Source organism: Glycine max, chromosome 15 (genome assembly GCF_000004515.6).
Source record: "Glycine max cultivar Williams 82 chromosome 15, Glycine_max_v4.0, whole genome shotgun sequence".
NCBI lineage: Eukaryota > Viridiplantae > Streptophyta > Magnoliopsida > Fabales > Fabaceae > Glycine > Glycine max.
Genome location: NC_038251.2, coordinates 30,460,028 through 30,532,116, shown reverse-complemented (window position 1 = coordinate 30,532,116; position 72,089 = coordinate 30,460,028).

Below are 72,089 nucleotides of genomic sequence, written 5' to 3'. Positions count from 1 at the left end.
ATGAGTTTCTCCTTCATTCTCACCGTCTTTATTTGCCCCAGTTTTCTCATTCGTCCAAGCAGGATGATTAAATTTTCCTCTTTTCAGACCCACTTCAATCAGCGAACACTAAATAAGAAAAGCTTGAAGGTGTGTAGCCCACCATCTTTCCATAGTAGAACACTGGTAATGTGTCTACTATCATGGTTATCATCTCCCTTATCATCATTGGGGGTGCCACCTGGGTTGCCAGGTCTCTCGACCTTTGGGCGTATTTTTAGAAAGATTCATGCCCTTTTTTGCATATGTTCTATAGTTGCATCCTATCCGGAGCCATATCAGAATTGTACCGACACTGCCTAACGATGGCAACCATTAGGTCCTTCCAAGAATGGACTCGGGAAGGTTCCAAGTTATGTACCAGGTAACAGCTACCCCAGCAAGACTTTCTTTGAAGAAATGTATCAGCAGTTCCTCATCTTTTGCGTATGCCCTCATCTTCCGACAATACATCTTTAGATGGTTCTTGGGGCAAGTAGTCCCCTTGTACTTGTCAAAGTCCGGCACATTGAACTTGGGAATGACCAGTTTGGGTACTAGGAACAACTCTTCTATGTCAGTAAAGGCATAATCTCAGCCTCCTTCAATGGCCCTGAGCCTTTCCTTTAGATGATCTTACTTCTCCCATTTTTGCCATTGCATGAGGGTTTTTACCCGCTGTGGAATGCAAGCGGTGTGGTTATGGGTGATACTGAGGGCCCTCCAAAGTGTTTTGCATGGGTATACCACCAACTGCTTGCCCTTTAGTGGCATATCCAAGGCAAGGCTCAAAGTTCGCTAGATTATGGTGGGGCATTTCATGTGTCTCCCCCATGGGTTGAGAGACATGTGCATGATCAGATTGAGGTTGTTGGCTCTCAATGAGTATTGGAGTGGAGTTATTGACATTCTCATTGGGAGTGTACGCCACTTTGGGTGGTATATAGTTGGGAGGCAAGCCATATGGTGGGCAGGCGTGCTTGTTTTGGATTTGCACATAATAGGGGCCACTCGTACTTCCCCAAATCTTTGCCTACCATAGCTGAGGTTGGACAATTCATTTGGTTGAGGCCAGATGGGGGCATCAGGTTCACCTTAGCAACAGCGCTGGTAGCGGCAATTGCAACCGCATTGGCTTCCATTATCTTCTTCATGCTTATCATGGCCTCCATCATTGTGGTCATTTGCTCTATCATGGCCTCCATGTCGGCCTTGATCTGTTCTTGTACCTCCTCTACTTCACCCATTACTCTAGCTCTAGCACGGGTTCGATAAGGGTGTTGTAAACCGTGTTCTTTTCTTTTTTATAACAATGATTAAGTTCGTTTTTTTTTCAAGGAAAGAATGCAATGATAAATGCAACCAACGAAAAGCATGGATGCATGTGAATGATGCACAGTTGAAGTATTGCAAATTTTTACGTAGGACATGGGGTTGAATCAATTTAGATTTTTAACATGGTCCATTACATCTTTGTCAAGGTGAAACTGGAAGTAACAAGGACATCAACAGTCCTAAATATGTTTGGCAGTACACAAAGCATCGATGTAACTCGATCCATCTTTTGCCCCAATTTCGGTTGATGGTTACTTCCATGCTTCAACTTGACTTGATGAACCTTTTCGTAAAAGCATGAGCTTGGTTCAACCCTATTGTCGCAACCTACCCTTCGGCGGGAGGGCGACGCGAGACTCGCGGGACACGTGTTCCACGAAAGGAATACGCGCGGAGTCGCCACCAACGTTTATTCGAGGAAAACGTCGGAAAAACCGGAAAAGACGCGATCTACGAAATTTTAAGTTGAAAGGTTCGGGAGTTGTATTTACGCACGGGGAAGGTATTAGCACCCCACACGTCCGTCCCAAGGGACGGCAGCCTTTAATCGAATGTGCAAACATGACTTTGATTTTTTATGTTCCCTTTTTATGTTCTTATATCCTTTATACCCTTTTTATATTTTTTTCCTTTTTGTGGTCGACAAGGGTGTTTCCCTTTGCTCCTACGTATTCCTCAATTGCGATGAGGAAATCAGACCTACGTAGTTCTTTCGGAACAAAGTGTTTGGTTAAGTTGTTTTTGTCTTTTTTGCAAAATATGTTTTTATTGAACAAAAGGTCATTTAAGGTGTTGAACCATTAAACGGTCTTTTGATTTTGAAAGGGGAGAAACGTTAAGGCGTTGGACCATTAACGACCTCTTGTTTTTGAAAGGAGAGAAACGTTAAGGCATTTGGACCATTAACGATCTCTTGGGGTGGTCGACAAAAGCGGGGCTTTTGCTCCTACGTATCCTTAATTGCGATGAGGAAATCAGACCTACGTAGTTCTTGCAAAAGCGGTAAAGTTACATGTTGATTTTATGCTTTTGAACGGTCCATGTTAACCGATAAAAGCAAAGAGGACCGTTTAAGGCGTTGGACCTTAAAACGGTTTTTAGTGATTTTCGGACAAAACTTGATTTGTGAGTCTATTTTAGTCTTAGTTTCACTTTGGTTATTAATCAATTCATTCAAGGAAACTTCCAAAGAAAAACGTCCGATTGATTTTTTGTTTTATTTTGTTCAAAGATATTTTGTTTATTTTATTATTATTTTTCAAGATATTTTGATTATTTTATTATTATTTTACTTTTTTTGTTTAACCGAGGTTATAGCGTGAACGATCGGTTAGATTTCATTTTAAAAGTGATTAAATGAGATTACAACACAAATGATCGGTTGAAATTCATTTTATCATTTATTAGGTGAGAAAACGGCTTAAATAAACGGTAAAAGCGCGTTAAAGACGGAAGAAAAGAAATCGAAAATGAACGAAATAAAGAGGAAAGCTTAAAAAAAAACAAGAAATGAATTAAAAGTCTCGGATTCGAAAACTTACCCGTTGAAGAATGAAGAACGGATGAAGAACGATGAAGAACGGACAAAAACCTTCACGGATTTGCTTACGGAAACATCTCGGAAGCGTTACGGAAGCACCTCGGCTTGGATTTTCTTCACGGAAACAATTTTTTTCACCGAAAACAGCTGAAATACATAGCCAGGGGGCTGAGGGATCCTTAGAACAGCCCCCTTCAGCCTTTTTATAGGAAAAAGGGGGAGGAGGTTGCCGCCCAGCTCGCCCAGGCGACCTTAGCTCGCCCAGGCGACCTTAGCTCGCCCAGGCGAGCTGGGTTGCTTCCTCCGGAAGCAACCCAGCTCCAAAAAACGTTCTGGAAGGCCCAATTCAAATTTTCGAAATTGCTATTTGCCCCCCCCCCCCCAATTTTGATAAGTTCACCCCCTTCTTTCGTAATTTACGGAAGAGTTACGGAAGCCTTACGGAAGCATATAGGACTTGATTTTCTTCTTTTTTTCTGTTCCGTCTCACCCGTATTAAGTTAGTTATGCTTATTTAGAGTTATGGGAATTTTACGGAAGCATTACGGGTGTCCCGGAAGCCCCGGAATCCCATTTTCCAACAAAATGGGGGGTGTGGTGGCCACCTAGCTCGCCCAGGCGAGCTCAGTTCGCCCAGGCGAGCTAGGTTACTTCAACCTTAAGCAAGAAATTGCCCAGAAACCTGTAGAAGGGCCCAGATTCGAAAATTACTATTTGCACCCCCCCCCCCCATTTTACTAAATACACCCCCCTTTGGCTTTTTTTTTGTGATTCTTTTTTCGTAAAGTTACGGAAACTTACGAATTTCGTAACGATACTTGTTTTCTTTCCGTAATGTTACGGAACCTTGCGGATTACATAATCATCCCCTTTTTGACTTACGGAATGTTACGGAACCTCACTTAATTATGCAACGATGCTTCCATTTGATTTCCGGTGTGTCACGGAAACTTACGGATTGTGCATCAATATTTTTTTTGGTTTTTCGGCATGTCCTGGAATTTCACAAATTTCCTAATGATGGATGCCAAGCACCTCACAAGGACCAAAGAAAGGTCGCATGTCATCAAGCAAAGGTCCCCGGACGAAATTAGGGTATGACAGTTGCCCCTCTTTACTTGTCTTTTATTGGAGATAAAAGGAAAGTAAAGATAAGACACTAATTTCGTTCCTCTCGATTTGACGAGAGTCGCGACCATAAAATCTCCACATGCAAATGACTTGTTGTTCCCGGATTTTCATAAATTGCCTAATGATGGGTGCCAAGCACCTCACAAGGACCAAAGAAAGGTCGCATGTCATCAAGCAAAGGTCCCCGGACGAAAATTGGTGTATGACACTAATTTCGCTCCTCTCGGTTGACGAGAGTCGCGGGTGACCATGACTTGTCGTTCCCGGAATTTCACAAATCGCCTAATGATGGGTGCCAAGCACCTCACAAGGACCAAAGAAAGGTCGCATGTCATCAAGCAAAGGTCCCCGGACGAAAATTAGGGTATGACACTAATTTCGCTCCTCTCGGTTAACGAGAGTCACGGGTGACCATGACTTGTCGTTCCCGGAATTTCACAAATCGCCTAATGATGGGTGCCAAGCACCTCACAAGGACCAAAGAAAGGTCGCATGTCATCAAGCAAAGGTCCCCGGACGAAAATTAGTGTATGACACTAATTTCGCTCCTCTCGGTTGACGAGAGTCGCGGGCGACCATGAAATTTCCGCATGTAAATGACTTGTTGTTCCCGGAGGAACAAAAGGTGCAGAAGACTATGTCAGCCTCTGCATGCTATCAAGCGTTCTGTCTTACAGATAGCAAAAGAATATTTATACGGATAACCACTCAGGTATTTCCGCGTATCATCGGGCCCGCCGCCTCTGGATGATACAAGGGTGCAGAATGACCAAATTTGGTCTCTGCTTGTCATCGAGCCCGCCGCCTCTGGATGACAAAAGGGTGCGGATAACCGTAAGGTATCTCCGCGTATCATCGGGCCCGCCGCCTCTGGATGATAGAAGGGTGCAGAATGACCTAACTTGGTCTCTGCTTGTCATCGGGCCCGTCGCCTCTGGATGACAAAAGGGTGCGGATAATCGTAAGGTATCTCCGCGTATCATCGGGCCCGCCGCCTCTGGATGATACAAGGGTGCAGAATGACCAAACTTGGTCTCTGCTTGTCATCGGGCCCGCTGCCTCTGGATGACAAAAGGGTGCGGATAACCGTAAGGTATCTCCGCGTATCATCGGGCCCGCCGCCTCTGGATGATACAAGGGTGCAGAATGACCAAACTTGGTCTCTGCTTGTCATCGGGCCCGCCGCCTCTGGATGACAAAAGGGTGCGGATAACCGTAAGGTATCTCCGCGCATCATCGGGCCCGCCGCCTCTGGATGATACTAGGGTGCAGAATGACCAAACTTGGTCTCTGCTTGTCATCGGGCCCGCTGCCTCTGGATGACAAAAGGGTGCGGATAACCGTAAGGTATCTCCGCGCAACATCGGGCCCGCCGCCTCTAGATGATACAAGGGTGCAGAATGACCAAATTTGGTCTCTGCTTGTCATCGGGCCCGCCGCCTCTGGATGACAAAAGGGTGCGGATAACCGTAAGGTATCTCCGCGTATCATCGGGCCCGCCGCCTCTGGATGATACAAGGGTGCAGAATGACCAAACTTGGTCTCTGCTTGTCATCGGGCCCGCCGCCTCTGGATGATACAAGGGTGCAAAATGACCAAATTTGGTCTCTGCTTGTCATCGGGCCCGCCGCCTCTGGATGACAAAAGTGTGAGACTTGAAAAAGTCTCGGTGTTTTCTCCACTAAAATGCAAATATGCTTTAGTAAAGAGACAAATATTCCAACTGATTAGAGCAGCATATGCTTTTTTGAGTGACAAACAATGCGTTTACCTGGGAAGGAGAGTCTGCTGATGGAATCCGCCATAACCATAAATGAGATTTTGGATGTTAGCATTTCGTTTCTAAATGACCATTTAGAGGAAACACTGGGTTCGACAAAAATAGAAGAAAATCACTCAAAGTGTATCAATCTCGCACAGGTAAGTGTTTCATCCTAATTCCGAACCATAGATATGTCATGACTTGACTTTGCAAATTATTTCCTATCAAATCAAAAATTACATGCGTGATCATGGATCAATAGGGCTTCCCTTGGGAATGGGTTCTTTTGGTGGGTTCTTCTTTCGGCTTTTGTGTGTTTTTGGCTTTTGATTTTTCTGGCTTTTTCCTTTTCTGTTTTGGTTTTGCGCGAGGCGAACAAGTCACCGACGCACAGGATTTTGGTTGGTAATCAAAGGGAGAAGACCACTTTAGGTCATGGTTTCCTTTTCTTTCTTTTGTTCATTTGATGACAATTCTGTACTGTTCAGATATTGTCTGGTCCAAAGACCTCTCTGCACATTTCTTCTGGTTTCTTTGACCAGGAGCTTCCTTTCTTTTTACTTTCTCCCATTCTTTGGTTGGGAATTTTCTTTCTTTTCTTTTTTCTTTCTCCCACTCTTTGATTGGGAATTTCCTTTCTTTTCTTTTTTCTCTTTCTCCCACTCTTTGATTGGGAATTTCCTTTCCTTCCTTTTTTGCTTTCTCTTTGATTGGGAATTTCCTTTCCTTCCTTTTTTGCTTTCTCTTTGATTGGAAATTTCCTTTCCTTCTTTTTTTTTTTTTGCTTCCGAGGGTAAGGTTTATGGTGAGTCAGGATTTTGGCTCAAGGCTTGTAGAATGGCTAGACATGATACATGTCAGGGTTTGGTTTGGTTCAAGGATAAAAAGGGATGCCCCACATTATTTCCATGACACAAATGCAAAAATGATGATTTGGAAATTTTATGCAAAACTGGTTATGCATGCACCTATGCGGACACTCAAGTGTCAAATTTTTATGGTCATGTGATGCTAGGGCTCAGGATTCATTTCCTCTATTTTAGTCAACCCAACGTTTCCAAAATATGTTCTTTTATCAATTTGTGCATTCATCCGAGTCCATTTTGGGCGTCTGGGAAAATCTTCACAGCATTCACCCTTCAGGTGTATACACATTTTTTCAAAAACTAGTTATGATCAGTGAATTTTTCCAAAGAAAAGTTGGAAGTCATCTCTTTTCAAAAGCATGTTGGTTTTTCAGCTTGACAACTTATCTTTTCTTTTTTCTCCTTTTTTTTTTTATCATTATCATTTGTTTATTTCTTTTTCTTGTTTGTTTTTTTTCCCCCTTTTTTTTTCATGAGGTATTTTGCTACCTAAACATGTGTATATTTTTGCGAGGTATTTTTGCTATATACATGCATATCCAAGGTATCTTGCTACCTAAACATACATATATATGTTTTGTAAGGTATTTTTGTTGTATACATGCATATCCAAGGTATCTTGCTACCTAAACATACATATATATATTTTGTGAAGTGTGTTTTTGTTTACATACGTGCATATCTAAGGTATCTTTCTACCTAAACATACATATATATATTTTGTGAGGTATGACTACCTTCCGAGCTTGTGCTCGTTTTATTTAAATTCCTAGGATCATGAGCAACTAGGTGTGTCTTACTATGAAAAGTGATCAACTAACAAGCACAGATTCAAAAGGTACTAGGTTGCCTCCTAGTAGCGCTTCTTTAACGTCTTTAGCTGGACGCCTTATGACTTGTCGGTCACTGACCTAGTACTTTGCTTACCTTTGGCTTTGGACTTGGTTGCCTATTGGTCGGCCATGTGTCGTAGGCAACGCTCTGACCTTTTTATGGATGAGCTGAGGTGAACTTTAGAGGTGGTGGCGGTGTGTCTATCGCTCGCTACCGGTCATCCCAATGCTGCTGTGGTGTTTCGCCCTGCGCCTGCCTGGGGACGCAGTACTTCTTGATGAAAGCTCGATTAGTAGGGGGCCTGATGCCCTTGCTGGAGGTTACAGGTACTCCGTAGAACTGACAGAGACCCGTAATTAGAGCTTCACAACTCCAAGACCCTGTTGGACTTCTTCGGGTCCACTGGGTGTCTTGCAGGCGCGATCCCTGCAAACAATAGATGAAATCAGAAATCAGTTGAGCGATGTGCATACTTACCTATGATGACATAACCTTGCCGGGGGGGTACGGGCACCCTATAGGACTGATAGAGGCCCGTAACCAGAGCTGGAAACCCCAGGGCCGTGTTGGACTTCTTCAGGTTCACTGGGTGTCTTTGTGGGTGCGATCCCTGCAAACAAATAAATGGTATCAGAAATCAGTTGAACCATATGCATACTTACCCATGTCGGGACGGCACAGACCAACTGATACTTCCGCAGGGGGAGATTGGCATTGCGGTCGCTGGGCAGAATGTTGCTAAGTAGCAATGTCATCTATATTTGTGTAAGAGTGGTCATGTTGGTGCGCATGGTCCGCACTCTTCTCTTTGCAGCGGCACGGGTGAAATCTTGCCCCAGTATGCATAGTAGCTGTGTGATAGCCTCCCTCTCTGGTTGTGCTCGCACAGTTGGCCCTCCTCCAATATCAGGGGGTGGCCCAGGAACCGTTAAAAGGAAACTACTGGTCCCTTAACCGGGAGTGCAAGTCTCGGTTAAGCATTTAAGGACAGAGGACCTTAAATTATCTTAAGGTGTGGATATGGAGCCCACTGAAAGTGAGGACGCGTAGTCCTCTAAAGGCGAGGGCGTGTAGCCCTCTGAAGTTCAGGACGTGTCGCCTTTCGAAGGCGAGGGAGTGTAGTCCTATGATGGCAAGGACGTGCAATCCTCTAAAGGTGAGGGCATGCCCCCCTTTGAAAATGGGGAACATGTAGTCCTCTGATGGCGAGGACGTGTAGTCCTCTAAAGGTGAGGACGTGTAGTCCTCTGAAGGTGAGGGCGTGTAGCCCTACAAAGGTGAAGGCACATGACCCTTTGACGGCGAGGACGTGTAGTCCTCTGAAGTTGAAGGTACATGACCCTTTGAAGGCGAGGACGTGTAGTCCTCTGAAGGTGAAGGTAACTAGTACCCAAGGTGAGGGCGTGTAGCCCTCTCAAGGCGAGGACTTATAGTCCTCTGGAGGTGAGGGCGTGCAGCCCTCTGGTGGTGAGGACGTGTAGTCCTCTCAAGGCGAGGACGTGTAGTCGTCTGACGGTGAGGGTAACTAGTACCCAAGGTGAGGGCGTGTAGCCCTCTCAAGGCGAGGACATGTAGTCCTCTGGAGGTAAGGGCGTGCAGCCCTCTGATGGTGAGGACGTGTAGTCCTCTCAAGGCGAGGACGTGTAGTCCTCTGACGGTGAGGGTAACTAGTACCCAAGGTGAGGGCGTGCAGCCCTCTCAAGGCGAGGACATGTAGTCCTCTGGAGTTGAGGGCGTGCAGCCCTCTGATGGTGAGGACGTGTAGTCCTCTCAAGGCGAGGACGTGTAGTCCTCTCAATGGTGAGGGTAACTAGTACCCAAGGTGAGGGCGTGTAGCCCTCTCAAGGCGAGGACTTATAGTCCTCTGGAGGTGAGGGCGTGCAGCCCTCTGGTGGTGAGGACGTGTAGTCCTCTCAAGGCGAGGACGTGTAGTCCTCTGACGGTGAGGGTAACTAGTAACCAAGGTGAGGGCGTGTAGCCCTCTCAAGGCGAGGACATGTAGTCCTCTGGAGGTGAGGGCGTGCAACCCTCTGATGGTGAGGACGTGTAGTCCTCTCAAGGCGAGGACGTGTAGTCCTCTCAACGGTGAGGGTAACTAGTACCCAAGGTGAGGGCGTGTAGCCCTCTCAAGGCGAGGACTTATAGTCCTCTGGAGGTGAGGGCGTGCAGCCCTCTGGTGGTGAGGACGTGTAGTCCTCTCAAGGCGAGGACGTGTAGTCCTCTGACGGTGAGGGTAACTAGTACCCAAGGTGAGGGCGTGTAGCCCTCTCAAGGCGAGGACATGTAGTCCTCTGGAGGTGAGGGCGTGCAACCCTCTGATGGTGAGGACGTGTAGTCCTCTCAACGGTGAGGGTAACTAGTACCCAAGGTGAGGGCGTGTAGCCCTCTCAAGGCGAGGACATGTAGTCCTCTGGAGGTGAGGGCGTGCAGCCCTCTGATGGTGAGGACGTGTAGTCCTCTCAAGGCGAGGACGTGTAGTCCTCTCAACGGTGAGGGTAACTAGTACCCAAGGTGAGGGCGTGTAGCCCTCTCAAGGCGAGGACATGTAGTCCTATGATGGCAAGGACGTGCAATCCTCTAAAGGTGAGGGCATGCCCCCCTTTGAAAATGGGGAACATGTAGTCCTCTGATGGCGAGGACGTGTAGTCCTCTCAAGGTGAGGGCGTGCAGCCCTCTGTTGGCGAGGACGTGCAGTCCTCTCAAGGTGAGGGCGTGCAGCCCTCTGTTGGCGAGGACGTGCAGTCCTCTCAAGGTGAGGGCGTACAGCCCTCTGTTGGCGAGGACATGCAGTCCTTTGATGGCGAGGGCCTGTAGCCCTCTAAAGGTGAGGACATGTAGCCCTCTGAAGGTGAGGACATGCAGTCCTCTGATGGCGAGGGCGTGTAGCCCTTTGAAGGTGAGGACGTGTGGTCCTCTAAAGGTGAGGGCGTGTAGCCCTACGAAGGTGAGGACGTGTGGTCCTCTGAAGGTGAGGACATGCAGTCCTCGGATGGCGAGGGCGTGTAGCCCTCTGAAGGTGAGGACACGCAGTCCTCTGATGGCGAGGGCGTGTAGCCCTCTGAAGGTGAGGACATGCAGTCCTCTGAAAGTGAGGACACACAGTCCTCTTAAGGTGAGGGCATGCAGCCCTCTGTTGGCGAGGACGTGTAGTCCTCTGAAGACCGGGGTACTAGTACCCGAGGGTCCATCCTTATGAGAAAGCAAGAGATCGACTCATCGAGAGAGCCGGTCATCCCAAATTCAAAAGATTTGGACATTTAGATGTAGGGAATCTATGTAGTTAACATGATTTTGAGGGATGCAAATGCATGCAACCTTTGTTGTGAAATTTGGGTAAATGCAGACTTTGTATGAAACAATGCAATGTAATGGAAAGTTGTACAATGTTCATGGCATTCTTTCCCTATTTTGTGATTTTGATTTTGATTTAATTTTTTTTGGAAAACACAGATTGACTGTCCTTTTGAAAGAGGTGATAATTCATGCAACCTCATCCTATCTTTTTGCAAATCTCTCCGGGAACTCCCTCAGAGTGTATGTTCTTTTTGATTTAGTCACTTGACCATTTTGGAGTGACGGCAATGGAGTCGTTTGATGTTTAATCAATCCATTGAAATCCTAGGGTTTGTCCCCTTTTTTTTTTTGTTTAAAAACATCGATGGGTGAGAACTTTTGATCGGCCCCTAGGTTCACTTGAGGCTCATGCACGGTGCCCCTCATTGCCCCAGTGTAAGGCTTTGAGGTATCAATCATTGTCTTTCGTCATGACCTTGTAGGAGGGAACCTATTGGGTGAGAACTTCTAATCCGCCCCTAGGTTCGCTTGAAGTTTTTGCATGGTGCCTTTCGTTGCCCCAGTGTAGGGCTTAGAGGTACCAATTGTTGTCTTGTTTTCACGACCTCGTAGTGAGGAAGAATGAAAGAAGCAGTTGATTCTTGCAAAAAAGAATTTTCCAAGGACGAGAAATAATTGAAGGATCTTTCAGTTGATGGATTAAGTCAAATGACTCCTATGTAGAAGCAAGATGTTTTGATGTCTTGATGATGCTAAAGGATCAAGTGCTTCTAAGTCTTATCCAAGAAAATCAAGATATATGATCAAGTTTGATCTCTTTAGAATCTTTAGGAAGAAGTTTCCAAATTGAAACAAACAAAGGTTTGACCAAAGAATTCTATCATTTCAAATTGAGATTTGCTCTCTGGTAATCGATTACCAGCAATTAAAAATGTTTTAATTCAAATTTTTAAAACCTGTAATCGATTACATAAGTCTTGCAATTGATTACCAGAGGGGATTTTCAGAAAATAATTTCCAAGAGACATATCTATTCAAATGTTTTATGAACGGCCATTCAAATGTTTTAAAGAGAGTTTTCATTGCCCAAACAGTTTTATCCTCTCGAAAGATCGAGAGTTTTTCTTAACTGAAATGTCTTATCCTCTCAAAAAGATTCCTTGGTCAACCACTTGCATATTCGATAAGGAATTTTTGATTGATCTTCATTGTACAATCTATCTCTTTTAAGAGAGACCTCTTCTTCTCTTCTTCTTATTTTTGAAAAGGGATTAAGAGACCGTGGGTCTCTTGTAGTAGAGGATTCTTGAACACAAGGGAAGGGTTGTCCCTATGTGCATTGTTAATCCGAAAAGAGAGAGTGAAAGTTTAATTGGGGAATAATATTCGTATCTTAATTCAATCCCCTCTTCTTCTCAAGGTAACTGAGGCCATTTGTCCAACATCCTATTCTTGATAACTCACTTCTCTCTAAAAAGACAAACTTTCCAGGATGATAAAATGAGGTCACATGAACGTCTTGAAAGCACTGTCAATCAAATGTTTTTTTTTTCTTTTTGAACACTTTTATTTTATTTTATTTTGAAACTTGTTTGTTTTGAACTTTACTCGTTTTTTTACGGCACCCCCACCAACGTGCAAGACGAGTAATCTCTGATTGAACAGTCTTGGAAGTCAACACTCAGGAGCGCAGGTCGCTTGAGCAAACAGACCAATGGCTTGCACCCATATTCCGATGAAAGTTGAATAAGCAAACATGCGTTTGTGAGAGGATGAGGGACAAAGATATCAACTTTATCCATTTCATTTAACATTGTAGCTGTGGTTTACAATAATGGCATAAACATGGAAACCCTGATGAGTCATTAGGGACGCCTAACAACAGCTTTCAAAATTGCACCATGTGAGGCATCTCTTGTCAATGTCAGGATTTACACGCAATTCTCCTCAAATTTCAGCCAGCCCGCATCAATTAGACCTTGCACCTTACGCTTCAGAGCCCTACCATGCTCAATGGAACGCCTTGGGGCTTCTCCGTGACAAGCACACGTTGCGTTCGAGTCGTATTCTCAGAGAAATGGAGGTTGATGAACCTTGGCTAGGGTTATGGCTACCATTGAATTATCAAGTAGATATGGGAGCAAGTCAGCATAGGACACTGGAATTGGGGTGAATTCTACAGGCTTTCTCGCTGCAAAATTCACTTCTTGGTTGGTGTTTTTGGTTTGTGCTAAAGGTGGTGTTCGTCATTGGAAGTGCGGTAGACAGACTTTGTGGTAGATTTAGGGATGGCCTTTGTGGATAACTGGGTGGTGGGTAAGGAGAAAGTTTGTTATTGGCTGAGTAAAGATATTGTTGGGTTGGTGGGAAATTTGGTCGTACAGGAATGGCAGTCACAGCATGGGTTTCTCCCTCATCCTCACCCTCTTTATTTGCCCCAATTTTCTCAGTCGTCCTAGTAGGATGATCAAATTTGCCTCTTTCCGGACCCACATTGATCCTTTCACTGGTGAAGACCAAATCTGCAAAGCTTTGAGGGTGCGCAGCCCACCATCTTTTCATAGTAGAGTACCGATAATGTGTCTACCATCACGATTATCGTCTCCCTTTCCATTATTGGGGGTACCACCTGGGCCGCCAGATCCCTCCACCTTTTGGGCGTGTTCTTTGAATGATCCGTCCCCCTTTTTGCACATGTTCTGTAGTTGCATCCTATCCAGAACCATATCAAAATTGTACTGATACTGCCTAACAAAGGCAACCATTAGGTCCTTCCAAGAATGGACTCGGGAAGGTTCCAAGTTAGTGTACCAGGTAACAGCTACCCCAGTAAGACTTTCTTGGAAGGAATGTATCAACAATTCCTCATCTTTTGCGTATTCCCCCATCTTCTGACAATACATCTTTAGATGGTTCTTGAGACAAGTAGTCCCCTTGTACTTGTCAAAGTCCAGCACCTTGAACTTGGGAATGACCATGTTTGGGTATTAGGAACAACTTTTCTAGGTTAGCAAAGGCATAATCTTCACCTCCTTCAATGGCCCTGAGCCTTTCCTTTAGATGATCCGCCTTTCCCTTTTCGGCCATAGCAGGAGGGGCTCTTCCCACCGCAAAATGCAATGGTTGTGGTTGTGGGCGAAACTGAGGGCCCTCCAAAGTGTTTTCAAAGGGTATACCACCAACTGCTTGCCCTTCAGTGGCATATCCGAGCCAAGGCTCGAAGTCAGCTAGATTATGGTGGGGAATTTCATGTGTCTCCCCCATGGTTTGAGAGATATGTGCCTGATGAGGTTATTTGTTCTCAATGAGTATCGGAGTGGAGTTATTGAGATTTTCATTGAGAGTGTATGCCACATTGGGTGGTGTATAGTTGGGAGGCAAGCCATATGATGGGAAGGCGTGCTCGTTTTGAATTTGCACATCATGGGGTCATCCGTACTTCCCAAATCTTTGCCTACCATATTTGAGGTTGGATGATTCATTTGCTTGAGGCCAGATGGGAGCATCGGGTTCACTTTAGCGACAGCACTAATAGCGGCAACTATAACCGCATTGGCTTCCATTATCTTCTTCATACTCATCATGGCCTTCATCATTGTGGCCATTTGCTCTTTTATGGCCTCCATCTTCTCTTGCATCTCCTCTACTTCACCCATTACTCTAGCTCTAGCACAAGTTCGGTGAGGACGCCGTAAAGCATGTTTTTTTTTTTTTTTTTTTTTTTTTTTTTTTTGATAACAATGATTAAGTTCATTTTATTTTATTTTATTTTATTTTTCAAGGAAAGAATGCAATGAGCAATGCAACCAATGAAAAGCATGGATGTATGCGAATGATGTACAGTTGAAGTATTGCGAATTTTTACGTAGGATATGGAGTTGAATCAATTTAGATTTTCAACATGGTCCATGACATCTTTGTCAAGGTGAAACTGGAAGTAACAAGGACATCAATAATCCTAAATATGTTTGGCAGTAGACGAAGCAGTGATGTGACTCAATTCATCTTTTGCCCCAATTTTGCAAGACGGTTACTTCCATATTTCAACTTGACTTGATGAACCTTTTTGTAAAAGCATGAGCTTGGTTCAACCCTATAATCCAAGGAATGGCAATTCTGATCGCCAATACTTCAACAACATCTCATAGGGATGAATGACTCGGGCATACTTTAAGCTTATGCACGGAAAATGTAATTATGAAATTGAGATGCCCGAAGAAACACCATTTCCTAGTTAACCATGCATTAGGTACCATGTTCAATTATTTTGTTTTTTTAAGTGAAACGGGTTTATGATCCCAACATGGTTGGCTCGTGGTGCCTAACACATGAAACTAAGAATGTAGTGTGAAGTTTCACGCTTCCCCCTTTTTTGTTTTTGTTTTGTAGAGGAAAACGCAAGGATGAGCAAACATGAAAACAAATGGTATGCAATTTTGCAGATCAAAAAGTTTGTTGAACGCATATGCATGATGATGCCATGACTCATGCAAAATGTGAGGCTGGAATATGATAACGGACAAATGCAGGAACGATATGTTCATTATGATGTTATGAAGAGATGCTTATGCGATGCATGATATGAATGCATTTTACGGACACGAGAGCCCGAAAAATTATCTCTTCTTACTTGCGCATTTGGGGGCGCAGTGCCCCATGTGTACAATTAAGAAGGTGATATGGACCTTCCGGCTTCCCGTGACAAAGGACGAGACCAACATACAATGCATGCTAGAGATAAAATGTGGGAGTGACTTGATTCGCACTAATTTTTGGAGTAAAAACGTGGGATAAACTCATTTTTTTCAAAAAGTTATAACTAGTCAAGATCTGAGCGACAATACAAACTTCCTAGCGGTTTCTAATCATATGGTCCATTAAGTCTATCATATGTTGACAATAGCTGAGAAGTTCGTGGATCTTCTTGGGGGCGGAGTAGGTGTCCGCCATTGCTTTGGCCTTGGCTAGCAATCGGGGAAGTTCTTGACTCCTGTTCAAAGAAAGAGCAAATCGGTCCATCCACATTGTTGCCTCTTGGTGCCATGAATCAATTACCCTCTCCCTTGCTTCGCTTTCTGCTGATATCTTGGCGTACTCATCCTCTAGCCTTTGCTCGTGAGTCGCCGCTAGATTTAGCTTCTCTTTGCACTCATCGATGACGGCCCACATATTCCCTTCAGTCTCGCTTAACTGTTGGGACAAATTTCTTTTCGACCTAAGGTAAGCCTTTAGCTCGTCCTTCAAGATCATGCCTTTGACCCGTGATGATTCCTTTCACCTCTTCGGAGCTTGAGCTTACTATTGCTGCCCTATAAAGCCCCTCAAAACTTTGCTTGCACGTGTTCTTCCTTTCGGGCTTTCTTGGTTTCTCGTTCCAAGGCTTCAGCTGTGGCCATATTGACGTCCCTTAGTTCATCATACTCTTTTCAGACTTTGATGGCTATGGACTTGAACTTCTCTTCGACTACCCGGGCTCTTTCAAGATCTTCCTTTAGGGCTTGTACCTCATCACTTTCTTTCGAAGCTTTAACCTCATCGTCTCTCACAGTCTTTAGATTTGGGAGCCAATCCAATCCTTGTGTTCGGACTCTCAGCCACTTATGATAGCCGCCGATGATCCCATTACTGCTTCCCCTAAGCTCTCTGTCCTTTCTTCACGCCGCATCCCATGCCTTGCGAACTCCTTGGAGTACCCTCGCGTTGTGGTCACTGAAACCCCGTGCGATGAAAGGCGTGATGCTTTCATCTGATGGCACTCCTCTCATGGGGTAGCCAAGCTGTCTTATGGCAAGGACGGGATTATAATTAATACAACCCCTTGTTCCATCAAGGGAACATTTGGACATCCTTCGCATGAAGATAGAATCCTGATTCTTCCTTCCTTCTAGCGAGGGAACAAATTAACAGACGCCCCTCCATGCTAGCCAAGAGTTGGTCCCAATTCGCCTTTCCTTTTTCGATGCACGAGCGATGACCTTGTAGCGGATAGACGGGCCTACCTTCTTGGAGAAAAAGGTGTGAAACTAACTACACATAGAGAGCCAGTGCACAACAAACAATTCTTGCGCTGCTCTTTTCACATCCCCGGTCGAACGTGTCATATAGGTCGGCTAGCATAGCGACAACCGGGCTTTCCTTGTGGTTATGATAGGCGAGAAAAGCGTCGATCGCTGCCAGGTCCACCAACCCATCCACATTCGAAAAGAGGACTCCTCCAAAGATCAACAGTGCGAGAACGTCTATGAACGGGGCCCATTCGTTTCTACCTGCCAAGATTCTTGCTTTTGCCTCCAAACATTTTCTCGGTATCCCGACCACCCCATTTTCGACTTGCTTTTGGTGGTCTAATTCCTTCGCCAAGATTTGGAATATTTTAGAAATTCTAGCTAATGAGGGATAGAACCTTGAGAAGAGGTATGGTTTCCTTCTCCCTAGAGGACATCCTAGGATTTCTTCGAATTCTTCCACCATGGGTGATAGTTGGAAGTCCCCAAAAGTGAAACACCTCAACGGATGATCATAATACTGGGCAAGGGAGGCAATGGACTCTGTGGAGACTTCTACCCTAGCTAGGTCCCAAATCTTACCATAGGCTTTGCGGAAGGCTTGCCATTGAAGTTGACCCATTAATTGCCCCAACTCTCGTAAACTAGTGACCTCTAAGCTCTTGATTTTGACTTGATAGAACCTATTTTTAAACGAAGGCTTTTGACTTGATCCCATGTTTTACTAAAGTGAAATAAAATCTAGGGCGAATCAAAACTCCGACATCTATCATGGGTGGAATGGATGAATGCATGAAGAAATGCATATGACACAGATGCAATTTATGAATACGGGAGCCCGAGAAACTGTCTCCTTCTTAGATACAACGTCTAGGGGTAGCAAAGTGCCCCTACGTATGTATTTAAAACGGTGACACGGACCCTTCGTTGGTTTGCTAAAGTAGGGATCAAGACAGAACCCATATGCAATGCCTATGCAAAAGACACAATGCGGGAATGTGCACAGTATGACAATATTTACCGAACATAAGCAAAAGGGTATATGATACTCATGCATGGCAGTGTGAAAAATGGCACGCAGCGTGTTTGCTTCGTGCCCCTATTTAAGGGACCTATAAGGGAGAGAACTAACTAGGCTTGTAGCAATAATCCCCAAGGTAGTTATATCTCTCTTGATGGTTTCTAGAGGTATCATCCCCTTTTGAAGAACATATTGTAGCAGTAGGGACTACTAGCAACAATAGGTTTTCAAAGAGAAAAGCTCTAGATGAGGGTTCACTGTAATCAAGCAAGTCGGAGACCTAGCATGATCACAGATTCACCTCCACTCCTTATGCTCCCATGAACCCGGGTATAGGGCCCTTTTTTCACTCACAGTGTGTGCAAATAGTGTTGGTGTTTGTGTGCATCAAATGAATAAATATTTACTTCATGCATACATTTAAAACGCACTAAAAGCAACAAAGAGTTTATATACACAAGAACATAATGAAAGGAAACCAACAAAGGGGTAAGTCACGGTAAAACATTGCACAAAATTAAATGGCCTAACTCTCTAAAAACAGTCCCCAGTGGAGTCGCCAACTGTCGCAACCTACCCTTCGGCGGGAGGGCGACGCGAGACTCGCGGGACACGTGTTCCACGAAAGGAATACGCGCGGAGTCGCCACCAACGTTTATTCGAGGAAAACATCGGAAAAACCGGAAAAGACGCGATCTACGAACTTTTAAGTTGAAAGGTTCGGGAGTTGTATTTACGCACGGGGAAGGTATTAGCACCCCACACGTCCGTCCCAAGGGACGGCAGCCTTTAATCGAATGTGCAAACATGACTTTGATTTTTTATGTTCTTATATCCTTTATACCCTTTTTATATTTTTTTCCTTTTTGTGGTCGACAAGGGTGTTTCCCTTTGCTCCTACGTATTCCTCAATTGCGATGAGGAAATCAGACCTACGTAGTTCTTTCGGAACAAAGTGTTTTGTTAAGTTGTTTTTGTCTTTTTTGCAAAATATGTTTTTATTGAACAAAAGGTCATTTAAGGTGTTGAACCATTAAATGGTCTTTTGATTTTGAAAGGGGAGAAACGTTAAGGCGTTGGACCATTAACGACCTCTTGTTTTTGAAAGGAGAGAAACGTTAAGGCATTTGGACCATTAACGATCTCTTGGGGTGGTCGACAAAAGCGGGGCTTTTGCTCCTACGTATCCTTAATTGCGATGAGGAAATCAGACCTACGTAGTTCTTGCAAAAGCGGTAAAGTTACATGTTGATTTTATGCTTTTGAACGGTCCATGTTAACCGATAAAAGCAAAGAGGACCGTTTAAGGCGTTGGACCTTAAAACGGTTTTTAGTGATTTTCGGACAAAACTTGATTTGTGAGTCTATTTTAGTCTTAGTTTCACTTTGGTTATTAATCAATTCATTCAAGGAAACTTCCAAAGAAAAACGTCCGATTGATTTTTTTGTTTTATTTTGTTCAAAGATATTTTGTTTATTTTATTATTATTTTTCAAGATATTTTGATTATTTTATTATTATTTTACTTTTTTTGTTTAACCGAGGTTATAGCGTGAACGATCGGTTAGATTTCATTTTAAAAGTGATTAAATGAGATTACAACACAAATGATCGGTTGAAATTCATTTTATCATTTATTAGGTGAGAAAACGGCTTAAATAAACGGTAAAAGCGCGTTAAAGACGGAAGAAAAGAAATCGAAAATGAACGAAATAAAGAGGAAAGCTTAAAAAAAACAAGAAATGAATTAAAAGTCTCGGATTCGAAAACTTACCCGTTGAAGAATGAAGAACGGATGAAGAACGATGAAGAACGGACGAAAACCTTCACGGATTTGCTTACGGAAACATCTCGGAAGCGTTACGGAAGCACCTCGGCTTGGATTTTCTTCACGGAAACAATTTTTTTCACCGAAAACAGCTGAAATACATAGCCAGGGGGCTGAGGGATCCTTAGAACAGCCCCCTTCAGCCTTTTTATAGGAAAAAGGGAGAGGAGGTTGCCGCCCAGCTCGCCCAGGCGACCTTAGCTCGCCCAGGCGAGCTGGGTTGCTTCCTCCAGAAGCAACCCAGCTTCAAAAAACGTTCTGGAAGGCCCAATTCAAAATTTCGAAATTGCTATTTGCACCCCCCAATTTTGATAAGTTCACCCCCTTCTTTCGTAATTTACGGAAGCCTTACGGAAGCATATAGGACTTGATTTTCTTCTTTTTTTCTCTTCCCTCTCACCCGTATTAAGTTAGTTATGCTTATTTAGAGTTATGGGAATTTTACGGAAGCATTACGGGTGTCCCGGAAGCCCCGGAATCCCATTTTCCAACAAAATGGGGGGTGTGGTGGCCACCTAGCTCGCCCAGGCGAGCTCAGCTCGCCCAGGCGAGCTAGGTTACTTCAACCTTAAGCAAGAAATTGCCCAGAAACCTCTAGAAGGGCCCAGATTCGAAAATTACTATTTGCACCCCCCATTTTACTAAATACACCCCCCTTTGGCTTTTTTTTTGGTGATTCTTTTTTCGTAAAGTTACGGAAACTTACGAATTTCATAACGATACTTGTTTTCTTTCCGTAATGTTACGGAACCTTGCGGATTACATAATCATCCCCTTTTTGACTTACGGAATGTTACGGAACCTCACTTAATTATGCAACGATGCTTCCATTTGATTTCCGGTGTGTCACGGAAACTTACGGATTGTGCATCAATATTTTTTTTGGTTTTTCGGCATGTCCTGGAATTTCACAAATTGCCTAATGATGGATGCCAAGCACCTCACAAGGACCAAAGAAAGGTCGCATGTCATCAAGCAAAGGTCCCCGGACGAAATTAGGGTATGACACCTATAATCCAAGGAATGACAATTCTGATCGCCAATACTTCAACAATATTTCATAGGGATGAATGACTCGGGCATACTTTAAGCTATACATGGAAAATGTAATTATGAAATTGAGATGCCCGAAGAAACATCATTTCCTAGTTAACCATGCATTAGGTACCATGTTCAATCATTTTGTTTTTAAGTGAAACGGGTTTATGATCCCAACATGGTTGGCTTATGGTACCGAATATATGCAACTAAGAATGCATCATGAATTTTCATGCTTCCCTTTTTGTTTTTGTTTTGCGGAGGAAATTGCAAGGATCATGCATGAGCGAACATGAAAACAAAAGGTATGCAGTTTGTAGAACAAAAAGTATGTTTAACGCATATGCATGATGATGCAATGACTCATGCAAAATGTGATGCTGGAATATGATAATGGACAAATGCAAAAACGATATGTTCATTATGATGCCATGAAGAGATCCTTATGTGATGCATGATATGAATGCATTTACGGACACGAGGGCCCAGAAAATTATCTCTTCTTACTTGCGCATTTGGGGGTGCAGTGCCCCATATGTGCAGTTTAAGAAGTGTGGAAGCAAAGCTTCATGATGAATCAACAATGATTCAAAGGTGTTTTGATGATAACATTGATGACAACAAAAGATGATGACAAATGTGATGAACAAAAAGCTCAAGTGAATCAAAGAACATCCATCTCAAGAATCAAGATTCAAGATTCAAGTTCAAGAATCAAGAAGAATTCAAGACTCAAGAAGAAAGCCTACAAACAAGAATCAAGATTCAAGATTCAAGAGTTCAAGAATCAAGAAGAATTCAAGACTCAAGAAGAAAGCCTACAAACAAGAATCAAGACTCAAGATCTCAAGAATCAAGATTAACATTCAAGACTCAAGATTCAAGAATGAAGAAAAGACTCAATCAAGATAAGTGTCATACCCTAATTTCGTCCGGGGATTATTATTTGATGATATACAACCTTTGATTGGCCGCTTCGAGATACTTGGCACCCTTTGTTGCACAATATGAGAAGTCCCGAGACGTGCCGGAAATCAAAAGGAAGCAGGCTTACGCGATCCGTGAAATTTCGTAATGTGACGGAAATCGAAAGCAGGTGTTTTTCGCAATCCATGAGTTTTCGTAACTTCTTCGCAATCCGTGAGTTTTTGTAACCTTGCGGAAGGAAAATAAGTATCGTTACGAAATTCGTAAAGTTTCGTAACGTTACGGAAAAAGAATTACCAAAAAAAGGTAAAGGTGGGTGTATTTAGTAAAATGGGGGGTGCAAATAGTAATTTTTGAATCTGGGCCCTTCTAGAGGTTTCTGGGCAATTTCTGGCCACCACACCCCTCGTTTTGTTGAAAAATGGGATTCCAGGGCTTCCGGGACACCCGTAATGCTTCCGTAAAATTCTCATAAGCCTAAATAAGCATATTAAACTTACGGGTGAGAGGGAAGATAAAAAAAGAAGAAAATCAAGTCCTATATGCTTCCGTAAGACTTTCGTAACTTTTCCGTAAATTACGAAAGAAGGGGGGGTGAACTTATCAAAATTGGGGGATGCAAATAGCAATTTCGAAATTTTGAATTGAGCCTTCGTGAATGTTTTTTTGAAGCTGGATTGCTTCTGGAGGAAGCAACCCAACTCTGGGCGAGCTGGGCGGCAAGCTCCTCCCCCTTTTTCCTATAAATAGGCTAAAGGGGGCTGTTCTAAGGATCCTGGATGCCCCTGGTGAGGTATTTCAGCTGTCTTGGGTGAAAAAAAATTGTTTTCGTGAAGAAAAACCAAGCCGAGGTGCTTCCGTAACGCTTCCGAGATGTTTCCGTAAGCAAATCCGTGAAGGTTTTCCTCCGTTATTCACCGTTCTTCATCCGTTCTTCGTTCTTCAACGGGTAAGTTTCCAAATCGAGCTTTTCAATTCATTCTATGTACCCGTGGAGGTCCCCATTTGTTTTGTGTATTTTTATTCTCGTTTTCATTCGCTTTCTGTACCCCCTTTTGACGTGCTTCAGTCATTTATTTAAGTCATTTTGCGCCTAATCTAAAAATAAAATAAATTTCCACCGATCATTTGATTTGTAATATCCGTTAATTTCTGTTAAAATGAATTCCGACCGTTCGGTCGTGCCGTAACCACGTTGGAAATCAAAACAGAGGTAAAATAATAATATAATAATAAAAAATATATTTTAGTAAAATGAAGCGGAAAAATCAATCAGACGTTTTCTCTTTGGGATTTCTCATTCTTAATTGAATTGACTAATAACTAAAGCGAAACTAAGGCTAAAATCAATTCGCCAAGTCAAGCTCGTCCACCAAAAAATCACTAAAAAAAGGATTTGAAAGTTTTATCTCAGCTTTTTCTTACCAAGTTAAATTGATCATTTTTAAAAGCCCAACACCTTTAAGTGATCACCTTTCAAGTAAAAGAATCGCTTGATTCACCTTTAAAGGAAGAACTACGTAGGTCTGATTTCCTCTTTGATGGAGGGTACGTAGGAGCAAGAGCCCCGCTTTTGTCGACATAAAAAAATAAAAAGAAATAAAAGTTAAGATAACACAATTTCACAATTCTAAAAAATAGGTTATTGTCCTTCGAGACAAACGTAAGAAGTGCTAATACCTTCCTCAAGCGTAAATATAACTCCCGAACTTAGAATTTTTATTTTTGACCGGTTCCCTTCGGTTTTCCCGACGTTTTCCACAAATAAACGTTGGTGGCGACTCCGCGCATCTTTCCTCCTTTGGAAAGCACACCCGTGAGCCTCGCCTCGCACGCCCTCAAAAGGGCATGTTGCGAGAGTTGGCGACTCCATTGGGGACATTTTGTGAGTTAGGCCTATTTTAAGGAATTGTGGAATTGTGAAACTTTGTGTGTGCATTTGTTGAACTGTGTAAAATATAATAACTACTGTCTTTTCCACATTTTTACACTGCATTCTAAGCACCCACGGGTTTGAGTGAAAAAGGGGGCCCTATACCCGGGTTCATGGGAATCTAAGGAGTGGAGGTGAATCTATCATCATCCTAGGTCTCTGACTTGCTTGATAATAGTGAAACCCCGTCTAGAGCTTTCTCTCTTTAAAATATGTTGTCGCTGGTATTCCATACCGCCACAATATTATTATCTTGAGTGATGATACCTCTAGAAAACGGCCGTGTGAGTTATGAATCGTTGGGAGTAGTTATTAGAGACCTCTAGATACTATCCTATAGGTTCCCAAATAGGGGCATAGAGCAAACACGCTCCGTGCCATTTGTTCTCATGCATTTTTTTGGGAATAGCATGTTTTGCTAGTGATATTTTGTTTCTCTAGAGTGATACATCACTTTTTAATACACACGTTGAGGCGCCATAATGCCTAAAACGTAGTATTAAAAAGATGGATCTTTTTGGTCTCGTATATGTAAATTACCCCTTTGTTGTGTTTTCTTTTCGTTTCATGCATGCGCATCTGCATCATACTGTCACACATGCATTGTATGTGGGTCTCATCTTTTGTCGTGGGAAGTCGGAAGATCCATATCGTCTTCATTAACTGCACACATGGGGCGCTGCGCCCCTAGAGGTGCAAGTAAGGAGAGATGATTTTCCGGGCTCTCGTGTCCGTAAATGCATTCATATCATGCATCGCATAAACATCTCTTCAGCATCATAATGAACATATCGTTCCTATATTTGTTCGTTATCATATTTCAACATCACATTTTGCATGAGTCATTGCATCATCATGCATATGCGTTCAACAAATTTTTTTGATCTACAAATTGCATACTAATTGTTTTCATGTTTGCTTATGCGTGACCCTTGCGCTTTCCCCTGCAAGACAAAAACAAAAAAGAAAGCGCGAAAATTCACGTTGCATATATTCGGTACCATGAGCCAACCATGTTGGGATCATAAATCCATTTCACTTAAAAACAAAATAATTGAACAGGGTACCTAATGCATGGTTAACTAAGAAAGGATGTTCCTTTGGACATCTCAATCTCATAATTACATTTCCCATGCATAGCATGCATATTCCCGAGTCTTTCATCCCTATGAAATGTTGATGAAGTATTGGCAATCAAAATTGCCATTCCCTGGGTTATGGGGTTGAACCAAGCTCGTGCTTTTACGAAGAGGTTCATCGAGTCAAGTTGAAGCATGAAAGTAACCATCTTGCAAAAATTGGGGCAAAAGATGGATCGTGTTACATCATTGCTTCGTCTAATGCCAAACACATTTAGGGCTGTCGATGTCCCTGTTACTTCCAGTTTGACCTTGACGGAGATGTCATGGACCATGTTGAAAATCTAAATTGATTCAACCCCATATCCAGTGTACAAATTCGCAATACTTCAACTGTGCATCATTCGCATACATCCATGTTGTTCATTGGTTGCATTGCTCATTGCATTCTTTCCTTGAAAAAAAAAAGAACTTAATCATTGTTATAAAAATGAAAAAAACATGCTTTACGGTGCCCTCACCAAACTTGTGCTAGAGCTAGAGTAATGGGTAAAGCGGAGGAGGTACAAGAGTAGATGGAGGCTGACATGGAGGCCATGAAAGAGCAAATGGCTGCAATGATGGAGGCCATGATGAGCGTGAAGAAGATAATGGAAGCCAATGCGGTTGCAATTGCCATTACTAGTGTTGTTGCTAAGGTGAACCCGACGTCCCCATCCGGCATCAACCAAATGAATCATCCAACCTCAGATATGGTAGGCAAAGATTTGGGAAGTATGGGCGGCCCCCATGATGTGCAAATTCAAAACGAGCACGCCTTCCCGCCATATGGCTTGCCTCTCAACTATACGCCACCCAATGTGGCGTACACTCCCAATAAGAATGTCAATAACTCCACTCCTATACCCATTGAGAGCCAGCAACCCTAAACTGATCATGCACATGTCTCTTAAACCGTGGGGGAGACACATGAAATTCCCCATCACAATCTAGCCGACTTCGAGCCTTGGCTCGGATATGCCACTGAAGGGAAAGCAGTTGGTGGTATACCCCTTGAAAACAGTTCGGAAGGCCCTCAGTATCACCCCCAGCTACACCTTTTGCATTCCACAACAAGTAAAAACCCTCATGCTATGGCAGAAATGGGAAAGTTGGATCATCTAGAGGAAAGGCTCAGGGCCATTGAAGGAGGTGAAGATTATGCCTTTGCTAACCTAGAAGAGTTGTTCCTAGTACCCAATATCATCACCCCTCCCAAGTTCAAGGTGCTGGACTTTGACAAGTACAAGGGGACTACTGGCCCCAAGAACCATCTAAAGATGTATTATCGGAAGATGGGGGCATACGCAAAAGATGAGGGATTGCTGATACATTCCTTCCAAGAAAGTCTTAATAGGGTAGCTGTTACCTGGTACACTAGCTTGGAACCTTCCCGAGTCCATTCTTGGAAGGACCTAATGGTTGCCTCCGTTAGGCGGTGTCAGTATAATGGCTTCGGATAGGATGCAACTACAAAACATGTGCAAAAGGGAGCATGAATCCTTCAAAGAATACACCCAAAGGTGGAGGGATCTGGCAGCCCAAGTGGTACCCCTAATGATGGAAAAGGAGACGATAATCGTGATGGTAGACACATTATCGGTATTCTACTATGAAAAGATGGTGGGCTACACACCTTCAAAGCTTTGCGGATTTGGTCTTCGCCAGTGAAAGGATCGATGTGGGTCCGAAAAGAGGAAAATTTAGTCATCCTACTTGCACGAATGAGAAAATTGGGGCAAATGAAGAGGGTGAGGATGAAGTAGAAGCCCATGCTGTAACTGCCATTCCTATATGGCCAAGTTTCCCACCAACCCAACAATGTCATTACTCAGCCAATAACAAACCTTCTCCTTACCCACTGCCCAGTTATCCACAAAGGCAATCCCTAAATCAACCACAAAGTCTGTCTACCGCATTTCCAATGACGAACACCACCTTTAGCACAAACCAAAAACACCAACCAAGAATTGAATTTTGCAGCGAGAAAGCCTGTAGAATTCACCCCAATTCCAGTGTCCTATGCTGACTTACTCCCATATCTACTTGATAATTCAATGGTAGCCATAACCCTAGCCAAGGTTCATCAACCTCCATTTCTCCTAGAATACGACTCGAACGCAACGTGTGCTTGTCACGGAGAAGCCCCGGGGCGTTCCATTGAGCATTGTAGGGCTCTGAAGCGTAAGGTGCAAGGTCTAATTGATATGGGCTGGCTGAAATTTGAGGAGAATCACGTGTAAATCCTGACATTGACAAGAGATGCCACACATGGGGCAATTTTGAAAGCTATTGTTAGATGTCTCTAATGACTCATCAGGATTTTCAACTTTCACCGGAAGTGGGTGCAAGCCATTGGTCTGTTTGCTCAAGCGACCTGTGCTCCTGAGTTTGGACTTCCAAGACCGTTCAATCAGAGATTACTCGTCTTGCGCGTTGGTGGGGCTGCCGTAAAACAACGAGTAAAGTTCAAAACAAATAAGTTCCAAAATAAAAAAAGAGGGTTCAAAAAGAAAAATAAAAAAAAAAGCATTTGATTGACTGTGTTTTCAAGACGTTCATGTGACCTCATTTTATCATTCCAGAAAGTTTGTCTTTTTAGAGAGAAGTGAGTTATCAAGAATAGGATGTTGGACAAATGGCCTCATTTTACAATGCACACAGGGACAACCCTTCCCTTGTGTTCAAGAATCCCCTACAACAAGAGACCCACGGTCTCTTAATCCCTTTTCAGAAATAAGAAGAAGAGAAGAAGAAATCTCTCTTAAAAGAGATGGATTGTAAAATGAAGATCAGTCAAAATTCCTTATTAAATATGCAAGTGGTTGACCAAGGAATCTTTTTGAGGGGATAAGACATTTCAGTTCAGAAAAACTCTCTTAATCTTTTGAGAGGATGAAACTTTTTTGGGCAATAAAAGCTCTCTTTAAATTCGTGTTTCCAAGTCACATATAAATAGACCTTTAATGGCCATTCATAAACCATTTGAACAGATGTGACTCTTGGAAATTATATTCTGAAAATCCCCTCTGGTAATCAATTACAAGACTTGTGTAATCGATTACAGGTTTTAAAAATTTGAATTAAAACGTTCAATAAACTGCTGGTAATCAATTACCGTCCATGTGTAATCGATTACACATTATAAATTTTGAATTCAAATTTCTAATGACTGTTATAAACATTTTTCAGCTGCTGGTAATCGATTACCAGAGAGCAAATCTCAATTTGAAATGATAGAATTCTTTGGTCAAACCTTTTGTTTTTTTCAATTTGGAAACTTCTTCCTAAAGTTTCTAGAAATCAACTTGATCATATATCTTGATTTTCTTGGATTCTTGTCTTGAATAAAACTTAGAAGCACTTGATCCTTTAGCATCATCAAGACATCAAAACATCTTGCTTCTACATAGGAGTCATTTGACTTAAATCCATGAACTGAAAAATCCTTCAACTATTTCTCGTCCTTGGAAAATTCTTTTTGCAAGAATCAACTGCTTCTTTCATTCTTCCTCACTACGAGGTTGTGAAAACAAGACAACAATTGGTACCTCTAAGCCCTACACTGGGGCAATGAAAGGCACCATGCTTAAACCTCAAATGAACCTAGGGGCAGATTAGAAGTTCTCACCCAATAGGTTCCTTGCTACAAGGTCATGACGAAAGACAACGATTGTACCTCAAAGCCTTACACTGGGGCAATGAAAGGCACCATGCAAAAAAACCTCAAGCGCACCTAGGGGCAGATTAGAAGTTCTCACCCAATAGGTTCCCAACTACAAGGTCATGACGAAAGATAACAATTGGTACCTCAAAGCCTTACACTGGGGCAATGAGGGGCATCGTGCATGAGCCTCAAGTGAACATAAGGGCAGATCAAAAGTTCTCACCCGTCGATGTTTTTAAAATAAAAAAGGGGGGGGGGGACAAACCCTGAAATTTCAATAGATTGATTAAACGTCAAACAGCTCCATTGCCGTCACTCCAAAATGGTCAAGTGACTAAATCAAACAGAATATACACTCTGAGGGAGTTCTCGGAGAGATTTGCAAAAGATAGGATAAGGTTGCATGAATTATCACCTTTTTCAAAAGGACAGTCAATCTGTGTTTTCCAAAAAAAAAAATTAAATCAAAATCAAAATCACAAAATAGGGAAAGAATGTCCTGAACATTGTACAACTTTCCATTGCATTGCATTGTTTCATATGAGGTCAGCATTACCAAATTTCACAACAAAGGTTGCATGCGTCTACATCCCTAAAAATCATGTTAACTGCATAGATTTCCTACATCTCGTGTCCAATCTTGTTGGATGACCGGCCCTCTCGATGGGCCGACCTCTTGTTTTCTCATAAAGGTGGACCCTTGGGTACTGGTACCTATAACCTTTAGAGGACCATATGTCCTCGCCATCAGAGGACTGGACATCCTCGCCTGCAGAGGGCTGCACGCCCTCGCCTTTATAGGGCTACGCGTCCTCATTTTCAGTGTGCTCCATATCCACACCTTAGAAGAATATAAGGTTCTTTGCCCTTAGATGCTTAACCGAGACTTGCGCTCCCAGTTAAGGGGCTAGTTAGTTTCCTTTTATCAGTTCCTAGGCCACCCGCTGATATTGGAGGGCGACCAACTGTGCGAGCACATCCAGAAAGGGAGGCTATCACGCATCTAGTATGCATACTGGGGCAAGATTTCACCCGTGCCGCTGCAAAAAGACGAGTGCGGATCATGCACACCAACATGACCACTCTTACATGGATATGGATGATGTTGTTATTTAGCAACATTTTGCCTAGCGACCACAATGCCAATCTCCCCCTGCAGATGCATCAATTGGGATCGCGCCCACAAGACGCCCAATGGACCCAAAGAAGTCCAACAGGGCCCTGGGGTTTCCAGCTCTGGTTACGGGCTTCTGTCAGTCCTACAGGGTGCCCGTTCCCCCAGCGAGGTCATGCCATCATGACATAGGTAAGTATACATATGGTTCAACTTATTTCTAATACCATCTATTGTTTGCAGGAATCGCAACCACAAAGACACCCAGTTGACCCGGAGAAGTCCAATAGGGCCCTGGGGTTTCCAGCTCTAGTTACGGGCCTCTGTAGTCCTACAGGGTGCCCGTTCCCCCCGACAAGGTCACGTCATCATGACATAGGTAAGTATGCACATCGCTCAACTGATTTCTGATTTCATCTATTGTTTGTAGGGATCGTGCCTGCAAGACACCCAGTGGACCCGAAGAAGTCCAACAGGGTCTTGGAGTTGTCAAGCTCTAATTACGGGTCTATGTCAGTTCTACGGAGTACCTGTCACCTACAGCAAGGGCATCAGGCCCCCTACTAATCGAGCTTTCATCAAGAAGTACTGCATCCCCAGGCAGGCGCAGGGCGAAACACCACAGCAGCCTGGGGATGGCCAGCAACGAGCAACAGACGCACCGCCATCACCTCTAGAGTTCACCTCAGCTCATCCAAAAAAGGTTAAAGCGTTGCTTACGACCCATGGCCGACCAATAGGCGACCAAGTCCAAAGCCAAAAGTAAGCAAAGTACTAGGTTCGTGACTGACAAGCCATCACGCGTCCAGCTCAAGACGTTAAAGAAGCGCTACTAGGAGGCAACCTAGTACCTTTTAAATCTCTGCTTGTTATTTGATCACTTTTGTTTCTCAAGTCATAGCAGGACACACCTAGTTGCTCATGATCCTAGGAATTTAAATAAAACAAGCACAAGCTCGGAAGGTAGTCATACCTCACAAAAAAATAATATATATGTATGTTTAGGTAGAAAAATACCTTGAATATGCATGTATGTAGCAAAAATACTTCACAAAATATATATATATGTATGTTTAGGTAGCAAGATACCTTAGATATGCATGTATATAGCAAAAATATCACACAAAACATATATATGTATGTTTAGGTAGCAAGATACCCGGGACACGCATGTATATAGCAAAATACTTCACAAAAATATACGTATGTTTAGGTAGCAAAATACCTCATGAAAAAAAAGAGCAAAAAGAGAGCGAGCAAGAAAAGAATAAGAAGGAAGAAAAAAATACAAGATAAAAAAGATATAAAAAATAAAAGTTGTCTAGCTAAAAAACATGCTTGTGAAAAAAGATAATTTCCAACTTTTCTTTGAAAGATTTTACTGATCTTAACCAGTTTCTGAAAAAAAATCTGTATACACCTGAAGAGTGAATGCTGTGAAAATTTTTCGAACGCCCAAAATGGACTCGGATGAATGCATGAATTGATAGAAGAACATATTTTGGAAATACTGGGTTGACTTAAAATAGGGAAAATGAATCTTGAGCCCTAGTGTCACATGACCATAAAAACTTGATGCTTGAGTGTCCACATGGGTGCATGCATGACCAGTTTTGCATAAAAATTCCTAATCATCATTGTTGCATGTGTATCATGGAAATAATGTAGGACATCCCCTTTATCCCCGAACCGCTGGCCAAACCCTGACATATATCATGACCAGCCGTTCTACAAGCCTTGAGCCAAAATCCCAACTTATCATAAACCTTGACCCAGGGTGAGAATGTCAATCCTTGCCCTCGGAAAACAAAAAAAAAAGAAAAAAGAAAAATTCCCAATCAAAGAGTGGAAGAAAGCAAAAAAAGGAAAGAAAATTCTCGATCAAGGATCGGAAGAAAACAGAAGAAACATCCAGAAAGGTCTTTTGGACCAGACAATATCTGAACAGTACAGAATTGTCACCAAGTAAATAAGAAAAAGGAAACCACGACCTAAAGTGGTCCTCTCCCTTTGATTGCCGACAAAATCCTGTGCGCTAGCGACTTTCTCTCCACGCACTAAACAAAAACAGAAAAGGAAAAGGCAAAAACACTCAAAGCCATTCCCAAAATAAGTCCTATTGATCCATGATCACGCATGTAATCTTTGATTTGATAGGAAATGATTTGCAAAATCAAGTCATGACATATCTATGGTTCAGAATTAGGATAAAACACTTACCTGTGTGAGATTATACACTTTGAGTGATTTTCTCCTATCTTTGTTGGACCCAGTGTTTACTCTAAATGGTCGTTTAGAAACGAAATGCTAACATCCAAAATCTCATTTACAGTTATGAGAAAATTTCATCAGCATACTCTCCTTCCCCGATAGACACATTGTTTTTCATCCAAAAAGCATATGTTGCTCTGATCAGTTGGAAGTTTTGTCTCTTTACTAAAGCATGTTCGCATTTTGGTGAAGAAACCACCGAGACTATTTTTAGTCTCACAGTTATCAAGAACTAGATTGGTCTGAGTTCCTCATCACAAATTGAGGATACGTAGGAGCAAAAGCCCTGCTTTTGTCGACCACCCCACCTTTTGTTACCATGACACAAGAGTCCGGTGGCATGCGGAGCCACATGACCATGGGATCCCCAAATTCGTATGTTCCATCATTTGTATGTTATCTTGTGTTTATAACTTGAGGGACTAATGTTTGTTTCGTTTTGTTGACTCGTGTTTTGTGCATACATGTTGTCGCAACCTACCCTTCGGCGGGAGGGCGACGCGTGACTCGCGGGATGCGTGTTCCACGAAAGGAATACGCGCGGAGTCGCCACCAACGTTTATTTGAGGAAAACGTCGGAAAAACCGGAAAAGACGCGATCTACGAACTTTTAAGTGAAAGGTTCGGGAGTTGTATTTACGCGCGGGGAAGGTATTAGCACCCCACACGTCCGTCACAAGGGACGGCAGCCTTTAATCGAATGTGCAAACATGACTTTGATTTTTACGTTCCCTTTTATGTCCTTATATCCTTTATACCCTTTTTATATTTTTTCTCTTTTAGTGGTCGACAAGGGTGTTTCCCTTTGCTCCTACGTATTCCTCAATTGGGATGAGAAAATCAGACCTACGTAGTTCTTTCGGAACAAAGTGTTTGGTTAAGTTGTTTTTGTCTTTTTTGCAAAATATGTTTTTATTGAACAAAAGGTCATTTAAGGTGTTGAACCATTAAACGGTCTTTTGATTTTGAAAGGGGAGAAACGTTAAGGCGTTGGACCATTAACGATCTCTTGTTTTTGAAAGGAGAGAAACGTTAAGACATTTGGACCATTAACGATCTCTTGGGGTGGTCGACAAAAGCGGGGCTTTTGCTCCTACGTATCCTCAATTGCGATGAGGAAATCAGACCTACGTAGTTCTTGCAAAAGCGGTAAAGTCACATGTTGATTTTATGCTTTTGAACGGTCCATGTTAACCGATAAAAGCAAAGAGGACCGTTTAAGGCGTTGGACCTTAAAACGGTTTTTAGTGATTTTTCGGAAAAAAACTTGATTTGTGAGTTGATTTTAGTCTTAGTTTCACTTTGGTTATTAATCAATTCATTCAAGGAAACTTTCAAAGAAAAACGTCCGATTGATTTTTTTTATTATTTTATTCAAAGATATTTTGATTATTTTATTATTATTTTACTTTTTTTGGTTTAACCGAGGTTATAGCGTGAACGATCAGTTAGATTTCGTTTTAACAGTGATTAAACGAGATTACAACACAAATGATCGGTTGAAATTCATTTTATCATTTATTAGACGAGAAAACGGCTTAAATAAATGGTTAAAGCACGTTAAAAACGGAAGAAAAGAAAACTGAAAGTAAACGAAATTAAAGTGAAAGTACACAAAACAAGAAATGAATTGAAAGTCTCGAATTCGAAAACTTACCTGTTGAAGAACGAAGAACGAACGAAGAACGGATGAAGAACGGTGAAGAACGACGAAGAACGATGAAGAATTTCCACAGAATCGCTTACGGAAGCGTTACGGAAGTACTTCGACTTGATTTTTCTTCACGAAAACGTGTTTTTTGCCCAAAATAGCCGAAATGCATAGCCAAAGGGGTCTTGAACATTTTGAAACAGCTCCCCCCTCCCCTATTTATAGAAAAAAAAAGGAGGTGCTTGCCGCCCAAAGACTTAATGAAGAAGATTTCTAAGCGCACCCGAATTACTAAGTTCACCCCCCTTTTCGTATTTTACGGAAAAGTTACGGAAGCCTTACGGAACTGTTTTCGAATTTGATTTTCATCTTTTTTCTTTTCCCTTTTACCAATGTTAAGTGGAATATGCTTACCCAAGGTTTTCGGAAATTTTACGGAAGTATTACGGAAGCCGCGGAAGCCCCGAAAACCATTTTTTCAAAAACGTGGAGGAGCTTGCCGCCCAGTTGCTTCCTCCTTAAGCAACCCAACTTCCAAAATGTTCTAGAAGGGCCTAGATTTGAATTGCTATTTACACCCCTATCTTGATAAGTTCACCCCCTTACCTTTTTTGGTGATTCTTTTTTCGTAAAGTTACGGAAACTTACGAATCTCGTAACGATACTTGTTTTCTTTTCGTAATGTTACGGAACCTTGCGGATTACATAATCATCCCCCTTTTGACTTACGGAATGTTACGGAACCTCACTTAATTATGCAATGATGCTTCCATTTGATTTCCGGTGTGTCACGAAAACTTACGGATTGTGCATCAATATATTTTTTTTGGTTTTTCGGCATGTCCTGGAATTTCACAAATTTCCCAATGATGGATGCCAAGCACCTCACAAGGACCAAAGAAAGGTCGCATGTCATCAAGCAAAGGTCCCCGGACGAAATTAGGGTATGACAGTTGCCCCTCTTTACTTGTCTTTTATTGGAGATAAAAGGAAAGTAAAGATAAGACACTAATTTCGTTCCTCTCGATTTGACGAGAGTCGCGGGTGACCATAAAATCTCCACATGCAAATGACTTATTGTTCCCGGATTTTCACAAATTGCCTAATGATGGGTGCCAAGCACCTCGCAAGGACCAAAGAAAGGTCGCATGCCATCAAGCAAAGGTCCCCGGACGAAAATTAGTGTATGACACTAATTTCGCTCCTCTCGGTTGACGAGAGTCGCGGGTGACCATGACTTGTCGTTCCCGGATTTTCACAAATTGCCTAATGATGGGTGCCAAGCACCTCGCAAGGACCAAAGAAAGGTCGCATGTCATCAAGCAAAGGTCCCCGGACGAAAATTAGTGTATGACACTAATTTCGCTCCTCTCGGTTGACGAGAGTCACGGGTGACCATGACTTGTCGTTCCCGGATTTTCACAAATTGCCTAATGATGGGTGCCAAGCACCTCGCAAGGACCAAAGAAAGGTCGCATGTCATCAAGCAAAAGTCCCCGGACGAAAATTAGTGTATGACACTAATTTCGCTCCTCTCGGTTGATGAGAGTCGCGGGTGACCATGAAATTTCCGCATGTAAATGACTTGTTGTTCCCGGAGGAACAAAAGGTGCAGAAGACTATGTCAGTCTCTGCATGCTATCAAGCGTTCTGTCTTACAGATAGCAAAAGAATGTTTATACGGATAACCACTCGGGTATTTCCGCGTATCATCGGGCCCGCCGCCTCTGGATGATACAAGGGTGCAGAATGACCAAATTTGGTCTCTGCTTGTCATCGGGTCCGCCGCCTCTGGATGACAAAAGGGTGCGGATAACCGTAAGGTATCTCCGCGTATCATCGGGCCCGCCGCCTCTGGATGATACAAGGGTGCAGAATGACCAAACTTGGTCTCTGCTTGTCATCGGGCCCGCCGCCTCTGGATGACAAAAGGGTGCGGATAACCGTGAGGTATCTCCGCGTATCATCGGGCCCGCCGCCTCTGGATGATACAAGGGTGCAGAATGACCAAACTTGGTCTCTGCTTGTCATCGGGCCCGCCGCCTCTGGATGACAAAAGGGTGCGGATAACCGTAAGGTATCTCTGCTTGTCATCGGGCCCGCCGCCTCTGGATGACAAAAGGGTGCGGAGAACCATAAGGTATCTCCGCGTATCATCGGGCCCGCCGCCTCTGGATGACAAAAGGGTGCATGCCACATGACCTCAGGGTCAGTATGACAAAGATTATGGGGCGGCCGACAAAAGCAAGGCTCTTGCTCCTACGTATCCTCCAATGAGGAATTCAGACCTACGTAGTTCTTGATAACTTGTGAGACTTGAAAAGTCTCCATCGGAAAATGCTGACATCTCCGGAAAGGGCGCAGATGACCATATTGGTCTCTGCTCGTCAATCACACTTGGGATCACTGAATGACGAGGTGCGGATAACCGTAAGGTGTCTCCGCGGGCTACCAGCTCTTGAGTCATGGCAACAAAAGGCGGTGTGGTCGACAAAAGCGAGGCTCTTGCTCCTACGTATCCTCCAATGAGGAACTCAGACCTACGTAGTTCTGGATAACTTGTGAGACTTGAAAAAGTCTCGGTGTTTTCTTCGCTAAAATGCAAACATGCTTTAGTAAAGAGATAAATATTCCAACTGATTAGAGCAGCATACGCTTTTTTGAGTGAAAAACAATGCGTTTACCGGGGAAGGAGAGTCTGCTGATGAAATCCCCCATAACCTTAACTGAGATTTTGGATGTTAGCATTTCGTTTCTAAATGAACATTTAGAGGAAACACTGGGTTCGACAAAATAGAAGAAAATCACTCAAAGTGTATCAATCTCGCACAGGTAAGTGTTTCATCCTAATTCCGAACCATAGATATATCAAGACTTGACTTTGCAAATTATTTCCTATCAAATCAAAAATTACATGTGTGATCATGGATCAATAGGACTTCCCTTGGGAATGGGTTCTTTTGGTGGGTTTTTCGGCTTTTGTGTGTTTTTGGCTTTTGATTTTTTTGTTGGCTTTTTCCTTTTCTGTCTTTGTTTAGTGTGAGGCGAAAAAGTCGCTAGCGCACAAGATTTTGGTTGGCAATTAAAGGGGGAAGACCATTTTAGGTCGTGGTTTCCTTTCCTTCTTTTTGTTCATTTGGTGACAATTCTGTATTGTTCAGATATTGTCCGGTCCAAAGACCTCTCTGCACATTTCTTCTGGTTTCTTTGACCAGGAGCTTTCTTCTTTTTTACTTTCTCCCATTCTTTGGTTGGGAATTTTCTTTCTTTTCTTTTTTCTTTCTCCCACTCTTTGATTGGGAATTTCCTTGCTTCCTTTTTTCCTTTGATTGGAAATTTTCCTTCTCTTTTTCTTTGATTGGAAATTTTCCTTCTCTTCTTTTTTGCTTCCGAGGGTAAGGATTGACATTCTCACCCTGGGTCAAGGTTTATGGTGAGTCAGGATTTTGGCTCAAGACTTGTAGAATGGCTAGGCATGATACATGTCAGGGTTTGGTTTGGCTCAAGGATAAAAGGGATGCCCCACATTATTTCCATGACACAAATGCAAAAATGATGATTTGGAAATTTTATGCAAAGCTGGTCATGCATGCACCTATGTGGACACTCAAGTGTCAAATTTTTATGGTCATGTGATGCTAAGGCTCAGGATTCATTTCCTCTATTTTAGTCAACCCAATGTTTCCAAAATATGTTCTTTTATCCATTTGTGCATTCATCCAAGTTCATTTCGGGCGTCCGGGAAAATTTCACAGCATTCACCCTTCAGGTGTACACACATTTTTTTTTCAAAAACTAGCTATGATCAGCGAATTTTTCTTCAAAGAAAAGTTGGAAGTCATCTCTTTTCAAAAGCATGTTGGTTTTTCAGCTAGACAACTTATTTTTCTTTTTTCTCTCTTTTTCCTTTTTTTATTTGTTATTTCTTTTTCTTGTTTGTTTTTGTTTTTTTTTCCTTTTTTTTTCATGAGGTATTTTGCTACCTAAACATGTGTATATTTTTGTGAGATATTTTTGCTATATACATGCATATCCAAGGTATCTTGCTACCTAAACATACATATATATATTTTGTGAGGTATCTTTTTGCTACGTACATGCATATCTAAGGTATCTTGCTACCTAAACATACATATATATATTTTGTGAAGTGTGTTTTTGTTTACATACATGCATATCTAAGGTATCTTTCTACCTAAACATACATATATATATTTTGTGAAGTATTTTTTTGTTACATACATGCATATCTAAGGTATCTTCCTACCTAAACATACATATATATTTTGTGAAGTGTTTTTTTTTGTTTACATACATCCATATCTAAGGTATTTTCACTACCTAAACATACATATATATATTTTGTGAGGTATGACTACCTTCCGAGCTTGCGCTTGTTTTATTTAAATCCCCAGGATCATGAGCAACTAGGTGCATCCTACTATAAAAAGTGATCAAATAACAAACATAGATTCAAAAGGTACTAGGTTGCCTCCTAGTAGCGCTTCTTTAACGTCTTTAGCTGGACGCCTTATGACTTGTCGGTCACTGACCAAGTACTTTTCTTACATTTGGCTTTGGACTTGGTCGCCTATTGGTCGGCCATGTTGTGTAGGCAATACTCAAACCTTTTTGTGGATGAGCAGAGGTGAACTCTAGAGGTGATGGCGGTGCGTCTGTTTCCCGCTGCCGACCATCCCAATGCTGTTGTGGTGTTTCGCCCTGCGCCTGTCTGGGGCGCAATACTTCTTGATGAAAGCTCGATTAGTAGGGGGCCTGATGCCCTTGCTGGAGGTGACAGGTACTCCGTAGAACTGACAGAGACCCGTAATTAGAGCTTGACAACTCCAAGACCCTGTTGGACTTCTTCGGGTCCACTGGGTGTCTTGCAGGTGCGATCCCTGCAAACAATTGATGAAATCAGAAATCAGTTGAGCGATGTGCATACTTACCTATGATGACATAACCTTGCCGGGGGGGTACGGGCACCCTGTAGGACTGATAGAGGCTCGTAACCAGAGCTGGAAACCCCAGGGCCCTGTTGGACTTTTCCGGGTCCACTGGGTGTCTTGTGGGTGCGATCCCTGCAAACAATAGATGGTATCAGAAATCAGTTGAACTATATGCATACTTACCCATGTCGGGACGACACAGACCAACTGATACTTTTGCAGGGGGAGATTGGCGTTGCGGTCGTTGGGCAGAATGTTGCTAAGTAGCAATGTCATCTATATCTGTGTAAGAGTGGTCATGTTGGTGCGCATGATCCGCACTCGTCTCTTTGCAGCGGCACGGGTGAAATCTTGCCCCGGTATGCATAGTAGCTGTGTGATAGCCTCCCTCTCTGGTTGTGCTCGCACAGTTGGCCCTCCTCCAATATCAGGGGTGGCCCAGGAACCGTTAAAAGGAAACTACTGGCCCCTTAATCGGAAGGGCAAGTCTCGGTTAAGCATTTAAGGGCAGAGGACCTTAAATTCTTTTAAGGTGTGGATGTCGAGCACACTGAAAATGAGGACACGTAGCCCTCTAAAGGTGAGGGCGTGCAGCCCTCTCAAGGCGAGGAGGTGTAGTCCTCTGGAGGTGAGGGCGTGCAACCCTCTGATGGTGAGGACGTGTAGTCCTCTCAAGGCGAGGACGTGTAGTCCTCTCAACGGTGAGGGTAACTAGTACCCAAGGTGAGGGCGTGTAGCCCTCTCAAGGCGAGGACATGTAGTCCTCTAGAGGTGAGGGCGTGCAGCCCTCTGATGGTGAGGACGTGTAGTCCTCTCAAGGCGAGGACGTGTAGTCCTCTCAACGGTGAGGGTAACTAGTACCCAAGGTGAGGGCGTGTAGCCCTCTCAAGGCGAGGACATGTAGTCCTCTAGAGGTGAGGGCGTGCAGCCCTCTAATGGTGAGGGCGTGTAGTCCTCTCAAGGCGAGGACGTGTAGTCCTCTCAACGGTGAGGGTAACTAGTACCCAAGGTGAGGGCGTGTAGCCCTCTCAAGGCGAGGATGTGTAGTCCTCTGATGGCGAGGGCGTGTAGCCCTCTGAAGTTGAGGACATGCAGTCCTCTGATGGCGAGGACATGTAGTCCTCTCAACGGTGAGGGTAACTAGTACCCAAGGTGAGGGCGTGTAGCCCTCTCAAGGCGAGGACATGTAGTCCTCTAGAGGTGAGGGCGTGCAGCCCTCTAATGGTGAGGGCGTGTAGTCCTCTCAAGGCGAGGACGTGTAGTCCTCTCAACGGTGAGGGTAACTAGTACCCAAGGTGAGGGCGTGTAGCCCTCTCAAGGCGAGGATGTGTAGTCCTCTGATGGCGAGGGCGTGTAGCCCTCTGAAGTTGAGGACATGCAGTCCTCTGATGGCGAGGACATGTAGTCCTCTCAAGGTGATAGGTACAAGTACCCAAGGGTCCACCCTTATGAGAAAGCAAGAGATCGACTCATCAAGAGGGCCGGTCATCCCAAATCCACAAGATTTGGACATTAGATGTAGGAAATCTATGCAGTTAACATGATTTTTAGGGATGCAGATGCATGCAACCTTTGTCGTGAAATTTGGTAAATGCGGACTTCATATGAAACAATGCAATGTAATGGAAAGTTGTACAATGTTCATGACATTCTTTCCCTATTTTTTGATTTTGATTTAATTTTTTTTGGAAAACACAGATTGATTGTCCTTTTGAAAGAGGTGATAATTCATGCAACCTCATCCTATCTTTTTGCAAATCTCTCTGGGAACTCCCTCAGAGTGTATGTTCTGTTTGATTTAGTCACTTGACCGTTTTGGAGTGACGGGAATGGAGTCGTTTGATAATTAATCAATCTATTGAAATTCCAGGGCTTGTCTCCCCTTTTTTTTCTTGTTTAAAAACATCGACGGGTGTGAACTTTTGATCGGCCCCTATGTTCACTTGAGGCTCATGCACGGTGCCCCTCATTGCCCCAGTGTAAGGCTTTGAGGTACCAATCGTTGTCTTTCGTCATGACCTTGTAGCTGGGAACCTATTGAGTGAGAACTTCTAATCTGCCCCTAGGTTCGTTTGAGGTTTATGCATGGGGCCTTTCATTGCCCCAGTGTAGGGCTTAGAGGTACCAATTGTTGTCTTGTTTTCACAACCTCGTAGTGAGGAAGAATGAAAGACGCAATTGATTCTTGCAAAAAGAATTTTCCAAGGACGAGAAATAGTTGAAGGATTTTTCAGCTGATGGATTAAGTCAAATGACTCCTATGTAGAAGCAAGATGTTTTGATGTCTTGATGATGCTAAAGGATCAAGTGCTTCTAAGTTTTATTCAAGACAAGAATCCAAGAAAGTCAAGATATATGATCAAGTTGATTTCAAGAATCTTTTGGAAGAAGTTTCCAAATTGAAAAAACAAAAGGTTTGACCAAAGAATTCTATCATTTCAAATTGAGATTTGTTCTTCGGTAATCGATTACCAGCAGTTGAAAATGTTTATAACAGTCACTAGAAATTTGAATTCAAAATTTATAATGTGTAATCGATTACACATGGATGGTAATTGATTACCAGCAATTTATTCAAATTTTAAAGCCTGTGATCTATTACACAAGTCTTGTAATCGATTACCAGAGGAGATTTTCAGAAAATAATTTCCAAGAGTCACATCTATTCAAATGGTTTATGAATGGCCATCAAAGGTGACTTGGAAACACGAATTTAAAGAGAGTTTTCATTGCCCACAAAGTTTATCCTCTCAAAAGATTAAGAGTTTTTCTGAACTGAACTGTCTTATCCTCTCAAAAAGATTCCTTGGTCAACCACTTGCATATTCAATAAGGAATTTTGATTGGTCTTCATTGTACAATCTATCCCTTTTAAGAGAGATTTATTCTTCTCTTCTTCTTACTTCTGAAAAGGGATTAAGAGACTGAGAGTCTCTTATTGTAGAGGATTCTTGAACACAAGGGAAGGGTTGTCCCTGTGTGGTTCAGACTTTGTAAAAGGAGTTTTACAAAGAGAGTGGAAAATCTCAAGTGGGTTTCTTGAGGACTGGACGTAGGCGCGGGAAGTGGCCGAACCAGTATAAATCAAGTTTGCATTTCTCTCTTCCTTTAAACTTCTTTTATTGCTATTTATCTTTTGCTTTAAAGAAGTTTATTTTGATTTGTCTTTTGAGTAATTCATGTTAAGGGTGCATTGTTAATCCAAAAAGAAAGAGTGATAGTTCAATTGGGGAATAGTCTTTGCATCTTAATTCAACCCCCTTTTTTCTTAAGGTAACTGAGGCCATTTGTCCAACATCCTATTCTTGACAACTCGCTTCTCTAAGAAGACAAACTTTCTGGAATGATAAAATGAAGTCACATGAACGTCTATATTTTTACTTGAAAACACAGTCAATTAAATGCCTTTTTATTTTTTTTTATTTTGAAACTTATTTTTTTATTTTGAAACTTATTTGTTTTGAACTTTACTCGTTGTTTTACGGCACCCCCACCAACGTGCAAGACGAGTAATCTCTGATTGAACAGTCTTGGAAGTCAACACTCAGGAGCGTAGGTCGCTTGAGCAAATAGACCAATGGCTTGCACCCACATTCCGGTGAAAGTTGAATAAGCAAACATGCGTTTGTGAGAGGATGAGGGACAAGGATGTCCATTTTATCCATATCATTTAGCATTGTAACTGTGGTTTATAATAATGGCATAAACTTGAAAATCCTGATGAGTCATAACAACAGCTTCCAGAATTGCCCCATGTATGGTGTTGCTTGTCAATGTTATGATTCAACAAGCGATTCTCCTCAAATTTCAGCCAGCCCGTATCAATTAGACTTCACACTTTATGCTTCGGGGTCATACAATGCTCAATGGAATGCCCCAGGGCTCCTCCACGATAAGCACACGTTGCGTTCGAGTCGTATCCTCAGAAAAATGGAGGTTGAGGAACCTTGGTTGGGGTTATGGCTACCATTGAATTATTGAGTGGATATGGGATCAAGTTTAGCATATGACAACGGAATTTGGGGTGAACCCTACAGGCTTTTTGCTGCAAAATTCCTTTTTGTTGGTGTTTTTTGGTTTGTGCTAAAGGTGGTCTTCGTCATTGGAAGTGCGGTAGACAGGCTTTGTGGTTGATTTAGGGATGGCCTTTGTGGATAACTGGGTGGTGGGTAAGGAGGAGGTTTGTTATTGACTGAGTAATGACATTGTTGGGTTTGGTGGGAAACTTGGCCGTATAGGAATGGCAGTCACAGCATGGGTTTCTCCCTCTTTCTCACCCTCTTCATTTGCCCCAGTTTTCTCAGTCGTCCTAGTAGGATGATCAAATTTGCCTCTTTTCGGACCCACATCGATCCTTTCACTGGCGAAGACCAAATCCGCAAAGCTTTGAGGGTGCGTAGCCCACCATCTTTTCATAGTAGAGTATCGATAATGTGTCTACCATCACGATCATCGTCTCCCTTTCCATCATTGGGGGTACCACCTGGGCCGCCAGATCCCTCCACCTTTTGGGCGTGTTCTTTGAAAGATCCGTCCCCCTTTTTGCAAATGTTCTGTAGTTGCATCCTATCCGGAACCATATCAAAATTGTACTGATACTGCCTAACAAAGGCAACCATTAGGTCCTTCCAAGAATGGACTCGGGAAGATTCCAAGTTAGTGTACCAGGTAACAGCTACCCCAGTAAGACTTTCTTGGAAGGAATGTATTAGCAATTCCTCATCTTTTGCGTATTCCCCCATCTTCTGACAATACATCTTTAGATGGTTCTTGGGACAAGTAGTCCCCTTGTACTTGTCAAGGTCCAGCACCTTGAACTTGGGAGGGGTGATGATATTGGGTTCTAGGAACAACTCTTTTAGGTTAGCAAAGGCATAATCTTCACCTCCTTCAATGGCCCTGAGCCTTTCCTCTAGATGATCCAACTTTCCCATTCCTGCCATAGCATGAGGGTTTTTACTTGTCGTGGAATGCAAGAGGTGTAGTTGTGGGTGATACTGAGGGCCTTCCAAAGGGTTTTGTAGGGGTATACCACCAACTGCTTGCCCTTCCGTGGCATATCCGAGGCAAGGCTCGAAGTCGGCTAGATTGTGGTGGGGAATTTCATGTGTCCCCCCCACGGTTTAAGAGACATGTGCATGATCAGTTTGGGGTTGTTGGCTCTCAATGGGTATAGGAGTGGAGTTATTGACATTCTTATTGGGAGTGTACGCCACTTTGGGTGGCGTATAGTTGAGAGGCAAGCCATATGGCGGGAAGGCGTGCTCGTTTTGAATTTGTACATTATGGGGGCTGCCCGTACTTCCCAAATCTTTGCCTACCATATCTGAGGTTGGATGATTCATTTGGTTGATGCCGGATGGGGACATCAGGTTCACCTTAGCAACAACGCTGGTAGCGGCAATTGCAACCGCATTGGCTTCCATTATCTTCTTCACGCTCATCATGGCCTCCATCATTGTGGCCATTTTCTCTTTAATGGCCTCCATGTCGGCCTTCATCTTCTCTTGCACCTCCTCTGCTTCACCCATTACTCTAGCTCTAGCACGAGTTCGGTAAGGGTGCCGTAAAGCGTGTCCTTTTCTTTTTGATAACAATGATTAAGTTCATTTTATTTTATTTTATTTTATTTTATTTTATTTTTCAACAAAGAATGCAATGAGCAATGCAACCAATTAAAAGCATGGATGTATGCGAATGATGTACAGTTGAAGTATTGTGAATTTTTACGCAGGATATGGGGTTGAATCAATTTAGATTTTCAACATGGTCCATGACATCTTTGTCAAGGTGAAACTGGAAGTAACAAGGACATAAACAATCCTAAATATGTTTGGCAGTAGACGAAGCAGTGATGTGACTCGATTCATCTTTTGCCCCAATTTTGCAAGACGGTTACTTCCATATTTCAACTTGACTTGATGAACCTTTTTGTAAAAGCATGAGCTTGGTTCAACCCCGTATCCCAGGGAATGGCAATTTTGATCGCCAATACTTCAACAACATTTCATAGGGATGAAAGACTCGAGAATACGCATGCTATGCATGGAAAATGTAATTATGAGATTGAGATGCCCGAAGAAACACCCTTTCTTACTTAAACATGCATTAGGTACCATGTTCAATCATTTTGTTTTTAAGTGAAATGGGTTTATGATCCCAACATGGTTGGCTCATGGTACGGAATATATGCAACTAAGAATGCTGCGTGAATTTTTGTACTTCCCTTTTTTTTGTTTTTGTTTTGTAGAGGAAAATACAAGGATCATGTATGAGCAAACAAAAAGTATGTTGAACGCATATGATGATGCAATGACTCATGCAAAATGGGAGGCTGGAATATGATAACGGAGAAATGCAGGAACGATATGTTCATTATGATGTTATGAAGAGATGCTTATGCGATGCATGATATGAATGCATTTTACGGACACGAGAGCCCGGAAAATTATCTCTTCTTACTTGCGCATTTGGGGGCGCAGTGCCCCATGTGTACAATTAAGAAGGTGATATGGACCTTCCGGCTTCCCGTGACAAAGGACGAGACCAACATACAATGCATGCTAGAGATAAAATGTGGGAGTGACTTGATTCGCACTGATTTTTGGAGTAAAAACGTGGGATAAACTCATTTTTTTCAAAAAGTTATAACTAGTCAAGATCTGAGCGACAATACAAACTTCCTAGCGGTTTCTAATCATATGGTCCATTAAGTCTATCATATGCTGACAATAGCTGAGAAGTCCGTGGATCTCCTCGGGGGCGGAGTAGGTGTCCGCCACTGCTTTGGCCTTGGCTAGCAATGGGGGAAGTTCTTGACTCCTGTTCAAAGTAAGAGCAAATCGGTCCATCCACATTGTTGCCTCTTGGTGCAATGAATCAATTACCCTTTCCCTTGCTTCCCTTTCTGCTGATATCTTGGCGTACTCATCCTCTAGCCTTTGCTCGTGAGTCGCCGCTAGGTTTAGCTTCTCTTTGCACTTATCGATGATGGCCCACATATTCCCTTCAGTCTCGCTTAACTGTTGGGACAAATTTCTTTTCGACCTAAGGCAAACCTTTAGCTCGTCCTTCAAGATCATGCCTTTGACCCGTGATGATTCCTTTCACCTCTTCGGAGCTTGAGCTCACTATTGCTACCCTATAAAGCCCCTCAAAACTTTTCTTTGGTCGTGTTCTTCCTTTCGGGCCTTCTTGGTTTCTCATTCCAAGGCTTCATCGGTGGCCATATTGACATCCCTTAGTTCATCATACTCTTTTTAGACTTTGATGGCTATGGACTTGAACTTCTCTTCGACTACCCAGGCTCTTTCAAGCTCTGCCTTTAGGGCTTGTACCTCATCACTTTCTTCCGAAGCTTTAACCTCATCGTCTCTCACAGTCTTTAGATTTGGGAGCCAATCCAGTCCTTGTGTTCGGACTCTCAGCCACTTATGATAGCCGTCGATGATCCCATTACTGCTTCCCCTAAGCTCTCTGTCCTTTCTTCACGCCACATCCCATGCCTTGCGAACTCCTTGGAGTACCCTCGCGTTGTGGTCACTAAAACCCCGTGTGGTGAAAGGCGTGATGCTTTCGTCTAATGGCGCTCCTCTCATGGGGTAGCCAAGCTGTCTTATGGCGAGAACGAGATTAATACAACCCCTTGTTCCCATCAAGGGAACATTTGGACATCCTTCGCATGAAGATAGAATCTTGATTCTTCCTTCCTTCTAGCGAGGGAACCAATTAACAGACGCCCCCCCATGCTAGCCAAGAGTTGGTCCCAATTCGCCTTTCCTTTTTCGACGCACGAGCGGTAACCTTGTAGCGGATAGACGGGCCTACCTTCTTGGAGAAAAAGGTGTGAAACCAGCCCCACATAGAGAGCTGGAGTACAGCAAACAATCCTTGCATTGCTTTCTTCACATCTTCGGTCGAAGGTGTCATATAGGTCGGCTAGCATAGCGACAACCGGACTTTCCTTGTGGTTATGATAGGCGAGAAAAACGTCGATCGCTGCCAGGTCCACCAACCCATCCACATTTGGAAAGAGGACTCCCTCGAAAATCAACAGTGTGAGAATATCTATGAATGGGGTCCACTCGCCTTTATCTGCCAAGATTCTTGCTTTTACCTCCAAATATTTTCTCGGTATTCCGACCACCCCATTTTCGACTTTCCTTTGGCGGTCTAATTCCTGCGCCGAGATTTGGACTTTTTTTAGAAATCCTGGCCAATGAGGGGTAGAACCCTGAGAAGAGGTATGGTTTCCTTCCCCCTAGAGGACATCCTAGGATTTCTTCGAATTCTTCCACCATGGGTGATAGTTGGAAGTCCCCAAAAGTGAAGCACCTCAACGGATGATCATAATACTGGGCAAGGGAGGCAATGGACTCTGTGGAGACTTCTACCCTAGCTAGGTCCCAAATCTTACCATAGGCTTTGCAGAAGGCTTGCCGTTGAAGTTGACCCATTAATTGCCCCAACTTTCGTAAACTGGTGACCTCTAAGCTCTTGATTTTGACTTGATAAAACCTCTTTTTAAGCGAAGGCTTTTGACTTGATCCCATGTTTTACTAAAGTGAAATAAAATCTAGTGCGAATCAAAACTCCGACATCTATCATGGGTGGAATGGATGAATGCATGAAGGAATGCATATGACACGGATGCAATTTATGAATACGGGAGCTCGGGAAATTGTCTCCTTCTTAGATACAACGTCTTGGGGTAGCAAAGTGCCCAACGTATGTATTTAAGAAGGTGACACGGACCCTCCGTTGGTTTGCCCGAGAGAGGGGATTAAGACGGAACCCGCACATGATGCACATGCGAAAGGTACAATACGGGGATGTACATAGTATGATAATATTCACTGAACATAAGCAAACGGGTATATGATACTTATGCATGGCATTGTGAAAAATGGCACGCAACGTGTTTGCTCCGTGCCCCTATTTAAGGGACCTATAAGGGAAAAAGCTAACTAGGCTTTTAGTAATAATCCCCAAGGTAGTCATATCTCTCTTGATGGTTTCTAGAGGTATCATCCCCTTCGAAGAACATATTGCAGCAGTAGGGACTACTAGCAACAATAAGTTTTCAAAGAGAAAAGCTCTAGATGAGGGTTCACTGTAATCAAGCAAGTCGGAGACCTAGCATGATCACAGATTCACCTCCACTCCTTATGTTCCCATGAACCCGGGTATAGGGCCCTTTTTCACTCACAGTGTGTGCAAATAGTGTGGGTGTTTGTGTGCATCAAATGAATAAATATTTGCCTCATGCATACATTTTAAAACGCACTAAAAGCAACAAAGAGTTTATATACACAAGTACATAATGAAGGAAAACAACAAAGGAGTAAGTCATGGTAAAGCATTTGCACAAGATTAAATGGCCTAACTCTCTAAAAATCAGTCCCCAGTGGAGTCGCCAACTGTCGCAACCTACCCTTCGGCGGGAGGGCGACGCGTGACTCGCGGGATGCGTGTTCCACGAAAGGAATACGCGCGGAGTCGCCACCAACGTTTATTTGAGGAAAACGTCGGAAAAACCGGAAAAGACGCGATCTACGAACTTTTTAGTGAAAGGTTCGGGAGTTGTATTTACGCGCGGGGAAGGTATTAGCACCCCACACGTCCGTCACAAGGGACGGCAGCCTTTAATCGAATGTGCAAACATGACTTTGATTTTTACGTTCCCTTTTATGTCCTTATATCCTTTATACCCTTTTTATATTTTTTCTCTTTTAGTGGTCGACAAGGGTGTTTCCCTTTGCTCCTACGTATTCCTCAATTGGGATGAGAAAATCAGACCTACGTAGTTCTTTCGGAACAAAGTGTTTGGTTAAGTTGTTTTTGTCTTTTTTGCAAAATATGTTTTTATTGAACAAAAGGTCATTTAAGGTGTTGAACCATTAAACGGTCTTTTGATTTTGAAAGGGGAGAAACGTTAAGGCGTTGGACCATTAACGATCTCTTGTTTTTGAAAGGAGAGAAACGTTAAGGCATTTGGACCATTAACGATCTCTTGGGGTGGTCGACAAAAGCGGGGCTTTTGCTCCTACGTATCCTCAATTGCGATGAGGAAATCAGACCTACGTAGTTCTTGCAAAAGCGGTAAAGTCACATGTTGATTTTATGCTTTTGAACGGTCCATGTTAACCGATAAAAGCAAAGAGGACCGTTTAAGGCGTTGGACCTTAAAACGGTTTTTAGTGATTTTTCGGAAAAAAACTTGATTTGTGAGTTGATTTTAGTCTTAGTTTCACTTTGGTTATTAATCAATTCATTCAAGGAAACTTTCAAAGAAAAACGTCCGATTGATTTTTTTTATTATTTTATTCAAAGATATTTTGATTATTTTATTATTATTTTACTTTTTTTGGTTTAACCGAGGTTATAGCGTGAACGATCAGTTAGATTTCGTTTTAACAGTGATTAAACGAGATTACAACACAAATGATCGGTTGAAATTCATTTTATCATTTATTAGACGAGAAAACGGCTTAAATAAATGGTTAAAGCACGTTAAAAACGGAAGAAAAGAAAACTGAAAGTAAACGAAATTAAAGTGAAAGTACACAAAACAAGAAATGAATTGAAAGTCTCGGATTCGAAAACTTACCCGTTGAAGAACGAAGAATGGATGAAGAACGGTGAAGAACGACGAAGAACGATGAAGAATTTCCACAGAATCGCTTACGGAAGCGTTACGGAAGTACTTCGACTTGATTTTTCTTCACGAAAACGTGTTTTTGCCCAAAATAGCCGAAATGCATAGCCAAAGGGGTCTTGAACATTTTGAAACAGCTCCCCCCTCCCCTATTTATAGAAAAAAAAGGAGGTGCTTGCCGCCCAAAGACTTAATGAAGAAGATTTCTAAGCGCACCCGAATTACTAAGTTCACCCCCCTTTTCGTATTTTACGGAAAAGTTACGGAAGCCTTACGGAACTGTTTTCGAATTTGATTTTCATCTTTTTTCTTTTCCCTTTTACCAATGTTAAGTGGAATATGCTTACCCAAGGTTTTCGGAAATTTTACGGAAGTATTACGGAAGCCGCGGAAGCCCCGAAAACCATTTTTTCAAAAACGTGGAGGAGCTTGCCGCCCAGTTGCTTCCTCCTTAAGCAACCCAACTTCCAAAATGTTCTAGAAGGGCCTAGATTTGAATTGCTATTTACACCCCTATCTTGATAAGTTCACCCCCTTACCTTTTTTGGTGATTCTTTTTTCGTAAAGTTACGGAAACTTACGAATCTCGTAACGATACTTGTTTTCTTTTCGTAATGTTACGGAACCTTGCGGATTACATAATCATCCCCCTTTTGACTTACGGAATGTTACGGAACCTCACTTAATTATGCAATGATGCTTCCATTTGATTTCCGGTGTGTCACGAAAACTTACGGATTGTGCATCAATATATTTTTTTTGGTTTTTCGGCATGTCCTGGAATTTCACAAATTTCCCAATGATGGATGCCAAGCACCTCACAAGGACCAAAGAAAGGTCGCATGTCATCAAGCAAAGGTCCCCGGACGAAATTAGGGTATGACACATGTCATTTGAACTGTTACGTTAGTGCTTACTTCATTGTTGTCAATAGTGTTTGTTGAAGTTCCGGAATCGTGTAGAATTTTTCAGTTTAGGAACATCGTCCAAAATAAAAATAAAATGAACCAAAATCATGATAAAAAGAAAGAGGCATTGTGAATAAAATGTCTATAAAGAAAAGAGAAAAAATGCTTTTAAAAGGAAAATGTGTATAGAAGGATTTTTGTGTGTGTAATGCGTGGAGAGAAATTCTTGTGTGTGTGAGCAACGAGTGCATCTGAAGAAACTTTTGAACCGCTGGTGTGTGCTGGGAAAAACAAAAAAAAATCTTTGAACATAAATAGGGTTTGTATATAGACCGTGTGACGTAAACAGAAAGAGTTCTGATGCATGTACAGAAAAAGTTCGTCATGTATAAGAGTGTAGATATACAAAGAAAATTTCTTCAAAAAGGACCACAGGTGTATAATTTTGTGAATATATAAAAATGAAACAAAAAGGAAAAAGAAAGAAAGACTGCAAAGGTCGACATGTTATAGTTAAGAAGTATAAATCATTCGTAAAGAGCAAACGTATCTTCTGGAAACAAGGGACTGATGCTAAGAGTTTATTCTCTGGAATGAACCGAGATAAGAATGGATGAATTCATTGAACTGATGAAAGAACATAACTTGGAAACGTTGGGTCTGTCTGTGTAAATTCCCCATCGTAGTATCACAATGCCATAAACGGGATGCTTGAGTGCCCACCTGGCTGTAGCCATGACTAATTTTGCACGTTGTTTTCAAATCATCATTGTCACGCGTGCCTTATGGAATAATATGGAAGTTCGGCCCGAAATCGACACCTTGACACCCAAATTTGTTTCGCCCCAGATATCAAGATTGGGTTCCCACGATAAAAGACCCCATTGAAACACAACCTTAGACCTTTTTGAACCTTGGCCTATAAAAAAGAATCCTCATTCCTTCCCCGAAGCAAAGGACAGCGGAATCTCCTCAAGGGAGAGCGAATAGAATGCTAAAACTCGATTTCCCAAACAAAGGGATGGGGAAGGAGAAGTGAAAAGAAAGAAAAGGAATAAATGGAAAGAAAGAAAAAGAAAAAGATGAAAATAAAGAAAAGAACAATAAAAAAGAAAAGGAAGGATTCCCGATCGAAGGTCGAAGGGAAGTGAAAATGGAAAAGAGCGGAGGCAAACAAAATAATTTTGGGTCAATGAAAGAAAGGGAATGGAAAATCCTCAGACCAGATAAATTCTCGGCAAGGTAAGTGACTAACGGCAAAGGAAAACCCATTTTTGGTGTCTCTTCCTTTCAGATTGCCATTCTCGACTGGCGATATCCCACCCCACATGAACAAAGAGGAAAAGACCGAAACACCCAGCTTCCTCTCCAAAAAACACTACCCTCGAGAAAATCCTATTGGTCCGTGATCGTACGTTTGATCTTTGATTCGATAGGAAGTCGTGTGCAAAATAGAGTCATGGTGCAGTTATGGTTTGGGAATAGGATAAAACACTTGCCTGTGTGAGTTTTATACACTATGAGTGATTTATTTTCAGCATAGCCCGATGTTTCCCCTGCATGTTCATTTAAAAGCTAAAAGTTGACATCCTGCCCTTCATTCTCGGTTACAAGGAAGATTACCCTTGGCACAAGTATATTGTTTCTTTAAGACATGGTGCTCTCGCGAATGATTTATTTTTCTTTGCAAAAAGCATGTTTTCCTTTCAGGTGGAAAAAACCGGTGTACCGTTTGGTCCTGCCAACAAACCTTTTCTTCAGAGCCCCATGAATGTCATTGCCTAGCGCTGTTCATGCATCCTCCACCCAAAGATTTTGGAGCTATGCTTCAAGATTGCCTAAGTGTGGACCCTCTAGTGCAATCCTCCATTCCCTTTTTTTTCGGAGCCCCATGAATGTCATTGCCTAGCGCTGCTCATGCATCCTCCACCCAAAGAGTTTGAAGCTATGCTTCATGATTGCCTAGTGTGGACCCTCTAGTGTAATCCTCCATTCTCCACTTTTTTCGAAGCCCCATGAATGTCATTGCCTAGCGCTGTTCAGGTGTCCTCCACCTTCAGGTCTGGAGCCCCGCGAATGTCATTGCCAAGCGCTGTTCGCCAATTCTCCATTCTCCACTTTTTTCGGAGCCCCATGAATGTCATTGCCTAGCGCTGTTCATGTGTCCTCCACCTTCGACTCTGGAGCCCCACGAATGTCATTGCCTAGCGCTGTTCACCAATTCTCCATTCTCCACTTTTTTTTAGAGCCCCATGAATGTCATTGCCTAGCGCTGTTCATGTTACCTCCACCTTTGAGTCTGGAGCCCCGCGAATGTCATTGCCAAGCGCTGTTCGCCAATTCTCCATTCTCCACTTTTTTCGGAGCCCCATGAATGTCATTGCCTAGCGCTGTGCATGTGTCCTCCGCCTTCGAGTCTGGAGCCCCGCGAATGTCATTGCCAAGCGCTGTTCGCCAATTCTCCATTCTCCACTTTTTTCGGAGCCCCATGAATGTCATTGCCTAGTGTTGTTCATGTGTCCTCCACCTTCGAGTCTGGAGCCCCGCGAATGTCATTGCCTAGCGTTGTTCGCCAATTCTCCATTCTCCACTTTTTTTTTTGGAGCCCCATGAATGTCCTTGCCTAGCGCTGTTCATGTTACCTCCACCTTCGAGTCTGGAGCCCCGCGAATGTCATTGCCTAGCGCTGTTCGCCAATTCTCCATTCTCCACTTTTTTCGGAGCCCCATGAATGTCATTGCCTAGCGTTGTTCATGTGTCCTCCACCTTCGAGTCTGGACCCCCGCGAATGTCATTGCCTAGCACTGTTCGCCAATTCTCCATTCTGCACTTTTTTTTCGGAGCCCTATGAATGTCCTTGGCTAGCGCTGTTCATGTGTCCTCCACCTTCGAGTCTGGAGCCCCGCGAATGTCATTGCCTAGCGCTGTTTGCCAATTCTCCATTCTCCGCTTTTTTTCGGAGCCCCATGAATGTCATTGCCTAGTGCTGTTCATGTGTCCTCCACCTTCGAGTCTGGAGCCCCGCGAATGTCATTGCCCTGCGCTGTTTGCCAATTTTCCATTGTCCACTTTTTATTCGGAGACCCATGAATTCATTGCCTAGCGCTGTTCATGTGTCCTCCGTTATCAAGTGTGGAGCCTCTGGTGACTGGGAAATATGTTTTTATATTATTTTCCGGATCGGTTCCTTCGCCGAACATGGGTATATGTGTATATGTATATTATATTCGTTGTTCTTGTTGTTGTTTGTATTATGTTTTGTGTTGTGCAAAAAAAAAAGAAGGAGTAGAGACGAGAGTCATCATGAACTAATCATGGAAAGGGCAGGACGGACGAAATCAGTGTCTTATCTTTGCTTTCCTCTTATCTCCGATGAGAGGTAAGTAAAGAGGGGCAACTGTCATACCCTAATTTCGTCCGGGGATTATTATTTGATGATATACAACCTTTGATTGGCCGCTTCGAGATACTTGGCACCCTTTGTTGCACAATATGAGAAGTCCCGAGACGTGCCGGAAATCAAAAGGAAGCAGGCTTACGCGATCCGTGAAATTCCGTAATGTGACGGAAATCGAAACGAGGTGTTTTTCGCAATCCGTGAGTTTTCGTAACTTCTTCGAAAACTAAAAAAGAGTAAATACATAATCTGTAAGGATTCGTAACCTTGCGGAAGGAAAATAAGTATCATTACGAAATTCGTAAAGTTTCGTAACGTTACGGAAAAAGAATTACCAAAAAAAGGTAAAGGGGGTGTATTTAGTAAAATGGGGGGTGCAAATAGTAATTTTCGAATCTGGGCCCTTCTAGAGGTTTCTGGGCAATTTCTTGCTTAAGGTTCAAGCAACCTAACTCGGCTGGGCGAGCTAGGTGGCCACCACACCCCCTATTTTGTTGAAAAATGGGATTCCGGGGCTTTCGGGACACCCGTAATGCTTCCGTAAAATTCCCATATCCCTAAATAAGCATATCTAACTTAATACGGGTGAGAGGGAAGAGAAAAAAAGAAGAAAATCAAGTTCTATATGCTTCCGTAACTTTTTCGTAAATTACGAAAGAAGGGGGGTGAACTTATCAAAATTGGGGGATGCAAATAGCAATTTTGAAATTTTGAATTGGGCCTTTCAGAATGTATTTTGAAGCTGGATTGCTTCTGGAAGCAACCCAGCTTGCCTTGAAAATTTCTTTTTGCGAGAATCAACCGCTTCTTTCATTCTTCCTTGCTACAAGGTTGTGAAAACAAGACAACGATTGATACCTCAAAGCCCTACACTAGGGCAATGAGGGGCACCATGCATAAACCTCAAGCAAACCTAGGGGCAAATTAGATGTTCTCACCCAATAGGTTCCCTGCTACAAGGTCATGACGAAAGACAACGATTGGTACCACAAAGCCTTACACTGGGGCAATGAGGGGCACCGTGCATGAGCCTCAAGCGAACCTAGGGGCAGATCAAAAGTTCTCACCCATCTATGTTTTTTTTAAACAAAAAAAAAGGGGGACAAACCCTGGAATTTCAATGGATTGATTAAACATCAAACGACTCCATTGTCGTCACATCAAAATGGTCAAGTGACTAAATCAAATGGAACACACACTCTGAGGGAGTTCCCGGAGAGATTTGCAAAAGATAGGATAATGTTGCATGAATTATCACCTTTTTCAAAAGGACAGTCAATCTGTGTTTTCCAAAAAAAATCAAATCAAAATCAAAATCACAAACTGGAAAAGAATGTCATGAACATTGTACAACTTTACATTACATTGCATTGTTGCATATGAATTTCGCATTTACCAAATTTCATGACAAAGTTTGCATGCATCTGCATCCCCAAAAATCATGTTAACTGCATAGATTTGCAACATCAAATGTCCCATCTTTTTGAATTTGGGATGACCGGCCCTCTCAATGAGTCAATCTCATGCTTTCTCATAAGGGTGGACCCTTGGGTACTAGAACCTATTGCCATTAGAGGACTACACGTCCTCACCTTCAAAGGGCTACACGCCCTCACCATCAGAGGGCTGCATGCCCTCACCTTCAATGGACTACACGTCCTCGCCTTCAGAGGGTTGCACACCCCCGCCTTCAGAGGGCTGCACGCCCTCGCCTTCAGAGGGCTACACGTCCTCGCCATCAGAGGACTACACGTCCTCGCCATCAGAGGACTTCACGTCCTCGCCTTCAGAGGACTACACATCCTCACCTTCAGAGGACTTCACGTCTTCACCTTCAGAGGACTACACATCCTCGCCATCAAAGGACTACACGTCCTTGCCAACAGAGGGCTACATGTCATCACCTTCTGAGGGCTACGCGTCCCCGCCTTCAGAGGGCTACACACCCTCGCCTTAAGAGGACTACACGTCCTCACCTTCACAAGGCTGCACGCCCTCACCTTCAGAGGACTACACGTCCTCGCCATCAGAGGACTACACGTCCTTGCCATCAGAGGACTACACGTCCACGCATTCAGAGGGCTGCACGCCCTCACCATCAGAGGACTACACGTCCTCGCTTCAGAGGACTATACGTCCTCACCTTCAGAGGACTACATGTCCTCACCTTTAGAGCGCTACACGCCCTCGCCTTCAGAGGACTACACGCCCTCGCCATCAGAGGACTACACGTCTTCGCTTCAGAGGTCTATACGTCCTCACCTTCAGAGGACTACACGTCCTCACCTTCTAAGGGCTACACGCCCTCGCCTTCAGAGGACTTCGCGTCCTCGCCATCAGAGGACTTCGCGTCCTCGCCATCAGATCACTACACGTCCTTGCCATCAGAGGGCTACACGTCCTCGCCTTCAGAGGGCTACACGCCCTCGCCTTCAGAGGACTACACGTCCTCGCCTTCAAAAGGCTGCACGCCCTCACCTTCAAATGACTATACGTCCTCACCTTCATAACACCACATGTCCTTGCCATCAGAGGGCTGCACGCCCTCACCTTTAGAGGACTATACGTCCTCCCCTTTAGAGGACTACACGTTTTAACCTTCAGTGGGCTACATGTCCTCGCCTTCAGAGGATTGCACGTCCTCACCTTCAGAGGACTGCACGTCCTCACCTTCATAGGGCTGCACGTCCTTGCCTTCAGAGGACTGCACACTCCCTCGCCTTTAGAGGGCTACGTGTCCTCACTTTCAGTTGGCTCCACATCCGCACCTTAAGGTCCTTTTCCCTTAATGCTTAACCAAGACTTGCGCTCCCGGTTAAGGGGCCAGTAGTTTCCTTTTATCAGCTCCTGGGCCACCCCCTGATATTGGAGGGCGACCAACTGTGTGAGCACAACTAGAGAGGGAGGCTATCACGCAGCTACTATGCATACCGGGGCAAGATTTCACCTGTGCCGCTGCAAAGAGACGAGTACGGATCACGCGCACCAACATGACCACTCTTACACAGATATGGATGACGTTGCTACTTAGCAACATTCCATCCAGCGTCCACAATGTCGATCTCCCCCTGCGGAAGTATCAGTTGGTCTGTGCCATCGTGACATAGGTAAGTATGCACATCGATCAACTAATTTCTGATGTCATCTATTATTTGTAGGGATCGTGCCCACAAGGCACCCAGTGGACCCGAAGGAGCCCTACAGGGCCCTGGGGTTTCCAGCTTTGGTTACGGGCCTTTGTCATTTCTACAGGGTGCCCGTCCCCCCCAGCAAAAGGGTATTTTTTATTATTATATTATTATTTTACCTCTTTTTTGATTTCCAACGTGGTTACGGCACGACCGAACGGTCGAAATTCATTTTAACTGAAATTAACAGATGATACAATTCAAACGATCGGTGGAAATTTATTTTATTTTTAGATTAGGCGAGAAATGACTTAAGCACGTCAAAAGGGGGTATAGAAAGCGAATGAAAACGAGAATAAAAATACATGAAACAAAATGTGGACCACCACGGGTACATAGAATGAATTGAAAAGCTCGGTTTGAAGTACTTACCCGTTGAAGACTGAAGAAAACGAAGAAATAACGATGAATGTTGAAGAACGGTCGAGAATCTTCGCGTAATTACTCACGGAAACGTTACGGAAATGTTATGGAAGCGCCTCGGCTTAGATTTTCTTCACGGAAATAATTTTCCTCAGCAATTTCGAGAGAATAAGAAGTGCCAAGAAGGCTAAACCCCTTCTCCCTTCACTCCTCCCCCTATTTATAGCAAAATAGGGGAGGAGCTTGCCACCCAGCTCGCGCAGGCGAGCCAGGTTGCTTCCTCCAAAAGCAACAGCCTTCTGGAGGAAGAATCTCGAAGGCCCAAGTGGGCCTGATTGCTATTTGTACCCTCCCTTTTTACTAAATGCACCCCCATCTACCTTTTTTGGTAATTCTTTTTCCGTAACATTACAAAAATTTACGAATTTCGTAACGATACTTATTTTCCTTCCGCAAGGTTACGAGTCCTTACGGATTATGTATTTACTCTTTTTTTAGCTTTCGAAGAAGTTACGAAAACTCACGGATTGCGAAAAATACCTCCTTTCGATTTCTGTCGCATCACGGAATTTTCACGGATTGCGTAAGCCTGCTTCCTTTTGATTTTCGGCACGTCTCGGGACCTCACATATTGTGCAACAAAGGGTGTCAAATATCTCGAAGCGGCCAATCAATGGTTGTATATCATCAAATTATAATCCCCGGACGAAATTAGGGTAAGACAGTTGCCTCTCTTTACTTACCTCACATCGGAGATAAGAGGAAAGCAAAGATAAGACACTGATATCGTCCATCCTGCCCTTTCCGTGATGACGATTCTCGTCTCTGCTCCTTCTTTTTTGCTGTACAACACAAAACAAAATACAAACAACAACAAGAACAACGAATATAATATACATATACACATTTCCCAGTCACCAGAGGCTCCACGCTTGATAATGGAGGACACATGAACAGCGCTAGGCAATGACATTCATGGGGCTCCGAAAAATATGGAGAATGGAGGATTGCACTTAAGGGTCCACACTTAGGCAATCATGAAGCATAGCTCCAAACTCGAAGGTGGAGGACACATGAACAGTGCTAGGCAATGACATTCATGGGGCTCCAAAAAAATTGGAGAATGGAGGATTGCACTTGAGGGTCCACACTTAGGCAATCATGAAGCATAGCTCCAAACTCGAAGGTGGAGGACACATGAACAGCGCTAGGCAATGACATTCATGGGGCTCCGAAAAAGGTGGAGAATGGAGGATTGCACTTGAGGGTCCACACTTAGGCAATCATGAAACATAGCTCCAAACTCGAAGGTGGAGGACACATGAACAGCGCTTGGCAATAACATTCATGGGGCTCCGAAAAAAAGATGAGAATGGAGGATTGCACTTGAGGGTCCACACTTAGGCAATCATGAAGCATAGCTCCAAACTCGAAGGTGGAGGACACATGAACAACGCTAGGCAACAACATTCATGGGGCTCCGAAAAAAGGGGGAGAATGGAGGATTGCCTTGAGGGTCCACACTTAGGCAATCATGAAACATAGCTCCAAACTCGAATGTGGAGGACACATGAACAGCGCTAGGCAATAACATTCTTGGGGCCCCGAAAAAAAGGGGAGAATGGAGGATTGCCTTGAGGGTCCACACTTGGGCAATCATGAAACATAGCTCCAAACTCGAAGGTTGAGGACACATGAACAGCGCTAGGCAATAACATTCATGGGGCTCCAAAAAAAATGGGGAGAATGGAGGATTGCCTTGAGGGTCCACACTTAGGCAATCATGAAACATAGCTCCAAACTCGAAGGTGGAGGACACATGAACAGCGCTAGGCAATGACATTCATGGGGCTCCAAAAAAAGGGGGAGAATCGAGGATTGCCTTGAGGGTCCACACTTAGGCAATCATGAAACATAGCTCTAAACTCGAAGGTGGAGGACACATGAACAGCGCTTGGCAATAACATTCACGGGGCTCCAAAAAAAAGGGGGAGAATGGAGGATTGCCTTGAGGGTCCACACTTATGCAATCATGAAACATAGCTCCAAACTCGAAGGTGGAGGACACATGAACAGCGCTAGGCAATGACATTCATGAGGCTCCGAAAAAGGGGGAGAATGGAGGATTGCCTTGAGGGTCCACACTTTGGCAATCATGAAACATAGCTCTAAACTCGAAGGTGGAGGACACATGAACAGCGCTAGGGAATAACATTCATGGGGCTCCGAAAGAAAGGGGAGAATGGAGGATTGCCTTGACGGTCCACACTTAGGCAATCATGAAACATAGCTCCAAACTCGAAGGTGGAGGACACATGAACAACGCTAGGCAATGACATTCATGGGGCTCCGAAAAAAGGGGGAGAATGGAGGATTGCCTTGAGGGTCCATACTTAGGCAATCATGAAACATAGCTTTAAACTCGAAGGTGGAGGACACATGAACAACACTAGGAAATGACATTCATGGGGCTCCGAAAAAAGGGGGAGAATGGAGGATTGCCTTGAGGGTCCACACTTTGGCAATCATGAAACATAGCTCCAAACTCGAAGGTGGAGGACACATGAATAGCGCTAGGCAATAACAATCACGGGGCTCCGAAAAAAAGGGGGAGAATGGAGGATTGCCTTGAGGGTCTACACTTAGGCAATCATGAAACATAGCTCCAAACTCGAAGGTGAAGGACACATGAACAGCGCTAGGGAATAACATTCATGGGGCTCCGAAAGAAAGGGGAGAATGGAGGATTTCCTTGAGGGTCCACACTTAGGCAATCATGAAACATAGCTCCAAACTCGAAGGTGGAGCACACATGAACATCGCTAGGCAATAACATTCATGGGGCTCCGAAAAAAGGGGGAGAATGGAGGATTGCCTTGAGGGTCCACATTTAGGCAATCATGAAACATAGCTCCAAACTCGAACGTGGAGCACACATGAACAGCGCTAGGCAATAACATTCATGGGGCTCCGAAAAAAGGTGGAGAATGGAGGATTGCACTTGAGGGTCCACATTTAGGCAATCATGAAACATAGCTCCAAACTCGAACGTGGAGCACACATGAACAGCGCTAGGCAATAACATTCATGGGGCTCCGAAAAAAGGTGGAGAATGGAGGATTGCACTTGAGGGTCCACACTTAGTCAATCATGAAGCATAGCTCCGAACTAGAAGGTGGAGGACACATGAACAGCGCTAGGCAATAACATTCATGGGGCTCCGAAAGAAAGGGGAGAATGGAGGATTTCCTTGAGGGTCCACACTTAGGCAATCATGAAACATAGCTCCAAACTCGAAGGTGGAGGACACATGAACAGCGCTAGGCAATGACATTCATGGGGCTCCGAAAAAAGGGGGAGAATGGAGGATTGCCTTGAGGGTCCACACTTAGGCAATCATGAAACATAGCTCTAAACTCGAAGGTGGAGGACACATGAACAACACTAGGCAATGACATTCATGGGGCTCCGAAAAAAGGGGGAGAATGGAGGATTGCCTTGAGGGTCCACACTTAGGCAATCATGAAACATAGCTCTAAACTCGAAGGTGGAGGACACATGAACAACACTAGGCAATGACATTCATGGGGCTCCGAAAAAAGGGGGAGAATGGAGGATTGCCTTGAGGGTCCACACTTTGGCAATCATGAAACATAGCTCCAAACTCGAAGGTGGAGGACACATGAATAGCGCTAGGCAATAACAATCACGGGACTCCCAAAAAAAGGGGGAGAATGGAGGATTGCCTTGAGGGTCCACACTTAGGAAATCATGAAACATAGCTCCAAACTCGAAGGTGGAGGACACATGAACAGCGCTAGGCAATGACATTCATGGGGCTCCGAAAAAAGGGGGAGAATGGAGGATTGCCTTGAGGGTCCAGACTTAGGCAATCATGAACCATAGCTCCAAACTCGAAGGTGAAGCACACATGAACAGCGCTAGGCAATAACATTCATGGGGCTCCGAAAAAAAGGGGGAGAATGGAGGATTGCCTTGAGGGTCCACACTTAGGCAATCATGAAACATAGCTCCAAACTCGAAGGTGGAGGACACATGAACAGCGCTAGGCAATGACATTCATGGGGCTCCGAAAAAAGGGGGAGAATGGAGGATTGCCTTGAGGGTCCACACTTAGGCAATCATGAAACATAGCTCTAAACTCGAAGGTGAAGGACACATGAACAGCGCTAGGGAATAACATTCATGGGGCTCCGAAAGAAAGGGGAGAATGGAGGATTTCCTTGAGGGTCCACACTTAGGCAATCATGAAACATAGCTCCAAACTCGAAGGTGGAGCACACATGAACATCGCTAGGCAATAACATTCATGGGGCTCCGAAAAAAGGGGGAGAATGGAGGATTGCCTTGAGGGTCCACATTTAGGCAATCATGAAACATAGCTCCAAACTCGAACGTGGAGCACACATGAACAGCGCTAGGCAATAACATTCATGGGGCTCCGAAAAAAGGTGGAGAATGGAGGATTGCACTTGAGGGTCCACACTTAGTCAATCATGAAGCATAGCTCCGAACTAGAAGGTGGAGGACACATGAACAGCGCTAGGCAATAACATTCATGGGGCTCCGAAAAAAAGGGTTGGCAGGACCGAACGGTCCACCGGGTTTTTCCACCTGAAAGGCAAACATGCTTTTTGTAAATAAAAATAAATCATTCGCGAGAGCACCATATCTTAGAGAAACAATATACTTGTGCCAAGGGTAATCTTCCTTGTAACCGAGAATGAAGGGCAGGACGTCAACTTTTAGCTTTTAAATGAACATGCAGGGGAAACATTGGGCTAAGCTGAAAATAAATCACTCATAGTTTATAAAACTCACAAGGCAAGTGTTTTATCCTATTCCCAAACCATAACTGCACCATGACTCAATTTTGCACATGACTTCCTATCGAATCAAAGATCAAACGTACGATCACGGACCAATAGGATTTTCTCGAGGGTAGTGTTTTTTGGAGAGGAAGCTGGGTGTTTCGGTCTTTTCCTCTTTGTTCATGTGGGGTGGGATATCGCCAGTCGAGAATGACTTTGAATGGCAATTCGAAAGGAAGAGACACCAAAAATGGGTTTTCCTTTGCCGATAGTCACTTATTTTGTCGAAAATTTATCTGGTCTGAAGATTTTCCATTCCCTTTCTTTCATTGATCGAGAATTACTCTGTTTTCCTCCAATCTTTTCCATTTTCACTTCCTTTCGATCTTCGATCGAGAATCCTTCTTTTCCTTTCTTTTTTATTGTTCTTTTTCTTTGTTTTCTTTTCATTTCTTCCTTTTCTTTCCACTTCCTCCTTTCCTTTCTTTGGGAAATCGGGTTTCAGCATTCTATTTGCTCTCCCTTGAGGAGATTCCACTGTCCTTTGCTTCGAGGGAAAGGATGAGGATTCTTTTGATAGGCCAAGGTTCAAAAAAGTCTAAGGTTGTGTTTCAATGGGGTCTTTTATCGTGGGAACCCAATCTTGATATCTGGGGCAAAACAAATTTGGGTGTCAAGGTGTCGGTCTCAGGCCGAACTCCCATATTACTCCACAAGGCACGCGTGACAATGATGATTTGAAAACAATGTGCAAAATTAGTCATGGCTACAGCCAGGTGGGCACTCAAGCATCCCTTTTATGGCATTGTGATACTACGGTTGGGAATTTACACAAACAGACCCAAAGTTTCCCAATTATGTTCTTTTATCAGTTCAATGAATTCATCCATCCTTATCTCGGTTATTCCGGAAAATAAACTCTTAGCATCAGTCCCTTGTTTCCAGAAGATACGTTTGCTCTTTATGAATGATTTATACTTCTTAACTATAGCATGTCGACCTTCGCGATCTTTCTTTCTTTTTCCTTTTTGTTTCATTCACAAAATTATACACCTGTGGTCCTTTATGAGGAAAACCTTTCTTTGTACATCTATATTCTTATACATGACAAACGTTTTCTGTACACGCATTAGAACTCTTTCTCTTTACGTCACACGGTCTATATACAAACCCTATTTACGTTCAAAGATTTTTTCATTTTTCCCAACACACACTTATGGTTCATACAAAAGTTTCTTCATATACACTCATTGCTCACACACACAAGAATTCCTTTCCACGCATCATTTACACACAAAAAATCCTTTTATACACACTTTCCCTTTTCTTTGTATATGCAGACATTTTATTCACAACGCTTCTTTCTTTTTATTAGGATTTTTGGTTCATTTTATTTTTAGGACGACGTTCCTAAATGAAAAACTCTACACGGTTCCGGAATTTCAACAAACACTATTGACAACAACGAAGTAAGCACTAACGCAATAGTCCAAAAAAAATATATGCACAAAACAAATGACAATCGTGACATCAAAAAACAAACGTTAGTCCCTCAAGTCATGTGAATGATAAAGGATGAAACATAAAAGAACATGAATCTGGGGATCCCAGGTCATGTGGCTCCGCATGCCACCGGTCTCTTGGGACACGGTAACAAAAAGTGGGGTGGTCGACAAAAGCAGGGCTTTTGCTCCTACGTATCCTCAACTTGTGATGAGGAACTCGGACCTACGTAGTTCTTGACAACTGTGAGACTAAAAATAGTCTCGGTGTTTTCTTCACCAAAATGCTAACATGCTTTAGTAAAGAGACAAAACTTCCAACTGATCAGAGCAACATATGCTTTTTGGATGAAAAACAATGTGTCTATCGGGGAAGGAGAGTATGCTGATGAAATTTTCTCATAACCGTAAATGAGATTTTAGATGTTAGCATTTCATTTCTAAACGACCATTTAGAGGAAACACTGGGTCCAACAAAGATAGGAGAAAATCACTCAAAGTGTATCAATCTCACACAGGTAAGTGTTTTATCCTAATTCCGAACCATAGATATGTCATGACTTGATTTTGCAAATCATTTCCTATCAAATCAAAGATTACATGCGTGATCATGGATCAATAGGACTTTTTTCGGGAACGGTTTTTAGGTGGGGAACTTGGCTTTGAGTGTTTTTGCCTTTTTCCTTTTCTGTTTTTGTTTAGTGCGGGGCGAGAAAGTCGCTGGCGCACAGGATTTTGGTTGGCAATCAAAGGGAGAGGACCACGTTAGGTTGTGGTTTCCTTTCTCCTTTTTTTTTGTTTATTTGGTGACAATTTTGTATTGTTCAGATATTGTCTGGTCTAAAGACCTTTCTGCATGTTTCTTCTGTTTTCTTCCGATCCTTGATCGAGAATTTTTTTCTTTCATTTTTGCTTTCTCCCACTCTTTGATTGGGAATATTTCTTTTCTTTTCTTTTTTTTTCTTTTTTGTTCAAGGATTGGCATTCTCACCCTGGGTCAAGGTTTATGATAAGTTGGGATTTTGGCTCAAGGCTTGTAGAACGGCTGGTCATGATATATGTCAGGGTTTGGCCAATGATTCGGGGATAAAGGGGATGTCCTACATTATTTCCATGATACACATGCAACAATGATGATTAGGAATTTTTATGCAAAACTAGTCATGCATACACCCATGTGGACACTCAAGCATCAAGTTTTTATGGCCATGTGACACTAGGGCTCAGGATTCATTTTCCCTATTTTAAGTCAACCCAGTATTTCCAAAATATGTTCTTCTATCAATTTGTGCATTCATCCGAGTCTATCTTGGGTTTTCGCAAAACTTTTCACAGCATTTACCCTTCAAATGTGTACACACATTTTTTTTCAAAAACTGGTTAAGATCAGTAAAATCTTTCAAAGAAAAGTAGGAAATTATCTCTTTTCACAAGCATGTTGTTTTTTAGCTAGACAACTTTTTTTTATTATTTTTTTTCTTCCTTCTTATTCTTTTCTAGCTCGCTCTCTTTTTGCTCTCTTTTTCCCATGAGGTATTTTGCTACCTAAACATACATATATTTTTGTGAAGTATTTTGCTATATACATGCGTGTCCCAGGTATCTTGCTACCTAAACATACATATATATGTTTTGTGAGATATTTTTGCTATATACATGCATATCCAAGGTATCTTGCTACCTAAACATACATATATATATTTTGTGAAGTATTCAAGGTATCTTTCTACCTAAACATAGATACATATTTCTTTTTGTGAGGTATGACTACCTTCCGAGCTTGTGCTTGTTTTATTTAAATTCCTAGGATCAAGAGCAAATAGGTGTGTCCTGCTATGACTTGAGAAACAAAGGTGATCAAATAACAAGCATAGATTTAAAAGGTACTAGGTTGCCTCCTAGTAGCGCTTCTTTAACGTCTTGAGCTGGACACATGATGGCTTGTCGGTCACGGACCTAGTACTTTTCTTACCTTTGGCTTTGGACTTGGTCGTCTATTGGTCGGCCATGGGTCGTAAGCAACGCTCTAACCTTTTTGTGGATGAGCTGAGGTGAACTCTAGAGGTGATGGCGGTGCGTCTGTTGCCCGCTGCCGGCCATCCCCAGGCTGTTGTGGTATTTCGCCCTATGCCTGCCTAGGGACGCAGTACTTCTTGATGAAAGCTCGATTAGTAGGGAGCCTGATGCCCTTGCTGGAGGTGACAGGCACTCCGTAGAACTGACAGAGACCCGTAATTAGAGCTTGAAAACTTCAAGTCCCTGTTGGACTTCTTCGGGTCCACTGGGTGTCTTGCAGGCGCGATCCCTGCAAACAATAGATGAAATCAGAAATCAGTTGAGCGATGTGCATACTTACCTATGATGATGTGACCTTGTCGGGGGGAACGGGCACCCTGTAGGACTACAGAGGCCCGTAACCAGAGCTAGAAACCCCAGGGCCCTGTTGGACTTCTCCGGGTTCACTGGGTGTCTTTGTGGGTGCGATTCCTGCAAATAATAGATGGTATCAGAAATCAGTTGAACCATATGTATACTTACCTATGCCACGATGGCATGACCTCGCTGGGGGAATGGGCACCCTGTAGGACTGACAGAGGCCCGTAACCAGAGCTGGAAACCCCAGGGCCCTGTTGGACTTCTTCGGGCCCATTGGGCATCTTGTGGGCGCGATCCCTGCAAACAATAGATGACATCAGAAATCAATTGAGCCAAGTGCATACTTACCTATGTCATGACAGCATAGACCAACCGATACATCTGCAGGGGGAGATTGGCATTGTGGTCGCCGGGCAGAATGTTACTAAATAGCAACGTCATCCATATCCATGTAAAAGTGGTCATGTTGGTGCGCATGATCCAGACTCGTCTTTTTGCAGCGGCACGGGTGAAATCTTGCCCCGGTATGCATAGTAGATGAGTGATAGCCTCCCTCTCTGGATGTGCTCGCACAGTTGGTCGCCCTCTAATATCAGGGGGTGGCCCAGGAACTGATAAAAGGAAACCGTTGACCCCTTAACCGGGAGCGCAAGTCTCGGTTTAGCATCTAAGGGCAAAGGACCTTATATTCTTTTAAGGTGTGGATATGGAGCACACTGAAAATGAGGACGCGTAGCCCTCTAAAGGCGAGGGCGTGCAGCCCTCTACAGGCGAGGACATATAGTCCTCTAAAGGTGATAGGTACTAGTACCCAAGGGTCCACCTTTATGAGAAAGCAAGAGATCGACTCATCGAGAGGGCCGGTCATCCAACAAGACAGGACACGAGATGTAGGAAATCTATGCAGTTAACATGATTTTTAGGGATGCAGACGCATGCAACCTTTGATGTGAAATTTGGTAATGCTGACCGCACATGAAACAATGCAATGCAATGGAAAGTTGTACAATGTTCATGACATTCTTTCCCTATTTCATGATTTTAATTTTGATTTAATCTTTTTGGAAAACATAGATTGACTGTCCTTTTGAAAAAGGTGATAATTCATGCAACCTTATCCTATCTTTTGCAAATCTCTCCGGGAACTCCCTCAGAGTGTATGTTCTGTTTGATTTAGTCACTTGTCCATTTTGGAGTGAAGACAATGGAGCCGTTTGACGTTTAATCAATCTATTGAAATTCCAAGGCTTGTCTCCCTTTTTTTCTTGTTTAAAAACATCGATGGGTGAGAACTTTTGATCTGCCCCTATGTTCACTTGAGGCTCATGCACGATGCCCCTCATTGCCTCAGTGTAAGGCTTTGGGGTACCAATTGTTATCTTTCGTCATGACCTTGTAGCTGGGAACCTATTGGGTGAGAACTTCTAATCTGCCCCTAGGTTCGCTTGAGGTTTTTGCATGGTGCCTTTCGTTGCCCTAGTGTAGGGATTAAAGGTACCAATTGTTGTCTTGTTTTCACAACCTCGTAGTGAGGAAGAATGAAAGAAGTAGTTGATTCTTGCAAAAAGAATTTTCCAAGGACGAGAAATAGTTGAAGGATTTTTCAGTTGATGGATTAAGCCAAATGACTCCTATGTAGAAGCAAGATGTTTTGATGTCTTGATGATGCTAAAGGATCAAGTGCTTCTAAGTTTTATTCAAGACAAGAATCCAAGAAAATCAAGATATATGATCAAGTTGATCTCTAGAATCTTTAGGAAGAAGTTTCCAAATTGAAAAAACAAAAGGTTTGACCAAAGAATTCTATCATTTCAAATTGAGATTTTCTCTCTAGTAATCGATTACCAGCAGCTGAAAATGTTTATCACAGTCACTAGAAATTTGAATTCAAAATTTATAATGTGTAATTGATTACACATGGATGGTAATTGATTACCAGCAGTTTATTGAACGTTTTAATTCAATTTTTTTAAAACCTGTAATCGATTACACAAGTCTTGTAATTGATTACCAGAGGGAATTTTCAGAATATAATTCCCAGGAGTGACATCTATTCAAATGGTTTATGAATGGCCATCAAAGGTCTATTTATATGTGACTTGGAAACACGAATTTAAAGAGAGTTTTCATTGCCCGAAAAGTTTTATCCTCTCAAAAGATTAAGATTTTTTCTGAACTAAATGTTTTATCCTCTCAAAAAGATTCCTTGGTCAACAACTTACATATTCAATAAGGAATTTTGATTGATCTTCAATGTATAATCTATCTCTTTTAAGAGAGATTTCTTCTTCTCTTCTTCTTATTTCTAAAAAAGGATTAAGAGACCGTGGGTCTCTTGTTGTAGGGGATTCTTGAACAAAAGGAAAGGGTTGTCCCTGTGTGCATTGTTAATCCGAAAAGAGAGAGTGAAAGTTTAATTGGGGAATAGTATCTGTATCTTAATTCAACCCCCCCTTCTTAAGGTAACTGAGGTCCAACATCCTATTCTTGATAACTCACTTCTCTCTAAAAAGACAAACTTTCCGGAATGAGGTCATATGAACGTCTTGAAAACACAGTCAATCAAATGTTTTTTTTTTTAAACTTATTTGTTTTGAACTTTACTCGTTGTTTTACGGGAGCCCCACCAACGTGCAAGATGAGTAATCTCTGATTGAACAGTCTTGGAAGTCCAAACTCAGGAGCACAGGTCGCTTGAGCAAACAGACCAATGGCTTGCACCCACATTCCGGTGAAAGTTGAATAAGCAATGATGCGTTTGTGAGAGGACGAGGGACAAAGATATCAACTTTATCCATTTCATTTAACATTGTAACTATGGTTTACAATAATGGTACAAACTTGAAAATCCTGATGAGTCATTAGAGACATCTAACAACAGCTTTCAAAATTGCCCTATGTGTGGCATCTCTTGTCAATGTCAGGATTTACACACGATTCTCCTCAAATTTCAGCCAGCCCGCATCAATTAGACCTTGCACCTTACGCTTTAGGCCCCTACAATGCTCAATGGAATGCCCCATGGCTTCTCCTTGGTTAGGGTTATGGCTACCATTGAATTATCAAGTAGATATGGGAGCAATTCAGCATAGGACACTGGAATTGGGGTGAATTCTAAGGCTTTCTCGCTGCAAAATTCATTTCTTGGTTGGTGTTTTGGTTTATGCTAAAGGTGGTGTTTGTCATTGGAAGTGTGGTAGGTAGGCTTTGTGGTTGATTTTAGGGATGGCCTTTGTGGATAACTGGGCGGTGGGTAAGGAGAAGGTTTGTTATTGGCTGAGTAATGACATTGTTGGGTTGGTTGGAAACTTGGCTGTATTGGAATGGCAGTCACAGCACGGGCTTCTCCTTCATCCTCACCCTCTTCATTTGCCCCAGTTTTCTCATTCGTCCAAGCAGGGTGACTAAACTTGCCTTTTTTTAGACCCACATCGATCCTTTCACTGGCAAAGACCAAATCCGCAAAGCTTTGAAGGTGCGTAGCCCACCATTTTCCATAGTAGAATACTGGTAATGTGTCTACTATCATTGTCATCGTGTTTTCGTCATTGAGGTGCCACTTGAGCTGCCAGGTTCTCCACCTTTGGGCGTATTCTTTGAAAGATCCGTGCCCCCTTTTTAGCACATGTTTTGTAGTTGCATCCTATCCGAAGCCATTATACCGACCCTGCCTAACGAAGGCAACCATTAGGTCCTCCCAGGAATGGACTCGGGAAGGTTCCAAGTTAGTGTACCAGGTAACAACTACCCCAGTAAGACTTTCTTGGAAGGAATGTATCAACAATTCTTCATCTTTTGCGTATGCCCCCATCTTCCGACAATACATCTTTAGATGGTTCTTGGGGCAAGTAATCCCCTTATACTTGTCAAAGTCCAGCACCTTGAACTTGAGAGGGGTGATGATATTGGGTACTAGGAACAAATCTTCTAGGTTAGCAAAAGCATAATCTTCACCTCCTTCAATGGCCATGAGCCTTTCCTCTAGATGATCCAGCTTTCCCATTTCTGCCATAGCATGAGGGTTTTTACTTGTCGTGGAATGCAAGAGGTGTAGTTGTGGGTGATACTGAGGACCCTCCAAAGGGTTTTGTAGGGGTATACCACCAATTGCCTGCCCTTCAGTGGCATATCTGAGACAAGGCTCGAAGTCAGTTAGATTGTGGTGGGGCATTTCATGTGTCTTACCCATGGGTTGAGAGACATGTGCATGATCAGTTTGGGGTTGTCAGCTCTCAATGAGTATGGGAGTGGAGTTATTGACATTCTCACTGGGAGTGTACGCTACATTGGATGGTGTATAGTTGGGAGGCAAGCCATATGGTGGGAAGGCGTGCTTGTTTTGAATTTGCACATCATGGGGGCCGCCCATACTTCCCAAATCTTTGCCTACCATAGCTGAGGTTGGATGATTCATTTGGTTGAGGCCAGATGGGGTCATTGGATTCACCTTAGTAACAGTGCTGGTAGCAGCAACTGCAACTGCACTGGCTTCCATTATCTTCTTCATGATCATCATGGCCTCCATCATTGCGGCCATTTGCTCTTTCATGGCCTCCATGTCGGCCTTCATCTTCTCTTGTACCTCCTCTACTTCACCCATTACTCTAGCTCAGTTGAGGTTCGGTGAGGGCACCGTAAAGCATGTTTTTTTTCTTTTTTATAACAATGATTAAGTTCTTTTTTTTTGCAAGGAAATAATGCAATGAGCAATGCAACCAATGAACAACATGGATGTATGCGAATGATGCACAATTGAAGTATTGCAAATTTGTACACTGGATATGAGGTTGAATCAATTTAGATTTTCAACATGGTCCATGACATCTTCATCAAGGTGAAACTGGAAGTGACAAGGACATTAACAGTCCTAAATATGTTTGGTAGTAGACAAAGCAATGATGTAACCCGATCCATCTTTTGCCCCAATTTTTTGCAAGATGGTTACTTCCATGCTTCAACTTGACTCGATGAACCTTTTCATAAAAGCACGAGCTTGGTTCAACCCCATAACCCAGGGAATGGCAATTTTGATCGCCAATACTTCATCAACAATTCATAGGGATGAAAGACTCGGGAATATGCATGCTATGCATGGAAAATGTAACTATGAGATTGAGATGCCCGAAGAAACATCCTTTCTTAGTTAACCATGCATTAGGTACCATGTTCAATCATTTTGTTTTTTAAGTGAAATGGGTTTATGATCCCAACATGGTTTGGCTCATGGTACCGAATATATGCAACTAAGAATGCAGCGTGAATTTTCGCGCTTTCTTTTTTGTTTTTGTCTTGCAGGGTAAAACGCAGGGGTCACGTATGAGCAAACATGTAGAACAAAAGGTATGCAATTTGTAGATCAAAAAGATAGTGAACGCATATGCATGATGATGCAATGACTCATGCAAAAATGTGAGGCTGGAATATGATAACGGACAAATGCAGGAACGATATGTTCGTTATGATGCCATGAAGAGATGCTTATGCGATGCATGATATGAATGCATTTATGGACACGAGAGTCCAGAAAATCATCTCTCCTTACTTGCGCATTTGGGGGCACAATGCCCCATGTGTGCAGTTAAGAAGACGATATGGATTTTCCGACTTCCCATGACAAAAGACGAGACCCACATACAATGCATGTGTGACGGTATGATGCAGATGTGCAAAAGCGCAATAGGGGGATGCACCGAGTACGACAATATCCATAAATAATCATACAACAAAGGCGTACATGACATTTAGGTCTACATGCATGGCAGTGTTAAAAATGGTGCGCAGCGTGTTTGCTCCGTGCCCCTATTTTAGGGACCTATAGGACAATATCTAGGGGTCTCTAATAACTACTCCCAAAAATTCATAACTCACCGCTGTTTTCTATAGGTATCATCACTCAAGATAATAATATTGTGGCGGTATGGAATACCAGCGACAACACATTATAAAGAGAGAAAGCTCTAGACGAGGTTTCACTATTATCAAGCAAGTCGGAGACCTAGCATGATGATAGATTCACCTCCACTCCTTAAGTTCCCATGAACCCGGGTGTAGGGCCCTTTTTTACTCAAACCCGTGGGTGCTTAGAATGCAGTGTAAAGAATGCAAAATAGACAATAGTTATTTATATTTTACACAGTTCAACAAATGCACACACAAAGTTTCACAAATCCACAATTCCTTAAAATAGGCCTAACTCACAAAAATAGTCCCCAGTGGAGTCGCCAACTGTCGCAACGTGCCCTTTTGCGGGCGAGTGAAGGCGAGGCTCACGGGTGCGCTTTCCAAAGGAGGAAAGATGTGCGGAATCGCCACCAACGTTTATTTGTGGAAAACGTCGGAAAAACCGAAGGAAACTGGTCAAAATGAAAATTCTAAGTTCGGGAGTTGTATTTACGTTTGAGGAAGGTATAAGCACCTCTCACGTTTGTCTCAAAGGACAACAACCTATTTTTTAGAATTGTGGAATTGTGTTATCTTAACTTTTATTTCTTTTTATTTTTTGAGGTCGACAAAAGCGGGGCTCTTGCTCCTACGTACCCCCCATCAAAGAGGAAATCAGAC